At 41.2% G+C, this 72,089-nt stretch overlaps 2 protein-coding genes across 5 annotated transcripts; both read left to right on the plus strand.

Moving 5' to 3' along the window:
- The first annotated feature begins 18,677 nt into the window (after positions 1–18,677).
- LOC131698757 (uncharacterized) lies at positions 18,678–24,439 on the plus strand. The gene is made up of 3 exons (XM_058992512.1): positions 18,678–19,037; positions 21,113–21,350; positions 21,785–24,439. Exon 3 carries the CDS (start codon positions 22,230–22,232, stop codon positions 23,352–23,354), a length of 1,125 nt encoding a protein of 374 aa, XP_058848495.1. The 5' UTR covers positions 18,678–19,037; positions 21,113–21,350; positions 21,785–22,229; the 3' UTR covers positions 23,355–24,439.
- Positions 24,440–30,758: 6,319 nt separating this feature from the next.
- Positions 30,759–36,998, plus strand: LOC117424398 (protein RER1-like). Of its 4 annotated transcripts, none has more exons than XM_058992513.1 (8): positions 30,759–31,014; positions 31,452–31,546; positions 31,824–31,928; positions 32,231–32,330; positions 32,460–32,538; positions 33,312–33,447; positions 33,646–33,700; positions 34,274–36,998. In XM_058992513.1, the coding sequence occupies exons 2-8, from the start codon at positions 31,454–31,456 to the stop codon at positions 34,357–34,359; spliced, it is 654 nt and encodes a 217-aa protein (XP_058848496.1). In that variant the 5' UTR covers positions 30,759–31,014; positions 31,452–31,453; the 3' UTR covers positions 34,360–36,998. The 4 variants fall into 4 exon arrangements, 3 of the variants coding, with proteins under 3 accessions (XP_058848496.1, XP_058848497.1, XP_058848498.1); XR_004547898.2 differs by having other exon boundaries at positions 30,815–31,014; positions 33,646–33,807; XM_058992514.1 differs by having other exon boundaries at positions 31,009–31,028.
- The last annotated feature ends 35,091 nt before the right edge of the window (positions 36,999–72,089 follow it).

A 72,089-nucleotide genomic window follows, 5' to 3' on the forward strand; every position in this document is an offset into this window, starting at 1 on the left:
ATTGTTGGATGCGCTAAAGGATTCGTACACAAGATTAAAATTCAAGACAGCATTGTACCTGTTCAATAAAAATTATGGCGAGTGCTGTGCTCGGTTAGAAATGCTGTCTCGGACTAATTAAATAGGCTACTAGCGACAGGCATAATTGAAAAAATCGATTCATCACCATGGGTATCTCCCATTGTGGTCATTCAAAAGAAAACAGGTGGAATTTGCATGTGCGTGGACTTACGGGAACCTAATAAAGCTATAGTAATTGATAGTCACCCCTTACCACACATGGAAGAACTCTTTACTGAGCTAAGAGGCGCTACAGTCTTCTCTACGATAGACCTTGCCAGCGCTTACCATCAGGTTGTTCTACATGAAGACAGTCGTGATTTAACAGCATTCATAACACATGACGGACTGTTTTGATATTGCAGAGTACCGTATGGATTAGCATCAGCGCCTGCCGCATTTCAAAAAATGATGGCAACAATCTTGCATGGCTTACCAGGTGTACAAAATTACCTGGACAACATCATTTACTACGGTCGCTCCACTGCTGAAAACAATGCTAATCTGCGTACAGTTTTACATTGTTTACAAGATGCTGGATTACAATTGAACACTAACAAGTGCAAAATTAATCAGACAACCCTGCGCTTCTTGGGACATATCATTTCAAAAGATGGTTTACTTCCTGATACAGACCATGTCATTGCTATAACTGATGCACCTGCTCCTACCGATGTAGCTTCACTCCGCTCCTTCCTGGGACTCACTTCCTGGTTCAGTAAATTTTTGCCTAATTACGCTACAATAGTTGAACCACTGCGCGCTTTGCTGGGACGGACACTGCTTTCACATGGTAAGCTCAGGCTAAGGAAAGTTTTGAAACACTTAAAAGGCTGATTGTTGAAAGTCCTGCACTTGCTATCTTTGACCCAACTCTTCCAACATTCGTGTCGACTGATGCATCTGACTATGGCGTAGGGGGAGTGCTCACCCAGCTGCACCCTGACAACACTGAACGCACTATCGCCTTTGCATCCCATACACTGTCGCCTGTCGAAAGAAAATATTCGACAGTTGAGAAGGAAGCTCTTGCTTGTGTCTGGGCGATAGAAAAATGGAGAACTTATTTATGGGGACTTCACTTTACACTGAGGACTGACCACCAAGCACTGACCACATTGCTAGCTACTAAAGACATTGGTTGCGCTGGAATGCAGATTGCTAGATGGTCGGCTCGTTTGCTCTGTTTCACTTATGATGTCACATACCGACCATATCAGATTTTACTGCTGCTTGTGAAGCTTGCCCCGAACTCTCAAAACTGCGAGCCCAAATAGATAAAGGCTGGCCTAACTCAGTTAAACAAGTTCCTCCTAAACTCGTGGCTTACTTCCCTCTCCGTCACGAGTTGGCTGTACAAGATGCGTATATCCTGAGAGGTAGCCACCGTCTGATCGTGCCTATAATGCTGAGAACTAGGCTTGTTCATTTTGCTCATGAAAGTCACCAGGGCATGGTGCGCACTAAACAACGCCTCCGCGATTTGTACTGGTGGCCAAAGATGGACATACTTGTACAGTCGGTTATATCGTCTTGCCTATCCTGCCAGCTAAACGACAAAACAGCAAAAACATCTGCTGCTCCGCTTCAGTCAGTCCAACTACCAGATGGACCTTGGCATAAAGTTGCTATCGATATAGTGGGACCTTTTGAATGTGGAACCTGGGATTGCCGCTATGCAATAATCTTAGTGGATTATTATACTAAATGGCCTGAGGTAGCATTTACTTCACGCATTACCACTGATGTTATTACTTCGTTCCTGACTTTAGTTTTTAGCCAAAAAGGAAATCCTCACCACATTGTTACTGATAATGGTCCGCAATTCACTTCTATTGACTTCTCTGTTTTTCTGAAAGAGAGAGAGATTCAACACATTCGCTCAAGTGTTTACTACCCACAATCCAACGGAGCTGTAGAGAGATTTAATAGGGTACTTAAGGAATGCATACTGAATGCAGAGAGGGAACGTAAACCTTGGAAGCCAGTTGTGACTGAATTTCTACACAGTTACAGAGATACACCGCACGCAACGACTGCTACATCTCCTTTTGAACTACTATACGGTCGGAAAATGCGAACCAAGTTAAACATCTTGCCGATTGTGAATGATTCCGATATGAATAAGCGTGTACAAGACACTGTATTTAGGAAACAAGAAAAAAGTAAGGTTTACACGGAGAGCTAAAGTTCCAATCTTCAAGCAGGGTGATTATGTACGAGTTAGGAAACCTGAACATGTCAAGAAAGGAACTGCTAAATTCACTGATCCTGTAAAAGATCGGACCAAGCACTTACGTCTTGGGTGATGGCAAAACATGGAACGCATCACACTTGACTCTGTACCCGGAGACGGCTCTGGATTAGCAAACAGAGCAACAGAACAAAGTGAAACCGCTCCTACTAGTCCAGTTAGAAGCCAGCGCATACGGAGACCACCGGCGTGGCAAGAGGACTTTGTTAAATAGTATGGACTTTCAGTATAAGTTAAAATAATAACAATAGTAATAATAATTATTACATTACATGTATGTTTCATTATTTGAATGTAGTGTGCAAGCCTTTTTCAACAAAAGGGGAAATCAATATGCTTCTTGCTTTAATATACTACTAAACACCACAGGTACGATGGTATCTGTGAAAGTACAATTGTATTGTATAATATATCTATCCTGTATCAATGTACAATTCCCTGTGTTACAATAATGCAGTACAACCATAATAATAATAGTATAGCTACACTATAGAACCGTGGTACATTTTTTATAGGGGTATAGCTTCACACAATCTACATTTACTTAATCGTATTAAAGTAAGAATTATGTGTGTCATTCTCATCTTATTTACAATGTAAAATTGACATGCTTACATGTCTATAAGTTAGCCTAGGTATACACAATTCACTGGTTGCCTACGAGGGCTTGAGAGGAGGCGAAATTGGGAGTGAGATATTAAGAATGAGACCAGATGAGAGGATTTCTCCGATTGCTTAGGAGGCTTGAGAGGGGTGAGACATTTCAGAGTTTAAGAGTGAGACGAGTTTGAGGGATGGCGAGATTGAGGGCTGGAGTTTGGGAATGGTGCTTAGTAACATTGAGGTTAGATACTGATAGCAGGACGAGATAGGGGGGACGAAGAGTTTTCCCTTCTCGTCGGGTCAGGCAGCATCCTCTGGCTGCTGGGCGACGTAGAGAGGGAGACATGAGAAGAGCAAAGGATTAGATATAAACACTTTCCGCCAGGTCAGGCAGCATCCTCCGACTGCTGGGTGACGTAAAAGTGAGAGAGAGAGCAAAGTTTAGACATATAACATACAACAAACTGACTCTCGCTCCCGACGGGTCAGGCAGCATCCTCTGGCTGCTGGGCGTTTAGTGGAGCAAGAGACAGGAAGGGGACGAACAGGACAAAAGGACAGATCCTTCGCAACTCAGTGCAGCATCCTCAGGCAGCTAAGCTGGCAGCTGGGCGGCGTGGAGAGCTTAGGAAAAAGTGTCTCGGGTCCGTTTAGGAGAGACGAAAACAGAGAAACCCCCCCCCCTCGGTCGGGGCCCGCTCGGCAGGTGGAGGCACGGCCTACTGCATGAGGGGGCTGAAATGGTCCTGGACCTGAAATAGAAGAGAGGAGATGGGACAGCAAGGTTGAGGCCTGGAAGGCTTAGCGCATAAGCAGCAGAAGAATAGGATGTGGCCGGGGGTCCCCTCAGGCCGGCGAGGAACAGCCGGGCGGCAGTGGTTGAGACGAGAGGCCGACCCGGACAGCCGGGGGAGTGAGACTCACTTCCCCCCAAAAGAGGACCCCCGGCTCCCCGCAAGAACCACACCGTGGGATAGAAAAGAGATCGCAGAGCCGCACACATAAACAAAAGCTAGAAGAAAAGAGAAAAGACAAGAGATGTTAGTAGACAACCTATGCCTATAAGCCGTCCGCACTGTGGAGAGGAAAAACCCCCCTGCAGGGAGGAAACCTCTGGTGGGCCTGGCGGAGAGGGCGCCCCCCACTCCGGGCAAGCTAACAAGTGCTTGGTGAGCTGTGGCGATGTCTGCAGAGGATGATCTAATATAAAAGTTCACAGCTGAAGAGATCCAGCGCCCCATAGACTTAATCAAAGTGTTGATACCTACGCTAGCCGCGGAGGCAGCTGCTCCGATCCAGAATGAATGGGGGGAAAAATAGTAGAAGAAAGTCCGATCCGTGACGAGAGGGTGCATAAACGGGATGAGAACCAGTGACTCGTAAGTATAGATCTGGAGCTGTCGAAGAGGGGATCTGACAGAAGATACTGAATCCTCGGCTTAATTGGACCGTTTTTGAAGATCTGATGAGGAGGATAAAGTGGTTTCCGGGGATTTGAGAGAGATCTGAGCACTTGAGGCCTAGAGCTGGGAAGTTGGAAATTGATGGAGTTGAGAATTCTGCACAGCGGAGAAATCCAAAGGCGACGGTCAGGCACAGGGTTTCCATGACGATGTCGTTGAATAGGTTGAAGCATCCTTGCCAGAGAGCAGTGATGAGACAAAGGAGAAGGTCAGTAGAGATTGATTAACTTGATGGAGAGGAGGGGAGCAGGCTTTTTTCCATACCTCTGAGCGTTCTCTCTAGAGATCCGCTATCTCTAGAACAGACGAGAGGAGAAAGATTGGAGGCGAAATTGATACTGAATGCCCGCTAGGTAGCATCTAAATAGAGGAGGGGGCTAAACATAGAGACAGCCTGAGGTGAGTGATGAAGGCGAGGAGGTGCTGTAGGTTGAAAGAGGTTTGAGATCCTTTTTTTAAAATTATTTATTTATTTATTTTTTACTCGCAAAAGTGAGTAAATGAAGACCAGGCAGTCGAGTAGGAGGAACGGTAGATGGGGCGAGAGCGTTCTCCATGAATCCACGTGGTGATTGAAGGAGGCCGGAGAGAGAGTTATTCAGTTGAATATTGTTTTGCTGAAAGGTAGTACGAGACGAGGGTTGGGGTCTGCTCCTGGGACCAGGTTGTAGAACTTCTGGATCTTGATGTAACTGTCTGTATTGAAGTCCTGATGAAGTCCTGATTTTTTTTTTTTTTTTTTAATTTATTTTTATTTTAACTGCAAGGTGTAGTGTTCTGTAGTAAAATTACTACAGCTGGCCAAAGTCCAGTATCTGGGTGCGTGGAATGGTTCACAAGACCTCATGGTTGAAAATGGCTTAACGGTCAGAGTCTATCCAGTGTATTCCCCTTGATGTCTTGGTACTCTTGCTTTTTTTTTTTTTTTTTTTTTTTTAAACCGGTAAATCACAGGTGTTGTCACGGTAAGTTCACAGGGTGCACTCTGTTCCTTCAGGAATCCTGCAGAGGAAGTGCTTCACAAGAGCAGTTAGACATAGTACTTCCAAGGTAAGGTCATTGCATAGACAGAGCAGCTTTTTCTGAGGGTAGATATTAAAGAGTGAAGAATGTCTATTGATATAGGGAGCCAGGAGGGAGCAGCGGGGGGGGGGGGGGGGGGCGGCTCTTGAGGATCTCTCCGAGTGTCAAGCAAACTGATGGGATGGATAGAAGTGTTGAAGAAGGGACGGAGATGAGGCGGCAGAAATACTAAATTCCGGAGATGTAGGCTTTAACGGTAGAGGGGGCTAAGTGAAGAGAATCCCTTGCATGGGCGATGGAGGCTAGAATCCGTTGCTCATTAAATCAGAATGGGATGTATTTTGAGTGCAGAAAGTTGTAAATGTTTTCCATCCAGAGGTAAATGAAGATTTGGTCGCTGGGACTAAGAGTGTGGCCATGTAGTGATGAGCAGATTGCAGAAGGTTGGAGAGTGTTGTATTTAGTTGAACGGCAGATGTTGGTGTTGCAGAGTTTGATGAGGGCTGAGGTGGCAGCTGGACCTGAACAAATATATGAAATCGACAGCTGAGATGTTTTTTAAAACTAAGGCAGAGAGCTGAGATGCCAACCATCCTGTGTTAGTTAATACGGGATTGATCAGCGGTTTGCTACCATCTTGTCTGTTTGGAATGGAAAAGGTGAACTCATAAATCAGAGATTTGGGTTTCACAACTCCAATCATTCTCCAAATAGTGGAACTCCTTAATTCATAAATCAAACAGATTTACAGTCTCGTACCATATATTAAAGCTTGTAGTATCTGAGAAGATGAGCGGACATATGACTAAATTGCTGAGGAAGTCAAGCTCTCCGTGTATATATATATATATATCTTAGATCCAGGTATTGGAGGAAAGCTGGAGTGTTGGAAGCTCTGGAGGAGAGCAGTTGCAGATTTGAACAGTAAAGTAAAGCCACTTTTGTATGCTGCAATAGAAGCAGATCTGAAGAGGGAGCCGAGATTTGCTGTAATGAGGAGATATTAACAGTAGAGACAAGATCTGCTGAACGGGCAGAGATCTGAGGGGTAAACGATGGAATGCTGTCAGTAGTCTGCAGTGGCCTGCTGTAGAGAGCAGAGAGCTGCTGAATGCGGTGAAAATTGGTATTTGAGAGTTAAGGCGTTTTTAGATGATGTCGGCGATGGGGCTGCCTTTGGGCAGAAATGAAGAATGCATAGATCTGAGGCCGCTGCAGAACCTGAGAGGATAGGAATGCGTTGCTCGGAGGCTGCTACAAAACCTATTGATTTGATCAGGAGCAGTCTAAGAGTGTATTGCGGGATACGAGGACGCTTGACTGAAATGTTGATAATCGTAGCACATAGTTTCCGAATGTGACTGGTAGCTCAAATTGAATGAAATGGACTTTGAAAGTTATATTAAGTGCCTTGATGAAGTTGGGGGCAAATAAGGAAGTGCAAATCCAGGAACAAGAAGGTTGCAGGAATGGCCTGATGCAGGGAAGCTGTAAATTAATGTGACGGTGGATTCTTAACATCTCAGAAAGCTGATGAGCATGGCTTCATGACAAGGTTCTCAAGGGGAGGAGTTTGGATTTGAAAAAATTCAAGTTAATATGTAGAAAAAGAGGTTGAGGCAGGAGGGGACTGAGAATCCCTCAAAAAGACAACAAACTGCAGGAATTGATAGAAGGTTTGGAGAGTGCCAGATTCGCAGCGATAGCAAATCATCTTAAATTATGTAGAGCTTGTGGTGTTATGCTGCCATCTAAAGGTTTTGATTGGAATTGAAACTATTGGCTTCAGTGAAGCAGGGTAGCATATATTTGGTTATTGCGATTACAATCCTTGTCTATGTATTAAGCATTTGCTTTAGAACAGTTAGTGATGATATAAGTAAGTTAATGTAGGTCTAGAAGAGGAGCCTGCAGTATTTAGATGTCACAATTCGGCGAGTTGAAGCTCTCATGTTGCAAAAGCGCTGCAGCAGGAGCCAGAAATTGCAGTCGTGTGGCACAGGCTCTCATTGCCTGTTAAAGCTGCCTGGTCGCCGTAGCAACTTACCACTCCCAGTAGCCACTCGCTGAGGCGTTGCCGTGGTAACCATGGTCTGTGAGGCGCCGGTGTAAAACAGTTGCAGTGCAGTGGTGACATTGAACTGATGAAAACGCAGACCAAGTTGAGAATGACGCTGCGTTTTGAACAGCGCAGACTGAGCAGGTAGGAAAATAGCTGATACTATCTTGCGAGCGCAGAGCAGAGAAACAAAAAACAAACACAGACAAGGAAGCGGAAATAGTGCTGGGTTAAAGTAGAAAAAGAGAGCGAGATAGACAGGAGGGGCAGCCAATAACACATACGTGGAGCAGTGCTGGCTATGCCCTAATAATTGACGTGGCGAGCGCTGCATTGTGCGATTGGCTGGAAATACTAAATGAGGCTGAACTGGGATCAGCTTCCACCCGGAAGAGATCGCGGACGCTACCGGGCAGGATGCCACGGAGGGAAGACAGGCTAAAGAAAAGGAAATAGGATAAGAAGAAAAAAGGAGCGCAAAGCGGGAGAGCGCCCTCTACGGTATCCCCCGAATTACGCCTAAAGGCTAACATTAAAATATAGGAAGCTGAAGTTCAGGTTGTCACTCATATTATTTGCATCCCAGTTTTTGTTCTGTCCTTTAAGCTCATATGCCAATTGATTTATCAAAGTTGAATGATTATCCCTTTGTTTAAGTCCCTTTGGTCATATCATGTTGACCTGCTTTTTGTCTGTGAGTATCCCACAAGGATCATCCCTTCTACAAGTGCATGTAACCTGGCCCAACATGGATTTGTGTGGCACATATGCCAATGGTTATGATTTCCATTACACGAGAGTAGATGTTAAAACGTCATGTTGATTTGAACTCGGCTCTCGCCAAGATAAGCACCAACTAAGACGTAGCTTTACAGTAAACTAATGTGATCCATAGGTGTCTCCATCCATTTGCGCTTCCTTCCATATGATGATGTAGATATCCTTCTGTCTGGAAATGCTGGCTCCAGGGATCAGCTTATTTTGCCTCCCTGGCGCATCAGCACACAGAACGGCTGCGATGCTGGCTCTGGGGATCAACCACAGTGCGGTCTCCCCAGCGCATCAGCATGACAACCGTCTGGATTGAGCTAAGTAGGGTACATCTCTGGGGTTTTCAAGTGGGCACCTTCCATCCTCAGTGTTTCGTCGACTAGCCCACGACACCTCAAGAGGGCTCGACGGTGATTCTGGCGTCCCAGCATCACCCCCCTCCGTCCCCCACTCAACTCAGCCCAGCTTACTTACCTGTACATCAGTGTTTCTTTCTTTCTAATGTGCTTGAGGTCCCCAGCCAGAATCTTTCTGTCTCAACCACAGCCAGTTGCTGCTCCTTTCTGCTTCAGATAAGTTCTTCACTGTGCGACGCAACTCCTGGCCACTGAATCCGACGTCTCTGAGAAACCGGGTTGTAGAGTGTGCCACAAATCCTCGACAACCCACTTCCACTGGGTAAACCCGGACTCTCCATCCTCGCTGTTCCGCTTCAGTGGCTAGTTGATCATACCGCAGTTTCTTCCTCTCATACGCCTCATCTACAGCATCCTCCCATGGCACTGTTAACTCTACCAGGTAGGGCTGCAACGATAAAATCGAAAATCGATATTTTTATCGATTTTCCTCCTTATTACGATCATCGATAATAAAACTGGATGATCGATAATGGCAAAGTTTATTAAATTTCTGGAATTTATAAACTAAATGTTGCACCAAACTTCCTATATTGGCATTTAAATTACAGGACGCCACCATTATGTCTACTTGAAATACCGACACAAATACCCGGCACTAAGGTTCAAATGTATCTCCTCAAGTGCAGCGCGAAACTGATTAATTCTCTTCCGGTTCGTTTTCATAAATGAAAGATGTCTGACAAAAGTGATAACACGGCGGGTAGAAGTGCTCCTGAGCGCACAATTGTTACACCACCCAGTATGAAAAGCAAATACTGGCGTCATTTCGGATTTTGGACGATTGGAGGACAGATTGAAAATAAAAAAAATGTTGTATGTAAATTATGCAAACGCGAACTCCCCTATAATTCAAATACAACGAACATGAGAAGCCATTTGGAAAAACACCACCCACTTGAGTGCAGCGAAATACACGGTAAGGAGGAGGGATCAGAAACGGCTGGGCCTTCGTGTCCTAAACAGCCACGAATGACAGCGTTTTTTCAACAAACTTCTGCTGCTGCATTACCCGGTCAACGAAGTGAAGCAATTACAAAATCTCTTGTAAAATTCATCTGCAAAGATATGAGACCCATCAGCATTGTCGAGGGTGATGGTTTCAGGGAATTTTGCAGTGAAATGGAGTCGAGATACAAAATTCCGAGTCGCACAACAATTTCAAAGAACATAATTAAACTGTATGATACCACTCGTGCAAATGTAAAACAAATACTGCATGATTGTAAGGACATTGCTTTAACTACAGATGGTTGGACCTCCTTAGCCACCGATGCTTATGTTACCGTAACAGCACATTGCATTACTGATTCTTGGGAACTGCAAGATTTTGTTCTGCAAACCAAAGAAAGAGCTTCGAGGAAGTCACACAGCAGAAAATGTTGCAGAGTGTATTTCAGAAATTCTGGATGATTTTAATATACGCGAGTCAGTAATTGCTGTCACTACTGATAATGCACTGAACTACGTCAACGCAGTAGAAATATATCTCAATTTGATCAACATCCCGTGTGTGGCTCACACAATTAACCTTGCTGTACGGAAGGGACTGAATACTGGACCGATCGAAAGAACACTTACCCGACTTAAAAGTTCGGCTGCACATTTCAATAGGTCACCAACTGACAAATGTCTTCTGGATGATAAGCAAAAGTTGCTCGGATTAAAAAATGACAATTTAATCAATGACTGTGTTACACGCTGGAACAGCACCTACGACATGATTTGCCGAGCATCAGAACAACAGGCTGCAGTGGCCGCTGTAATCTTTGAAAAAAAGCTCTCGCATCTGGAGTTAACAACTAACGAATGGATGGTTGTTGAAAATATCTGTGAAACTCTGAAACCATTCAAAACGGCGACCGCTGCATTATCAACAGACAAATACCCCACAGCTTCAGCTGTTTTACCTCTTCAGCATATCCTGATCAATCAAGTTAAATTGATTGCAGCATCTGAAATTCCTGTAATAAAGGAGATGAAAAACAAAATCTACAGTGATCTGAGTTTGAGGTACGACAAAGAAGAACGACAATGAACATTCATGCTTTTGAACAAAACGTCATTCTTTGACCCACGCTTTCACCGATTGAACAAGAAAAGCGTCAGGTACAGGAAGAAATTCAAACAGAAGTGATACAGCGTTTTGTAAATGAAACTGATTTGGTAAATGAACATGGCAGTTCTGAAAATAAAGACGCTAGCAGAAAAACTGCGCTGTCTGCAATGGGTGACCTGTTTGGGGACACATACACCTGTGGGCAAGAAGAAACAAAGAATTGCGAAATACAACTGATGCAGGAGATGGCGTGCTATGTCAAGGAGACACCACTCTCAGCAGATAGCAATCCACTGGAATGGTGGAAAAAATCAGGCCCGAAATATCCACACCTTGCTCAACTGGCCAAAAAATACCTGTGTGTGCCAGGCACATCTGTGCGCTCTGAACGTGTCTTTTCGACAGCAGGAAACATTGTAAATAAAAAGCGAGCAGCCCTGGATCCAGAGCAAGTCGACAGGCTTGTGTTCCTTGCAAACAACATTTAAAATACACACGTTTGAATGGACAGATTGTATATACATAGTTTTTGCTTCTTTTTGGACTGTTACAATTCTGTGATCTAGTTGGATATTTCTTAAGGACAACACACAGTAAGTAACTGACTGTACATTAACTTATATATTTTTTTCATTTGAAAGTTTATATTTTGTGTACCTGGGTAATCATATATACACACTTTTATAACGCTTTTTTTTTTTTAGTTTGACATTTGACCGTAATCCGGTGTTGCCATTAGATGTTTTTCTAAACAGAGGGTTGCGAGATAATAAAACATTGTAAGAGTATAATATAGAGGTGTCTTATTTTGTATTGTAGGTAAAACAAAAATAACTCTAAATATCGATATTTTTATCGATCGATTTGATATTGTGGGTTCAATTATTGATTTCAGTTTTCGGGTTAACCTGACACCCCTACTACCAGGTGAACAAGGCGTGCTGATCCAGACCACAAGACAATATCTGGTCGAAGGTTAGTGGTGGCAATCTCAGGTGGAAAAATAAGCCGTTGACCAACATCTGCCAGCATTTTCCAGTCTCTAGCAGCTTCCAGTTGTCCTGGGCGAGGATTGGTTTTAACACCTTTTCTTGGTGGTTGCTCTCCTGGGCGGAGGAATGTTGTCTTTTGTGTGTAATGTTTTGATGGAACAGGTGGCAACTTATTGGTCATGTTACGCTTGTCTTCCAATGCTAAGGCCAAACATCGCAGCACCTGGTCATGGCGCCAAGTAAACCGTCCTTGGCTAAGAGCCACCTTACATCCTGTCAAAATGTGCCTTAATGTTGCAGGTGATGAACACAAAGGACATGAGGGATCCTCTCCTACCCAGAGGTTTAGGTTCTGTGGTGATGGGAGAACATCATATGTTGACCTGATGAGGAAACTGATCCTGCTCTGTTCCATTGACCATAGGTCTTGCCAGCCAATCTTGCGTTGTTCCACACTCTCCCATCTCATCCATTCTCCCTGCTTGGCCTGGGAAATGGCCTTTATACACCTCATCCTCTCCTCCTGCTTTTGCACCTCGTTGACTACCAGCTTCCTCCTTTGAGCTGGGGCTGCCTTGTGCCATGTAGGAGGAGCTGAACTGAAACCAAGACCCCCTCTTCCATGCTGAACTTGCCCCATGATATCACCAATTCGAAGGGCAGCCTTGGCATCTTCCACAGCTTTCTTTGCCACCCACTTTCTTCCAGTTTTCAACACAGGTGCTGCCTCCCTTTATCGCGTGACTCTACTAATGTCATTTCCAGTCTGACCTTGGCGCACTTAAACTCCTCGGTTAGAGCAGAGACTGGTAGCTGCAGTATTCCTTTACCATAAAGTCCCACTCTGCTGAGACAGCGTGGAACTCCCAACCATTTCCTGATGATAAACACAGTAATCACATAGTTCATAATAATTAACAGGTATGTACCGATATGGGAAGCAAATTACATAAAACAGTGTTTCCCAGTCTTGGTACTGAGGACCCAGTGTTTGCTGAGTTGTGTTCCAACTGAGCTTTAAATTATGAATTGAACTCTCAATTGAATGAATAAAATGAATTATTTGTAGAAATGGCTGGCTGCACAGGCCTCAATTAACACTAATCTAGGTCTACCTAATGTTAAGGTAGTCCAAGATTAGTGCTGATCAGGGTTTGTGAAAGCAGCCAAAAGAGTTGGATATTTCAAGTTATGTCTAACATTGCATTAAGTCACTAATTGTTAGTACAATTGGGGGATCAATTTAATAAGTGAGAACTCAGTTGGAACACAAACAGCAGACACAGTGGGCCCGCAAGTCCAGGTTTGTGAAAAACTGACATAAATGATGAGATATATGTATGTATTTATATATGTGTGCATTGCACAATTATTATTTTCACTTGTTTTGTTTGTTATGTTTAATAAACATGAAGTTCTCAAAAGTGTCCTTTAGTTTGCATCTTTCAGGTTAATCAACTTTACCAGCAATACTGAAAAGTCTCTCTACTTTATTATGAGCATTATTATTGAAAAGTGTTTAAAATTGAAATATTTTTTAAGCTTTCCCATGATTTGAAATTCAAATGCAAATTCTTATATTTCAGACTATACAAATACCAAGTCAAATGCAAATAGTTCAGCAGATTGCATTTACTATACACACATTCCTTTTACATACAAACTTTTCACACTTCTGTGGTTTTACAGATGAGGCTGAAGTTGGCTTCTTATTTGCCAGCTTCTTATTCGCCAGGTTCTTAATAAGCTACTTATTCGCTGGCTTTTAGTGCATAAATGTATTTGTCTACGTTGAAGAAGTAGCCTTGAATTTAACAGGTTGAATCACTTTGGGCCACCGATTTCTCTGCCAGTACCTGACAAGGGGCAACCCCTCTGCAAGTCCCACTTGTATTTATCCGGCCCAGCGTGGTTTACTGGGGAAGAACAGCGGGTAAATATGCCACACATGCCAATCGCTCAGCTTCTTATTTGCTTCTTATTTGCTCTTTATGTATCTACATTGAATAAGTAGCCTTGGAATTGGCACATGTGGCATGTTTGCCCTCTGTTCTGCCCCAGTAAACCATGTTGGGCCGGGCTAAATACAGGAGTAGCTTACAGAGGTGTTGCCCCTCACCAGGTACCTGCAGAGAAATCAGTGGCCCAACGTGATTTAACCTGTTAAATGCAAGGCTACTTATTCAATGTAGATACATAAAGAGCGAATAGGAAGCTGAGTGATTGGCATATATGGCATGTTTCCCTGCTGTTCTTCCCCAGTAAACCACATTGGGCCAGCCTAAATACAGGTGTAGCTTGCAGAGGGGGTGCCCCTCACTGGGTACCTGCAGAGAAATCAGCGATCCAGCATGATTTAACACATTAAATGCAAAGCTATTTATTTAACGTAGATACATAAAGAGCGAATCAGAAGCTGAGCAATTGGCATATGTGGCATATTTGCCCAGTGTTCTTCCCCAGTAAACCACGTTGGGCCGGGCTAAATACAAGTGGGGCTTGTAGGAGGTTTGCCCCTCTTCAGGTACCTGCAGAGAAATTGGCTGCCCAAAATGATTTAACCCTTTAAATGCAAGGTTACTTCTTCAATGTAGAGAAATACATTCATGTACTTAAAAGCTTGCGAAGAAGCAGCTGGCGAATAAGCCAACTTTAGCCTCGTGTTTTACTGTGTAAATGTATGAAAAGAAGACAGACGTAGCCATAATACAGTCAAATTTAATGTCACTTTTTTTAATGTGACTTTGATGTTTTGTTTTAAAAGTTTATTAATGATCAATGCATTGCTGAGTTTGTTGCGCTCACATATCAGGTGGTGTCTGGAATGATCCAAATGCAATTAAACATGCAATTAATAACTTTTCTTATGCAATTATTTCAATAGCGATTAATACCCTTTGCGGTCCATTTCAATAAATTAAAAGTAAATCAGCTCATTTTTGCTGTTTAATCTATTATTTGTTAATAATACAAGTAAAACTTCAAAGAAAAGTTTGAAGTATCTGGTATTGCCAGACAGTCTCCCATCCAAGTACCAACCAAACACGCATATTATTTATTTATTTTTTTAGAGACACACTTATCCAGGCCAACTTACAATTGTGATATACAATTACCCATTTATACAGTCGGGTTTTTTACTGGACCAATCTAGATAAAGCAGCAATGTGTCCCCCACATGTGATTGAACTCACTCACATCCAGTCAAGAACAAAGTGCTCTAACAGCTACTCCACAGATGCTGCAAGTAACAGATCACTAGTGTCTCGTTGTATAAGGCCACGGAAAATTCACGATTTCACGTATTTGACTGCCTACCGTGAAAAATGTAAATATTGTTGATTTCTGGCTGAGGTATGAAATCAGATTTCCGAAACATTGCAAAACATGTTGTTTTTTGTCAATTCCACCAAACTCTGTGGATGCCACACAAGCAGTTTCTGCATATGAACATATTTTTACACAACAAAGACAAACCACCAGTGTTGAAACTGCAGCAAGATGCACAATTATTATTATTTATTTTAATACAGCAGCAGTGTCCCCCACCTGGGATTAAAACCACAACCCCCCGGTCAAGAGTCCAGCGCCCCAACCACTACTCCACACTACTGCCCATGCTGGCCTTCAACAAATAAATAGTTTTCTGCTCACGGGCCAGATCATTTGTGTGTGTGTGTGTGTGTGTGTGTGTGAGTGTGTAGCTACCATTAAATGTTTCAACCTCGCTGACTTTCTTTGATGTGCTATTAATTTTAGGCAACTTGGAATATATATATATATATATATATATATATATATATATATATATATATATATATATATATATATATATATATATATATTTACATGAAACTTGTACTTTTTATATAGGTATATAAATGTCAATTGCTGTGGATAAACGCATCAGCCAAATCAATTAATATGACATGTAGTTTTCTAGCTTGCTATTTATTAATTTATTTATACATTTATAATATAAACATGTATTCATTTCTACATTTATTTATTTAAAAAAAATATTTCTAAATGTATTTATTCCTCTATGCATTTGTTTAAATCATTTATTTATTTCTACCAAATAAATTATTCCTTTATTTATTTTTAATTAAACGAGGAACTACAAATTATCAGAGTTCAGAGATTTAGACAAGGAAGCTACATCCCACTCTTGTGTGCAATTCCATCTACCAAACAGGAAACTAGAAATTTTCAAACAGGAAATCGAAAATTTCTAATCGAGCAGCACCTTCCAGCGAAAGCTGGTCAGGCTTGGATGTAAGCTTAAAAAATGAGTGTATTTCATCAACTGTGCAGTGGCGCAGCAGACTAAGGTCACGTGCACTTCAACAACGTCATGTTTCAAGTTCAAACCATGGTATTTTTTAATTTTTTTTCTTCCTCCTGCGATATGTGCTGTTTTAAAACATAAATAATTTGTTTAATATAAATGGTGTGGACATCAAACTGCTTGCACACCCAGGTATGTTTTGACGTTGACCAACATGTGGAATCACATGATTGGTAGATGTCCAGTTATTTAGCTTTTCTGTTTGAATAGTCGCTACACACCCTTAAAAAGTCGATGGAAGAAGAAGAAGAAGAAGAAGAATTTGACCTTAGTTTGACGACTTATATCTCATTGTGTATAAGAGGTATGTACGTTTTTTTCACATTTGAAGTAAGAAGGTTTCAGACTTTTGATACTGATACAGATGGTAATTCTAAGTGATTTAGTTTTGCCGCTGCAACATGGTAAAAACAGCTAAACTCTTTGAGCTATATAGAGACTCTCAGTAGTTTCAAATCAAACAAATAATAATAAAATAAATTTATTTCTTAGCTGACGCTCTTATCCAGGGCGACTTACAATTGTTACAAGATATCGCATTATTTTTACATACAATTACCCATTTATACAGTTGGGTTTTTACTGGAGCAATCTAGGTAAAGTACCTTGCTCAAGGGTACAGCAGCAGTGTCCCCCACTGGGGATTGAACCCACGACCCTCCGGTCAAGAGTCCAGAGCCCTGACCACTGCTCCACACTGCTGCCCCTACACAAGTTTTTCTAACTTGTACGAGGAACTACCGTTCCTCTCAATATAGTAAGCATATCCTGTTTTCCCAGATTTAGGGTCTTTTGATCCATCTGTATATATTTGTAACATCTCTTCCTTATTTTTTTTAACATATTCCTGTCCTTTTATCTTAGTTTCCATTTTATTTCCTTTCTTGCTAATTATTGTGGTTAACAGTTTACATATTTTTGGTTTTTTATACATCCATTTTGGCATCAATATTTTATCTCTATTTTCCATTCTTTTTATTTCCTCAATCTTAATCTCTTTTGCCCAATTTGTCATTTGGAATGCAAATGTTCCACCAGCTTTTACCCAATTTCCCTTTTTATAGTCATGACACCAATTTGTTACAATACTCCCCATCACTGGATGTTCCTCACTAAAGGATTTAATCTTGTTCCAATACCTTATATTCAGTAATGTTCTCTTGAATCTAGTGGCATCTCTCCTGTCATTACTTGTAAAGCCTCTGTTGGTGATGATCTCATTGTTCCTGTACATATTTGTAATGCCTTTGCCTGAATTGCTTCTAAACTCTTCAATTGACTCTTACTCGCTGCCTCTATAACTTGGCTTTCATAATCTAGTACACTTCTTATTGTACCTTTGTATATCATTAAAAGACTCTTTTGATCTGCCCCCCATTTGGTACATGCTATTGCTCTCAATAAATGTAATCTTCATTTACACTTATCTGTTATAATTTTGATATGTTTATGCCACATCATTTTTTTTTATCTAATTAACCCCCCAAATATCTTGCCTCATCCACTTCTTTAATTGTATGCTGTCCATATTTTATATTGAATGTATTTGCTTTGATTTGTTTACAAAAAAAGCATGCTCTCAGTTTTCTCTAATGACATTTTAAATCCCCACTGTTTTGCTCATAACTCTAATTTATCCAGTCTCATGTAGTTTATCTTTTACCACCTCAATTTTTTACCACTCACCCATATTACCCCATCATCTGCAAAAAGATCCATCTTACTTCCATTTCCAGTTATTTCCTCTACTACGTCATTTATCATTACTTTAAATAAAATTGGACTTATTACACTACCTTGTGGTGGTCCATTCTGCATCTGAAATGTTCTGGAAGTTGTATTTTGTACTTTAACCTTAAAAGTTCTGTCTTTTAGAAAATCTCTTATCCACCAAACATATTCCCTTTCAATCCCATTTTATATAATTTATACAACAATCAATTTTTCCATACCATAACCATATGCGTTCTCAATGTATTGCCCCTACAATTCCTCTATTGCTCAATGCTTCCCCTACATCTGTAGCAATCCTTATTACATGATCCATTGTAGTTCTATTTCTTCTAAATCCACTTTGATATTTTGTTATTAGCGTATTATTTTCCAAAATAAAATGTAATCTTGTGCATATCATTTTTTTCCATTATTTTGCATATTGTAAATGTTAATGCTGTAGATCTATATGCTCCAACCTCTTTTCCCTGTTTTAACACTGGTACTATTGCCTCTTTCCATTTTTTTGGTACACACCCATTTTTCCATATCATATTATACAATTTTAACAAAATCTTCAAAGAATGTATACCAGATATTGTCATCTCCTGGACTTGTATTTGTCCTTGTTTAATAGCCTCTGTTAATTCTTTATATGAAAATATTGTATTGTGTAGCAATTCCCATGCTACATAATGTGGGTGTAAGTCTCACCCACCTGTCCCTTTAATTAGGGTCAGTAGCCTGGCCAGGTTAAAACTTCATTTCCCATAGTTCCTTGCAACCACCCTCTGTTCATCCTCTCTCCCCATTGGCTCATTCAGATTTCCACCCCTCCAATCTCAGAGCTGCTTAGTAGCCATCACTTGTTTTAAAGCTGGCTAATCAGGCCTGAGGGGGACTCCCTTTCTCAGAGGAATCCATTAAACTACAGCATTTTCTCTACTTAAATTTCAGTGAATCCGTTACCATCCTTAGATAATTCCAGTGCATTCATTCATTTTCTTTTGTTGCTGCGCTTTGTCTAAACTGCTCTTTTGTTTTCACTGTTACTTGTTTAAGTTTAGCTGTTTTTCTAGGTCTGTTTAATGTTTGTTGTTTTATGTGTGACAGCCTCCATTTTTTCCTGATCCTCCTGATTTTTTCCAAACAACTGTTCACCATTCAACTCAACACTACAGGACAGTCTCAACATTTTCAACATACTCAATGTTTTCAACCTTCTACAATCACCATCATTTAGGGACACTTTGCCGGATTTCCTTATTTGTGGGTGAGAATTTCTTTTTTGTTTGGATTTTTTCTACTTTAATTTGATACTTTTGTTTCCTGTATTTTTTGTCATTTTGTTACTTTGTATGGATTTCAATTATCCTACTATTACTGGACTTGTTGGTCCTACCTGTCATTTTCCCACCATTGCCATAGAGACTGTTAAATGTAATTGTTTCCACAAGTCACTGTTTTTCATCTGTATCTATTTATTTATCCTTGGTCTTTATCTGTGTGTGTTGTGTTTGTGAGTGTGGGTTTATTGGAGACCCTCCGGTCACTACATTCATTTCTATTTGGTGATACTGTTTAGCCTTCTGTTTGTTCCTACATACTTATCTGTACCAGCTTTATTCTTACCTGTTACCTGCAATTATTTGAATTCCTTTCTTATCATTATTCATTTCATTCATTTGTTCATTTTTTCATTTGTTGACATTATTGTCAACCAATTGTTTGTGAAATTGACACCTCTGATGTCCCTGCTTTTGCTGTCTGTCACTCTTGCTGACTTATTTAGTTATAGGAATAGGGCCAGTAGTATCTCCTTAGGGAGGACAGTGCAACTGCTTTTCAGTTGTGCAGAGAGATCGTTACAATTGTAATTAACATTTTCTTCTTGATTTTCTATTGCTCTATAATTGACTTTATGAAACTCCTCTTTGTGCCAAAAATTATAATTTCCATTACTATTAACTTTTTCAAATCTTATTCCCAATAGATCAGCTTTTTCTTTATTTATGAGTTCCTCTTCAGTTTTAATTTAGAAATCTCTTTTCCATCCCTTTTCTGTAATATTCTTAAATGGATCCCATCTCTTTTATGTTCTTATCTGCCATTATTTTTAACAGTATTCTTGCCAGCACTGCCTTTTTCTACTTCTTATTTCCCTTTGTGCCATTGCTTTAGCTTTTTTATATTGTATCCGTGTTTCCATATCCATTGCTTTAGCTTTTTTATATTGTATCCGTGTTTCCATATCCATTGCTTTAGCTTTTTTATATTGTATCCGTGTTTCCATATCCATTGCTTTAGCTTTTTTATATTGTATCCGTGTTTCCATATCCATTGCTTTAGCTTTTTTATATTGTATCCGTCTTTCCATATCCATTGCTTTAGCTTTTTTATATTGTATCCGTCTTTCCATATCCATTGCTTTAGCTTTTTTATATTGTATCCGTCTTTCCATATCCATTGCTTTAGCTTTTTATATTGTCTCAATGTTTCCATATTCATTGCTTTTTAAACTTTCTTTAATGTTTTATCACTTCATCACATTTCTTATTCCACCAGGGCACTGCGGTTTTATTTATTTTATTATTTTTCTTTAATGGAATTATATTGCTGCCATATTTAGCCCCTTTATTATGCTGTCATTAATTTCATCAATATCTTCTGTTATGTCAATATTTATACTTTTTTTACAAACTTTCTCAAATTTCATCCAATTAGCTGTTCTAAAATTAAATCTTTCCACACCTTCCCTCTCTTTTTTTAATTACTTTTTACATTTTACGTAATGATAATTGGATCTCGTCTGTCGTCTCCCTCTTCCCCTAGTAGCGAGCCTGCAGCCCTTATCTACCGTCCCGCCCCCTTTTGCTTCCAGTTGGCAGAGACCTCACAGTAGCCCTCACCTCCAGTCCAATCAGTGCTCCCGCCACCTGTCCATCACAGAGGTCCTCCGAGGATATTAAAGCGGCCGTCTGCTCTCCCGAGGTCGCTACAATACATTAACTAGAAACAAGCTTAATTGTGTCTGAATGATTAGGTCACCATCAAATCTGGAATGACTCAAATTGCTATGAAATGGGCGTCTTATTTCCATCTTTGAATTGTTTATTTTTGTAAAGATATGGCTGACAGATGACAAGAGTGTTCGGACTACATTTTTCAGTTTTTTCTTTCTGAATAGTGGTTGCAGTCTAGAGTAGAACACTGCACCATGCTGTTTATTAGCTCTATATCTGATTTATATTAAAATACGACCTCTTGCTATACAATTTTTACAGATGTTTTAAAGCGCTCACCTCGGACACACTAAAGAATAGTATTCCTTCGTGTTTCCCCCTGTAGCAAGTCAAAGGGTGCGTTCACGGGGATCAGCGCAGACAAACTTTGCAGACGGGGATCTGCGCATGACGTCATAGTCTGTGTAGTTGGCGCTAGGACAACTTTGGAAACGTATCTCCAGAGCAGACTCCAACAACATGGAGGTTGCGTTGTGTGCAATTATTATTGCTGAAGAAATTGATGCAATTGAAGTTCCCTACTTGCTCCACGCAGGTCATCGATTGGAGCAGCGTCAATTGAGGTATATTGCAATAACAGATTGTGATACAGAAAGCATATTTAGGTGCTATATAAATACAAATCAATAAATAAAAATAAATATGTCAGTTATGTCATTAAAGCACATATGGTCAGACATCATGTTTTGTCGATGTAACTGGCTGCTGATATTTAATATATTCTCAGCCTGACGTCAGTACAATACATGACAGATCTTTATGATAATTTCTTTGAAGATTATGTGGCAAGAGTGGTGCCTGAATACACCTCCACTGATTTTAAGAGTCACTTTCGACTTACCCAAGGACAAGTTGAGGAAGCAGTATAATCTCTGTGAACATATAATACACTTACAGTGAAAACATCATTATTATGTTGTTAACTTTAAGAATGTAATCAGCAAGATGTAACAACAAGCACACCTGTTTATATTAATATTGTTTCATTGTATTGCAGGATCTGATAAGGGATTTACATCCCTTTTACATGAATCATCAAGGTACAAAATGGCCATTTCAGAATACAGTGCTTGCCTGCCTTTGGACATTAGTAAATCAAGAGTCCACAGAGGAGTAGCAGACAGGTTCAACACCAGCAAATCTAACATCTGCATACATCTTCATGAGGTGTGTTCTCTCATATCCAAACATCTTTCATACAGGATTGTCTGGCCCACAGGCCATGCTGTCAGTCAGATTGAACAGGGTTTCCTGGCAGCTGGTTTCCCTAAAACACTGTGACAACAGTAGAGAAGCTGGAAGCCTTAATCAGTTCATACATCAGGAAATGGTTGGGAGTTCCACGCTGCCTCAGTAGAGTGGGACTTTATGGTAAAGGAATACTGCAGCTACCAGCATCCGCTCTAACCGAGGAGTTTAAGTGCGCCAAGGTCAGACTGGAAATGACATTAGTAGAGCCACGTGACAAATGCGTAAGGGAGGCAGCACCTGTGCTAAAAACTGGAAGAAAGTGGGCGGCAAAGAAAGCTGTGGGGGATGCAAAGGCTGCCCTTCGAATTGGTGATATCATGGGGCAAGTTCAGCATGGAAGAGGGGGTCTTGGTTTCAGTTCAGCTCCTCCTACATGGCACAAGGCAGCCCCAGCTCAACGGAGGAAGATGGTAGTCAATGAGGTGCAAAAGCAGGAGGAGAGGATGAGATGTATAAAGGCCATTTCCCAGGCCAAACAGGGAGAATGGATGAGATGGGAGAGTGTGGAACAACGCAAGATTGGCTGGCAAGACCTATGGTCAGTGGAACAGAGCAGGATCAGTTTCCTCATCAGGTCAACATATGATGTTCTCCCATCACCACAGAACCTAAACCTCTGGGTAGGGGAGGATCCCTCATGTCCTTTGTGTTCATCACCTGCAACATTAAGGCACATTTTGACAGGATGTAAGGTGGCTCTTAGCCAAGGACGGTTTACTTGGCACCATGACCAGGTGCTGCGATGTTTGGCCTTAGCATTGGAAGACAAGCGTAACATGACCAATAAGTTGCCACCTGTTCCATCAAAACATTACACACAAAACATTACACGTCCAGGAGAGCAACCACCAAGAAAAGGTGTTAAAACCAATCCTCGCCCAGGACAACTGGAAGCTGCTAGAGACTGGAAAATGCTGGCAGATGTTGGTCAACGGCTTATTTTTCCAGCTGAGATTGCCACCACTAACCTTCGACCAGGTATTGTCTTGTGGTCCGGATCAGCACGCCTTGTTCACCTGGTAGAATTAACAGTGCCATGGGAGGATGCTGTAGATGAGGCGTATGAGAGGAAGAAACTGCGGTATGCTCAACTAGCCACTGAAGCGGAACAGCGAGGATGGAGAGTCCGGGTTTACCCAATGGAGGTGGGTTGTCGAGGATTTGTGGCACACTCTACAACCCGGTTTCTCAGAGACGTCGGATTCAGTGGCCAGGAGTTGCGTCGCACAGTGAAGAACTTATCTGAAGCAGAAAGGAGCAGCAACTGGCTGTGGTTGAGACAGAAAGATTCTGGCTGGGGACCTCAAGCACAATAGAAAGAAAGAAACACTGATGTACAGGTAAGTAAGCTGGGCTGAGTTGAGTGGGGGACGGAGGGGGGTGATGCTGGGACGCCAGAATCACCGTCGAGCCCTCTTGAGGTGTCGTGGGCTAGTCGACGAAACACTGAGGATGGAAGGTGCCCACTTGAAAACCCCCTGTGTGCTGATGCGCTAGGGAGGCAAAATAAGCTGATCCCTGGAGCCAGCATTTCCAGACAGAAGGATATCTACAGCATCATATGGAAGGAAGCACAAATGGATGGAGACACCTATGGATCACATTAGTTTACTGTAAAGCTACGTCTTAGTTGGTGCTTATCTTGGCGAGAGCCGAGTTCAAATCAGCATGAAGTTTTAACATCTACTCTCGTGTAATGGAAGTCGCGCAGTTGATGGCTGCCACGTACCCATTGCAAAGCACAAGCTATTGATAACCCGGAGTCCTATTACAACAGAAAGCACTTTTACTCAGTTAATCTTACTGCTTTCTGTGACAATACAGCACATTTTGTTCATGTCAATGTGGGCCATCCTGGAAGCTGACATGATGCTCGAGTCTACCGCATGACAGAGGTAGCAAGAGTCCTTCAGGAAGACTCACAATCTCTTTTACCCGACAGTATGCACATCATTGGTGATGCTGCATATCCACTCTCACCCCACCTGTTAACTCCATTCCGTGACAATGGACATTTAACTCAGCAACAGAAAAGATTCAACAAGAAACTGTCCTCAGCCAGGATGGTGATCGAAAGAGCGCTTGGACTCTTAAAAAACAGATTTCGGAGATTTAAAGGATTACACATGCATGTCATCCAGAATATCAGCACAGCTGTCACAGCTTGTTGTGTCCTTCACAATATCTGCTTGGAGACATTAGAGGACTTGGAGTTTGAGGAGGCTGTGGATGACAATGTACCAGAAGGTGTCAATGATCAACCAGATGTAATGCAAAATGATCCTTCTGGCATCATTAAAAGAAATGGCATTGCTGCATCATTATAAATTGAATTACAGTGTACACAAGTATTATTATTGTTTATTTAGCAGACACTCTTATCCAGGGCAATAATGTTTGATTTCCATACCAACTGTTACAATTGGTCCGTTATTATCACAATGTGAGGTTCTGAGTGCAAAGTGTATAATAAATGATGTACCAAAACCTAACCCCAAAGCTTGTGTCTGTGTTACTCTGTTTTCATTGCTTGTCATGGTTAGTAAACATGTTTATAATGTCCCCCAGGAGTCAACAGTTACATCAGTGCAAATAAATACCTCTTAATATTCACAGACTGTCATAAGTCCACAAAAGACAAAGAGAAACGATTACAAATCAAAGTATTTATTTAAAGAATATATACATTATTTTCATATCTGATATAATGTGGAGGATATGTCCTAGAGACACTCCAGCATTTCCTTTTCACATTGCTCCCTTCTTTTGTCATGCAGCCTTTTCCTCCTTTCTTGGATTCTGCTGTTATCGCATCTATGCAGCTTGGACTCCAGAACAGCTGTAAGTCTCTGGGCGTGTTGGTCATACTGCTGTAGAAATGTGCTGGTTGGAGGCCTTTTGGTTCTGGGTGGTTTCGGCTGCATATGTGAGGTGGATGGTGTGCTGCTAGGTTCCAGACTAGTGAGGCATTGTGTATCACGGCCTACAGAAGGAAAGGGAATGGAGTCTGTGCAGGATATTTGAGGTGGTAGTGATGTGCAAGATGCACATGTTGCTGTAGTCGTGTATGAATTTGCTTCCTTGGATGTGACACATAATGGTGTAGACACAATTGAACAAGTTGGTGGAGGTGCTCTCACAGTCTTAGAAAACAGGCTGCCAATAGCCTAGAACACAAAAGACAACATTCAAAATGCATTCAGGACCCCTTGAATAAACACAATGTCTGTCAAGTATGCACACACTTTACAATGGACTGCTGTATTACGTAGCCATGACTACAATTGTCTAATGCCAAATATGTAGCACATATTGGAATCATACCTCAAAGTACTCCCAGGTAACTCTTCCCTGGCCACTCTGTCTGCTCCGGTCCTTTGCTCTTTTATACGTCACCAGGAGATTGTTCCATTTCTTTCTAATCTTCTCTGGAGGGAAATTGTATCCCTGAGAAAGAAACTTCCTATGGAGTATATTGAAGAAATTAACTCTATTTGAGCTGAAGAGGTCCCAGTGCACTCTTGTCAGTTCAATAAACAAGAGGGTACTCTTACTATTGAACTCTATAAAACAAATAAAGAGTTAAACAGCACAACAAATCATGGTAAGCCCTTGAAGAGTTCAGATTAATATGGGCATGCATTATACTAGATTGACGATTGAGAACTGCATGCAGATTCATCATTTCCTAAATCAGGTACAACCAGGTGGAAGTAAGTGTCAATACCAAGCTGTTGCCTACACATGCCATGAAATACAATAATGTATTACCTTTCAACACAGCAGACATGTTGGGGTGGGACTTGCATGGAGAACCCTCCTTTGCTAAAGTAGAAAAGGTAAAAGCATGGATTTGTACAATATATACCCATATACGCAGTCCTTGTACTGCAGACACATAACCTTGAAGTGCTCAAACAACGTGAACTGTGTGCAGACTAATTTGATACAATAACAGTAAGGTAAAAGGTTATGCAGACATGCATTGACCTGACTGTCTTCATTGTTATGAGTATCCCATCCTGTTCAAACTCAGGTTGATGTAAGGCCTGGAGTGTGGTGGGTAAGTAAAAGCTGTGAACATGCATTGGGAAGCAATGCACTGTTTGAGCAAGTCTATTGACAATACGTTATCACATCCAGACTATTAAAAAATGTCATAGTAAGCCTCAAAAGTAATCTAACAGTAAGAGGAATAAGTTAGGGTTTAGTATTTAGCCTAAAGGAATGCAAGCTTACCTTTTGTTTGCACTGTGGTATTGGCCTTGAGTGCCTGAGTAAACAAATTCAGAGAGCTAGGAAGGAAATTAAAAGACAAGACCAAAACTGTGGTATTTTCTGGGATACTGTCGGCGCCTTGCAAAGGACCATATGGACAGCTGGAAATACAAAATCAAAATGCATGGCTGAAATCGTGGTGCACACAGGAAGGCTTCACCTTTCTTGAACATTGGAGCACTTTCTACAACAAGGACTATCTATACAGGTGGGACGGACTGCACTTAAACAGAAAGGGAACCAATCTACTCGGAGAAAGGATCCTTCAGGCGGTCCAGAAGCATTTAAAATAGAAAGTAAGGGGGGAGAAAACAAAAAAAACAGAAGGGAGACCACATCAAAACAAGGGCAACAACTCAGGTAAGACCACTATTAAATGTATTTATCTTAATGCTAGAAGTCTCAGAAACAAAATGTTTGAACTTGAAGCTACTGCACTAACAAGTAACTACGATGTGATAGGTGTTACAGAAACTTGGTTGTCTGAGAGTGATGGAGACAAATATAATATTAGTGGGTACACACTGTATAGGAAAGACAGGCAGGACAGAAGAGGCGGAGGGGTAGTGCTATACATAAGAAATAGCCTTGAAGCCCAGGTGTTAAATCAGGACAAAGAAAACAATGCAGAATCAATATGGGTCAGAATAATGGACACAAATTCAAAGGGCATAATAATAGGAGCATGCTATAGACCACAAAACTCAGACGCTGAGCAAAATAATCTGTTATACAATGACATTCGAAATGCATGTAGAAAAGGAGAAGCCATACTAATGAGGGATTTCAACTTCCCCTGTATAAAATGGGAAAACCCGTTGGGGGGCACGACGGATGAAATTGAAATGGTGGAAATGACAAATGACTGCTTCCTAATGCAATTTGTCTAGGCACCGACTAGAGGGGATGCATGCCTTGACTTAGTCTTTTCAAATAATGAAGACAGAATAACTAAAACAGAGGTCAGAGAGCCATTGGCAAACTCAGACCACAACATGGTCTCATTTGAAATATTTTTTAAAACCCCAAAAGTAATGACTAAAGCTAAGGTTTACAATTTTAGAAAAGCAAACTACAAAGGTATGAAACTAATAGAAGTAGATTGGAGTAAAATAGAGAAAACATCCACAGAAAAAGGATGGCTGTTTTTTAAAAATGTAGTACTAGAGGCACAAAACAATTACATCACAAAAGTAGACAAATCTAAATCTAAAACAAAATGGCCAAAATGGTTTAATAGATCAATTAAAAAAAATATTCGGCGAAAAAAGGCACTTTACAGAGCATTTAAAAGGGACCAAAAACAAAGTACACAGAAAGAGTACTTGGAACTGCAAACACAAGTCAAAAAGGAAGTTAGAAAGGCCAAGAGAGAGATAGAAATCAATATTGCTAATGGGGCTAAAACCAATTCCAAAATGTTTTTCCAATATTATAACAGCAAGAGAACATTCAAAGAGGAGGTTAAATGTCTAAGAGACACAAATGGCAAAATCATAGATGAAGAAAAAAAAATAGCAAATATATTAAATGATTACTTTTCACAGGTTTTTACAAAGGAGGACACGGACAACATGCCCCACATGTCGACCTGTTCCTATCCAATTTTAAATAACTTTAGCATAACAGAGGCAGAAGTGTTAAATGGGACTAGGAGCTCTTAAAATAAACAAATCCCCTGGGCCAGATGAGATCCTCCCAATAGTACTCAAAGAAATTAAAGAAGTTATTTACAAACCGCTAACCAAGATCATGCAACAGTCTCTTGACACAGGGGTTGTACCGACAGACTGGAAAATAGCAAACGTTATACCGATCCACAAAAAGGGAGACAAAACCGAACCAGGTAACTACAGACCAGTAAGCCTGACTTCTAGTATATGTAAACTTATGGAAACTATAATAAGATCCAAAATGGAAAATTACCTATATGGTAACAATATCCTGGGAGACAGCCAGCATGGTTTTAGGAAAGGGAGATCATGTCTAACTAACCTACTTGACTTTTTTGAGGATGCAACATTGAAAATGAATAATTGCAAAGCATACAACATGGTCTATTTAGATTTCCAGAAAGCTTTTGACAAAGTCCTGCATAAAAGATCAAACTGAACGCAGTAGGGATTCAAGGAAATGCATGCACATGGATTAGGGAGTGGTTAACAGGTAGAAAACAGAAAGATTAGAGGAGAAACCTCGAAATGGAGTGAGGTAATCAGTGGTGTACCACAAGGATCAGTATTAGGTCCTCTGCTATTCCTAATCTACATTAATGATTTAGATTCTGGTATAGTAGCAAACTCGTTAAATTTGCAGACGACACAAAAATAGGAGGAGTGGCAAACACTGTTGCAGCAGCAAAGGTCATTCAAAATGATCTAGACAGCATTCAAAATTGGGCAGACACATGGCAAATGAAATTTAATAGAGAAAAGTGTAAAGTATTGCATGCGGGCAATAAAAATGTGCATTATAAATATCATATGGGAGATAGTGAAATTGAAGAAGGGAACTATGAAAAAGACCTAGGAGTTTATGTTGACTCAGAAATTTCTTCATCTAGACAATGTGGGGAAGCTATAAAAAAGGCTAACAAGGTGCTTGGATATATTGTGAGAAGTGTTGAATTTAAATCAAGGGAAGTAATGTTAAAACTCTACAATGCATTAGTAAGACCTCACCTAGAATATTGTGTTCAGTTCTGGTCACCTCGTTACAAAAAGGATATTGCAAAATGCTCTAGAAAGAGTGCAAAGAAGAGCAACCAGAATTATCCCGGGTTTAAAAGGCATGTCGTATGCAGACAGGCTAAAAAAATTGAATCTATTCAGTCTTGAACAAAGAAGACTATGCGGCGATCTGATTCAAACATTCAAAATCCTAAAAGGTATAGACAATGTCAACCCAGGGGACTTCTTTGACTTGAAAAAAGAAAAAAGGACCGGGGGTCATAAATGGAGATTAGATAAAGGGGCATTCAGAACAGAAAATAGGAGTCACTTTTTACACAGAGAATTGTGAGTGTCTGGAACCAACTCCCCTGTAATGTTGTTGAAGCTGACACCCTGGGATCCTTCAAGAAGCTGCTTGATGAGATTCTGGGATCAATAAGCTACTAACATTCAAACGAGCAAGATGGGCTGAATGGCCTCCTCTCATTTGTAAACTTTCTTATGTTCTTATGTTCTTAATAGGCTGCCATATCCAGGGTATAACGGACAAGAATATGTAGTTATGAACATGATTATATGTATTACATCACACAGTCAGATGCATCTAATGAGTTGGTATAGGTCTTTATTATTATATATTGAAATGGCTTTATCATACCACACTCAATGACTGTAGCTAGAAGGATTCATATCTTCCAGACCCATTGCAAACTATTAGAAATACAACGTTTGTCAGTGGAGACAATACATACATGATTACATAAAGACACCATCAGCTGTCTTTTACAGATGCTTCAATAGTACTGCTACTCACCAGATTGAATCCTTTGCCTCACTTCAGGGGATACCTTAAACCTGATGATTGTGCTCCCATCAGTGAGCTGGATTTCAATCTCTTCCGTTTGTTAGCTTTGTGTTCTCTTTCTTACCTCAGGTCCCTTATATACAAGAATTGAATATGACACACCTATATTCCATTAGTTTGAGCTGTAATCATGTCACTGCTATCTCTGCAATCTTTGAAATACAAACATGTGGTCCTTTTGTAGTTGTACACGAGACTTATTATTGCTTCTCCAATTGAGTTGTATATCTTGAATATAGATATATATTTCCCAACGATTAGGCAGTTTGCCTAGTTTGCACAATGGGTAAGATGCAACCCATTGTGTTTATTTGTTCTGGTTAAAGAATAAATGACATGTTCTAACAATTGTATTATCAAGAAATGGCAGGAAAGGAAACTTGGATGTGTCTAAACTAACCGTATGGCTGCAATGGGGGGGTGTTGTTGGAATTGGCCAGTTATGCACATTGTATATAGTAAGGTAAAGACACTGAAATATTCATCCATTCACATCAAATATTTTATGTATTAAGTGTTTCACAATCACAATGTATATGTATCTAGAGTTGCATTGACGACCATTGGAGGGTTGTTTTTATTCATCAACACCGCAAGATACTTTTACTAATTTCCTATTATTTTGAACTGTGATATCTATTAATTGCAAATGTAATGCAATGATTGTACAGGGTTGCTTCTCGAGTGTCCTTGTGAGGGTGTGTGTCATTCACACCGCCTGGCTAGGTGGCAACAGCACATTGAGTGATGACCGTATAGGGTTGCGATGTCCTTCTTTATCGGTGAGCACTCGTTGGTTGTTTTGAAGCCGCGGCTGCTCCAGCGCAGTACCCTTTTGAAAGCTGCGCGATCTGTGCAGCCTGCCTAGCCGAATCTGCGTGACCTGGTGTCGTCTTTTCCGGCTGAGTTCACGCAGATGCCCAACTAGGACAGGTTTTGCTATAAATCTGCGCAGAATGATCCTCGTGAACGCACCCAAAGACTAAAATGTAATCCAGGGGCGGGCTTTCCGCTTGCCCGATTTCGGAGTGATCGAGTGCTGTATATCCAATTAGTAATCAGTAAAGATTCCCGGTGGACCAATTAGAACGTAGTGTATATCCCCCGTCACCAATCTGCTTCGACGGGGGCGGGACGTTGCTAATAGCGGAAGCGAGGAGGGTGAGTGAAAGCGAGTGGCTTAATTTATCTTTATAAGGAGATGTTTGGAGAATATTAATGTAATTACATTATATCCTGTTAATGAGCAGTGTTGGGGTGGTGTGATTGTATATCGCGTGAATTATACTATATAGTTGGAGAAGCTGGCTTAGCCGGTTGCTCAGTACACCACCATAGCCAGTCGTCACCGTTCAATTACACTAGTGAAACATACACTCGCAGTGTTTGTGCAGTATTAATGAAATATCAATGCTTTTACTATTAAATATGCATATGCAGCATTTATTTACGATGCTGAAGCTAAAATAAACAGCAATCATCTATTCATAATGTTTATGATGACATTGCAGGTCCCCTGGAAGAATTTAAGTTTAAAACAGAGGGTATTTTTATTTAATTGATTCAGAAATATTAATGAAATTATGTAATTTTTTCAGTAATGTCAGATTTGGGCACTAGTCAAATTCAAGGGGACCCCCCCTCCTCTCCACAAGTCTCCAGTTTGAGGTTGATCTGCACTCGTTTAGCACAGGTAAGACTCGTTCTGTCCATCTTGTGACATCATGCCATGCTTATTCTGTTGTATGACAAAAGTATCCACATCACACTTTAGATTTTACATGTTTCTAGAGAGCCGCTGGTGGAGCTGTTCTGAAACTGGGTTAGCACACAGGCTATTGGGAGTTCCAGAATCTGGGGAGGAAATCTCATGATATTGATGGCTCTGCTTTTGTATTTGTAGCCGTGGCGTTGGGGGATGTGAAGGTTACTGAAACACTTCTAAAATTATATTTGTATTCCTTGGCTAGCGTTACCAGTCTCTACTGGACAGATCCACCCCGCACGCACTGGGAAGATGGGGAGCCACTGTCATTCTGGGACTGCTGTACATGATCCGAGTCTTCATACTGCAGGTAGGGACCAGTCTTCATATCATTTCCTCATGCCTTATTAAAACTCACCCGTAGCCTCAATAGAGCTCTGGGAATGCTGTCTAAACCCCAGAACAGTACATTGGGACCATACTGTAACCATTAACTGCCTCCCTGCAATACTCTGCCCCTAAGAAATTATATACTGCAGTTTGCAGTTAAGGTAACATTGGCTTTGTGTGATGTAGGTAATATTAACAGTGAGTGTTTGAAATGAGCGATGCAGGTAATGGATTCTAGTGTTTGAAATGAGCAATGCAGGTAACTCTGTTTTTGTTTTTTAGGGCTGGTATATTGTGACATATGCTTTGGGGATTTATCACCTGAATCTACTGGTGGCGTTCCTGTCTCCTAAAATTGAACCATCATTGCTAGAAGATTCAGGTTTGTTTGTGTGTCTGTGGTTTTCGTGCTGTGTGTAAAGCTCTTTCTGTTTCCTGTTTTAGTTTGAGAGGGTTGTGGGAGTTGTAGGTTCTTGCTTTGTTGTAATGCTCTTCCTGTTTCCTGTTTCAGATGATGACATGGCGCTGCCAACACATCACAATGAAGAATTCCGACCCTTCATCAGGAGACTCCCTGAGTTCAAATTCTGGTGAGAAAGGAGAAAGAATTCACTGTTTTATCAGTGGCTGCATTAAGTAACTGAGTGGCTCAGAGCAGCTCAGTGACAGAACCCTCTAACAGCATGCTCAGCTCCGCTCCCCTTGAGCAGCTCAGTGACAGAACCCTCTTAACAGCATGCTCAGCTCCGCTCCCCCTGAGCAGCTCAGTGACAGAACCCTCTAACAGCATGCTCAGCTCCGCTCTCCCTGAGCAGCTCAGTGACAGAACCCTCTAACAGCATGCTCAGCTCTGCTCCCCTTGAGCAGCTCAGTGACAGAACCCTCTTAACAGCATGCTCAGCTCCGCTCCCCCTGAGCAGCTCAGTGACAGAACCCTCTTAACAGCATGCTCAGCTCCACTCCCCCTGAGCAGCTCAGTGACAGAACCCTCTAACAGCATGCTCAGCTCCGCTCCCCCTGAGCAGCTCAGTGACAGAACCCTCTAACAGCATGCTCAGCTCCGCTCTCCCTGAGCAGCTCAGTGACAGAACCCTCTAACAGCATGCTCAGCTCTGCTCCCCCTGAGCAGCTCAGTGACAGAACCCTCTAACAGCATGCTCAGCTCCGCTCCCTCAGAGCAGCAGAGTAGACTTCATCAGTGATCTGAATGAGCGGAGAAATTCTCGCTCTGAGCTGCTGAGTTATGGAACACACCCAGTTTCTCAGTGTTTCTCCCCATAGGGTCCTGCTGATTCTCAGAGGGGGTGAGGGGTGGTGCTACTGACACATTGATTTATTTAATTATTATTTAATTTTTTTACAGGTACTCAGCTACTAAAGCAGTCCTGGTTGCCATGGTGATGACCTTCTTCGAAATGTTCAACATTCCGGTGTTCTGGCCAATCCTGGTCCTGTATTTCATCATGCTTACCTGCATGACCATGAAGAGGCAGATCCGGGTGAGAATCTCACTGCACTATGTGCTCCTATAGCAGGGGTGGTGGGGGAGCAGCAGAAGTGCACTGATTCAGTGCACAGATCTCCACCTGGTTCTTGGTGTTTCTACTCAGTGCTGATCAGACCCCAGAAAGTTCATTAGAATTATTCTAGTTTTTCCTGTGATGATGAACTCTGTTTTCTGCTCTTCTCTCTTTCAGCACATGATCAAGTATCGCTATGTTCCATTCTCACACGGGAAAACACGCTACAGAGGCAAGGAAGATACCGGAGACGTTTTCATTAGCTGAGGATTCCAGATTGTAATGTTTACTAAACACATGAAACAGATTGGAAACGGATCATACTATCTGAATTAATCTGTGAGTCACTCTCCACTGGCCCCAACAGTGATTCAGACAGCTGTCACTCTCCACTGCCACCAGCAGTGATTCAGACAGCTCTCCTTTTCAGGCTATAGTTTTATTATATTATGGTTGTCACTCCTCTCTGCATTAGTTTTTTTTCAAACTCCAGAACCCTGTTATATCACTGCGCTCTCTCTCACTGTGTTTTTATTTATTTATTGATTTCCACTGCTTTTTGTTTGCAGACAGTAATGCTGGAACAGGAAGTGGGATTCTGGAGTTTACAAACTATATAGCAACACTCTACATCTCTCTCATTCAGATATTCGTGTGGGTTGTAGTTTTTTTTTTTCCCCCAAGTACATGGAGTTAATGTTAATGGAGTGCTACCATTCCAGACTTCTTTGTTTTCACTTCCTCCAGCCTCCTCCTCCCTTCCTTCCTACGTTCCAGGTAATAAAGTCCCCTGAATCTCACACAGGCACTCCCCAGACTGTGCTGTCCAGAGGGAACTGTGTGCGTGGGGTCTGGGGGAAGAATATTGCTTCAAACACAGGGAGAAAGTGACCATGGCTGTGGGATAGAGAGGCTTCACAGAAGAAGTTACAATAAAGAGGTGTGGAAATCAACAGAAAAGGAAAGCTCCATGGCGAAGGCAGAGAGGATGAAGTACGTGGATTGGAAGGCCTGAGCGGAGGGCACTCTGAGCACAGCATGAAGGATACCGACAGGACCGGCACACTGGAGCTGCTGCACTCACAAGTTTGCTTTTGTGTCAATTTTTGCTATTACAACAATTATTAATTAAAATTATTGTTTGAGAAGATTTTGTTCAGAAGTGGCCCACCCTTTCTCATGTGAGGTAAGGGAGGGAGCAGTTCAGTCTCCATGCCTCAAGCCTGTCCTGGACTGTAGGGAGCACCCTTTCTCTTGGCAGGGGAAATGGGAAAGCAGATTAGTCTGTTTGCCCACCCAAACATTTGTAGGACTCCTGATTTTCCATTCTTGGTAATGGCAAATTCCGTTTTTCAAAATGACCAATTCCTTTTTTAAAAAGGAATAATTCTGTTTTTTTCTGTTTTTACTAATTTATTAAGAATTAACAATGTAATTTGAACATAAATAACATTTTTACATGAAATCTATTGAATTCATTATATATTTTTTTTATTCAAGTCCCTGAGATACTGTAGTTTTCAGGAAAAAAAATTCTTAAAGCAGTCCACTAGTAACAATGTACTGTAGGTCAGTCAACAAATAACGGGGTTTTGAAAAAACAGCTTATTGCTATTACAATATACAGACTAGTCAAACGAGGGGCATTATTACAAAAATATATAATTTTCATAAAATTACAAATGAAATACAATGTTCAGGACACTTTTTATCTCTCCCATCTGTAGTTTCATCTGCAACAACGCAGACTGGTTTATGCTGTACTTGCTGTAAAACTGCTTGCATGTGTTTCTCGTATACCCTGGACAGATAGAGGTGTCTTAGTTTTTTTTTTTTAATTTAAGGGGGCCAGATTGGAAAAAAAGTTAGGAGTAGGCGGGCCAGAGTATTTTACTTTGTACATTTGTAAGCAATAATAAATATTACATAACTTAATGTTCATATACTGAACACAATTTACACATTTTACCATATGAATAGTACTTTAATAATAGAACAGTGTGAGAATTTAACAGAGTATCATTACAAACATTTTAAAATGTATGTGACATACCAATAGAATAACTGTTAAGAAGTGATCAGCAGTTCCACTTTTGAGCTTCTAACTACTGTGACCTCTGGATACGTATTTCCAAAAGCTTGTTTGGTTTCAAAATGCATTTTCATATTGTGTTCCTTAACTACTGACACACATTCATTGCACAATAAACACATCGGCTTTGCGTTCGGTACAGTTGGTATAATAAATAAGTATTTATTGGTCCACTCATTGTTGAATCTACAATTGTCACCATTTTCTGTCATTACTACAGTAGCTAGAGTAGAGAGAGCCACATTATAGCAACACGAGTAAAAATAAGTTTTATAAGGAGTTAATGATAAATTAAAAATAATAAGTTATAAATTGAAAGGTTTCAGCTCTACTACCGCATCGTTTCCTTGTGTTGAGCGGGTGACGGAGTAACGGATTTGCGATAATAACTAAATAAATTAATACATAAATTCAATTACGTTTCTTCAATCGGGGGGTTGATGATTTTTTTTTTTTTTTCCAGGTACTTTTCACTTTTCTGTATATACAACTATACAACAAAATGATTCCACAGAACTCTCAAAACAGCTCGTTGCTTTTTTAAACAACTCGACTCACACAGCACACAAGCAGCGCCGCAACAGAGACAGACAGTTCATCAGCGTAATGCCCACAAAACCACCTGTTTTCTCATTATTCAATGATCCAAGTAAACATACAAAAACTTTGCACAGTTTTGTTTTTTTTAAGGGCGCAGTTGCAAAGCAGAACCCCATTCCCAAAATGCCAATTCCGTTCCCAATGGCTAATTCCGCGATTCCATCCATTATTCCGCGATCTTGGAAAATCAGTAGCCCTACATTTGTAACAGTAAAAGATGCCAACTGAACCAAATTGTGCCAAATTGTGTGGTGGTGTCTGGGCCGGGATGTGGAGGTATTCTGTCTGTCTGTCACTGGGGTCTAGGTCGTTGAAATAAACTCATTTCACATTTTATGACCTGTGCAGCCGGATTTGAACCCAGGACTCCCCCGCCCTCCACCCCCCACCCCCGCCCTCCACCCCCCACCCCCGCCCTCCACCCCCCACCCCCACCCCCACCCTCCACCCCCCGCCCCCACCCCCACCCCCACCCCCACCCCCCACTCCCCACTCCCCACTAGGGATGCTGTTCCACCACATTATAAAAAAACATGTTACTCTAGAGACGATTAGGTTGTGGCACCTGTACAGAAGTGTTGGACAGTGGGATGCTGTGTTGGACAGTGGGAAGCTGTGTTGGAAGGTGGCTGACGCAGGTGAGCTGGTTCCCAATGCAATCCCTTCATTATAATGTAACCTGAACTTGGTTTATTTTGTCATGGTGAATGGATATAGGAATGTTGTGCTTGGGATTGATTTAATTTTGCTGCTGTATTATTTTTTTTGTTTGTCTAATTTTTGTAAATTAATCCTGAATAATTACATGTCCCGAAATAAAACAAAAGGGATTATTTACTTTGTGTGTCCTGGTCTTAGTTTGTTTAGTTTACTCACTCTGTAGCCACAGGACCAGCACAGGTACATCCCAATAGTGCAGCACTAATACAAAGAGAGACCTAAGTAGACCATACTCAATAAAATAACAATACATATATATATATATAATTGCAAAAAACTGTGTTAATGCAGCAGTTAGGGTTGAACCCATCGCCACAAAAGCAAGGAAATATGGCGTTGGGGTTTTTAACCCTAACTCGCCATTCCCACCCCCACAAAAGCAGCCAAAGGAACCAGACAACACAAGCAACCGCAGACTGCCGTCATCAGGTAAGATGTAGAACATACAATTCTTTCTAGCTGACACTAGAGACAATGTCAATTACATCATGGTCTTCCAGTGCTGGTATATGGATATACATGTACACTTCGAAACAAAGACGCCCACTTAAGGCTGCAGAGCCACATCATCTTTACCTTACATGCACTTTTGATTCTAATGCAAGTATGTAAATAACTGACATTTGCACTGTTACCATTTTCTAGCACGTCAAAGCATTCAGTATAATCATATAGGTTGGCTGGTAGGGAGCCTGCAGGGTTTAAGGTTCATTCCACCAAATATATTGTTGCCTCAGTGGATGCATCCAGGGACATTCCTACCAGAAAATCTGCTGGGCTGTTACCTGAAGTCAGCACATACCTGTCCCTCTCATCATCATATTGTGTTACTTGGTGCTGCAATCTCTTTCCTAAGTACTGGTTGTGTGCCTTTACATTTGGTTTTGGGGAACAGAACTCAACCCCTAATCCTGCTCAGTGGCAGGCATCCAGGATTACCTCTGGTACTTCCCAGTTTGGCCTGAGGTTGACAAGCCGAAGAGTGCATTCGGCAGCTATCTGTTCATGTCAGGCATAGACTAGTTTACTAACAATGACACACAAGATGAGAGACCTGACCGTTTGTCCCTGTCCAGTGCGCCACCTTGCAACTTCATGTTGGTGTTGTCAATGCTCACTGGCAAGCCATTTAAACCTGTGCACAAGTTCATATAGCTCTTTTGGACCACGATGCAATTGACATTGTCTCTTGTATCATCTAAAAAGAGTTGTGTGTTCTATGTCTTACCTGATTACATAAGAACAAGAACATAAGAAAGTTTATACACAAGAGGAGGCCATTCAGCCCCTCTTGCTCGTTTGGTTGTTAGTAGCTTATTGATCCCAGAATCTCATCAAGCAGCTTCTTGAAGGATCCCAGAGTGTCAGCTTCAACAACATTACTGGGGAGTTGGTTCCACATTCTCATGATTCTCTGTAAAAAAGTGCCCCCTATTTTCTGAATGCCCCTTTATCTAATCTCCACTTGTGACCCCTGGTACTTGCTTCTTTTTTCAGGTCGAAAAAGTCCCTTGGGTCGACATTGTCAATACCTTTTAGAATTTTGAATGCTTGAATCAAATTGCTGCGTAGTCTTCTTTGTTCAAGACTGAATATATTCAATTCTTTTAGCCTGTCTGCATATGACACGCCTTTTCAACCCAGAATAATTCTGGTTGCTCTTCTTTGCACTCTTTCTAGAGCAGCAATATCCTTTTTGTTACGAGGTGACCAGAACTGAACATAATATTCTAGGTGAGGTCTTACTAATGCATTGTAAAGATTTAACATTACATCCCTTGATTTAAATTCAACACTTTTCACTATATATCCAAGCATCTTGTTGGCCTTTTTATATCTTCCCCACATTGTCTAGATGAAGACATTCCTGAGTCAACATAAACTCCTAGGTCTTTTTCATAGATTTCTTACACTTTTCTCTATTAAATGTAATTTGCCCTGTCTCTGCCCAGTTCTGAATGCTGTCTAGATCATTTTGGATGACCTTTGCTGCTGCATCAGTGTTTGCCACTCCTCCTATTTTTGTGTTGTCTGCAAATTTAACAAGTTTGCTTACTATACCAGAATCTAAGTCATTAATGTAGATTAGGAATAGCAGAGGACCTAATACTGATTCCTGTGGTACACCACTGGTTACCTCGCTCCATTTTCAGGTTTGTCCTCTAAATCAGTACTTTCTGTTTTCTACATGTTAACCACTCCCTGATCCACGTGCATGCATTTCCTTGAATCCCTACTGTGTTCAGTTTGAGAATTAATCTTTTATGCAGGACTTTGTCAAAAGCTTTCTGGAAATCTAAATAAACCATGTCATATGCTTTGCAATTATCCATTGTCGATGTTGCATCCTCAAAAAAATCAAGCAGGGTAGTTCAACATGATCTCCCTTTCCTAAAACCATACTAACTGTCTCCCAGGATACTGTTACCATGTAGGTAATTTTCCATTTTGGATCTTATTATAGTTTCCATAAGTTTACATATACTAGAAGTCAGGCTTATTGGTCTGTAGTTACCTGGTTTGGTTTGGTTTCCCTTTTTGTGGATCACTATTACATTTGCAATTCTCCAGTCTGTTGGTATAACCCCTGTGTCAAGAGACTGTTGCATGATCTTGGTTAGCGGTTTATAAATAACTTCTTTCATTTCTTTGAGTACTATTGGGAGGATCTCATCCAGCCCAGGGGATTTGTTTATTTTAAGAGCTCTTAGTCCCTTTAACACTTCTGCCTCTGTTATGCTAAAGTTAGTTAAAACTGAATAGGAACAGGTTGACATGTGGGGCATGATTTCCGTATCCTTCTTTGTAAAAACTTGTGAAAAGTAATCATTTAATATATTTGCTATTTTTTCTCTTCATCTATGATTTTGCCATTTGTATCTTTTAGACATTTAACCTCTTCTTTGAATCATCTTTTGCTGTTATAATATTGGAAATTGGTTTTAGCCCCCTTGGTAATGCTCATTTCTATCTCTCTCTTGGCCTTTCTAACTTCCTTTTTGACTTGCGTTTGCAGTTCCAAGTACTCTTTCTATGTACTTTGTTTCTGGTCCCTTTAAATGCTCTGTAAAGTGTCTTTTTTCACTGAATATTTGTTTTTAATTGATCTAAAACCATTTTGGCAATTTTGTTTTAGATTTAGGTTTGACTGCTTTTGAGATGTAATTATTCTGCACCTCTAGTACTACATTTCTTAAAAACATCCATCCTTTTTCTGTGGATATTTTCTCTATTTTACTCCAATCTACGTCTGTTAGTCTCTGTTTCATACCTTCATAGTTTGCTTTTCTAAAATTGTAAACCTTAGCTTTAGACAGGTTTTAAAAAGCACTTCAAATGAGACCATGTTGTGGTCTTAGTTTGCCAATGTTTCTCTGAATTCTGTTTTAGTTATTCTGTCTTTTTTATTTTAAAAGACTAAATCAACGTTGGGAAGCAATCATTTGTCATTTCCACCATTTCAATTTTGTCTGTCCTGCTCGCCACCAGGTTTTCCCATTTTATATGGGGGAAGTTGAAATCCCCCATTAATATGGCTTCTCCTTTGCTACACACATTTCTAATGTCATTGTATAACAAATTATTTTGCTTGGCATCTGAATTTGGTGGTGTAACAGGGCAAGGAGCCCTGTACAGTGTTCTGTTTATTTATTTTTAGAACAGGGTTTCCCCCACCGCCCCTGTGTTATTTTGTATTTGTTTTGTATTATTATTATTATTATTATTATTATTATTATTATTATTATTATTGTCGTTATGTTTTATTGTATTTAAATGACGGCGAGAGCCGTGCACCGTAGGTTTTGTTATTGTTTTGTTTTATTTAAAATGTTGTCTTGCAGAGGCGAGATTGGTGCTCATCCTCTGCCAGTAATAATTTAAAAACCTCATGCAGACGGTGGCCATCTCCCGAATTAATTAGGTGATTTAATTTGTTGCTAATCGGGAGATGGTCACCTGCATGAAAGCCTGCAGCTCGCTGCACTCGGTGTGGGTGTTAGAGCGGAGAGAGCAAGCGAGGAGCGAGAGAAAACGAAACTAAACGAAAGAGAAAATCCAGGATCAGTGAAGGCTACTGCCCAGCCTAACCTGGATCATTTATTATTATTTAGTGTTCGAGATTTGTTTTGTTTACCTTTTTTATTTCGCTCTGTGAGCACTGTGTTTTCTGTATGAACTTTTAATTTTATTTTTGTTATTTAAATAAAACTGCGCTGCCGTGTCTTTTGTTTTGAACTGCAGTATTTGGTGTCAGTTTGTTTTTAGTTCCTGTCTCTGGCCTGACGTCAGACGACTCAGCCAGCCTGCCACAGGTGGACTATAGCACACCCCTATTATTATGCCCTTTGAATTGTTGTCCATTATTCTGACCCATATTGATTCTGTGTTGTTGTTTTCTTCCAGATTTAACACCTGGGCTTCAAGACTATTTTTGATATATAGCGCTACCCCTCTGCCTTTCTGTCCTGCCTGTCTTTCCTATATTATTATTATTATTTGTTTTATTTAGAAGACGCCTTTATCGAAGGCGACTTACAGAGACTAGGGTGTGTGAACTATGCATCAGCTGCAGAGTCACTTACAATTACGTCTCACCTGAAAGACGGAGCACAAGGAGGTTAAGTGACTTGCTCAGGGTCACACAATGAGTCAGTGGCTGAGGTAGGATTTGAACCGGGGACCCCCTGGTTACAAGCCTTATTAGTCTATACCCACTAATATTATATATGTCTCCATCCCTCTCGGATAACCAAGTTTCTGTAACACCTATCACATCATAGTTACTTGTTAGTGCAGTAGCTTCAAGTTCTAACATTTTGTTTCTGAGACTTAGCATTAGATAAATACATTTAAATGCTATCTTACCTGTATCTTTGCTCCTGTTTTGATGTGGTTTCCCTTCTGTTTTTTTGTTGATTTCTACCCCCTTCCTTTCTAGTTTAAGTGCTTCTGAACCTCCTCGAGGATCCTTTCTCAGAGTAGATTGGTTCCTTTTTTTAACTTCAGTCCGTCCCGCCTATATAGATGACGGCAGTCTGCGGTTGCTTGTGTTGTCTGGTTCCTTTGGCTGCTTGTGTGGGGGTTGGAATGGCGAGTTAGGGATACAAACACTAACGCCACATTTGTTGGCATTTGTGGTGATGGGTTCAACCCTAACTGCAGCATTAACGCAGTTTTTTGCAATGAATTTCCCTACTTTTTGAAGAGTTTTTATATTTTTATTAAAAAATACTTTTGTGGAGGTGTTACATACATGACTGCTGCATTTTACCATTTTATTAGACATGTTAATACAAAGAGTTCAACAAAATTCTAGGAAGATATTAAAGCAATGTTAATCATTTGTATCTACAGTATTAGGGCAGCAGTGTGGAGTAGTGGTTAGGGCTCTGGACTCTTGACCGGAGGGTTGTGGGTTCAATCCCCAGTGGGGGACACTGCTGTTGTACCCTTGAGCAAGGTACTTTACCTAGATTGCTCCAGTAAAAACCCAACTGTATAAATGGGTAATTGTATGTAAAATAATGTGATATCTGTATAATGTGAAATAATGTATAATGTGATATCTTGTAACAATTGTAAGTCGCCCTGGATAAGGGCGTCTGCTAAGAAATAAATAATAATAATAATAATAATAATAATAATAATTTGAAATTTAAGGTATAATGCAGGTGAAACAGGACTGTCCTGGGGAGATCTAAGTAAAACACCTGCATCCCAATACACTTTTTCACAAAGGGACATAAAAATGTGAGATCAGCTACTGAAAGTGTCAACTGGCTTATTACAGTTTATGAAAAAATATCTGTAGCGATGCAACATGACTTTTATCATATACTACAGCAATCCAGTAAGAGACCAGCTTTGTGTTTGTAGGGAAAGTTTTCTAATTGCAAAAACATGCTAGTTACCATCTGCTAGTGAAACATGTATAATGCTCAATATATACAGTATGTGTGTGTATACAGTAGCATATATTATGAACATGAGACAAATGTATATGCAGTATATTACAACTGAGGGCAAATGTTTAACATATTGCTCATTATTTACTAAAATTAGAACTTTTTAAAAGTGATTCTATTGAATTTAAATCTACTATTAAACTGCAAGAACAATTTGACTGCAGCTGTGATTCTTGACTGTTGCATTTTTTTATGTATTTTTTTAAAATATGAGGTAATCAATAATAATAATAATAATAATAATAATAATAATAATAATAATAATAATAAAAAAAGTACAGATAAAATACTCTCATCTCTCTCCTGCTCTGGCATCTCTCTGTCTGACTTGGCCTGTATGCCTTAGGGTAGCATGCGACATCTACGTCATGGATGCAGCAAACATTGCCACCATTCACATTCTGAAAGTGATCGAAAGTCATAATTGAAAAACATGAAAAACAAAAAGAAAAACAAATAGAACAACACATGCAATTGCTGTAGAATTAAAGGATGATAAATATGTCTCTTGTTATTGTTACGTCTTGGGGATTTTTTAAATTATATTTATAGAGTGGAACCGTCAGAGGCTGTGTGGTCCAGTGGTTAAAGAAAAGGGCTTGTAACCAGGAAGTCCCCGGTTCAAATCCCACCTCAGCCACTGACTCATTGTGTGACCCTGAGCAAGTCACTTAACCTCCTTGTGCTCCGTCTTTCGGGTGAGACGTAATTGTAAGTGACTCTGCAGCTGATGCATAGTTCACACACCCTAGTCTCTGTAAGTCGCCTTGGATAAAGGCGTCTGCTAAATAAACAAATAATAAAATAATAAATAACTGTCTGAAATTGCTATTTGACGTGTTCTTACTCTGTCCCAGCCCATGAGTAAGGATCTCGTCTCTGTGGTGGTGCAGCTGGTGTCCCTCTCACCACCAGCTGTGGGGTCACACTGCGGTGCAGCAGGGGTGGTCTTGATCCCCTGTGGAACTTTCAGCTGAAAGTAAGCTGCACACCAGATCAGCTGAGCAAAGGCATTTCATGGTCATCACTTAGATGTACCCCGTCACAGCACCACAGGTCGGAGTTCCTTGCAGGGAAGTGATCTGCAGTGGAGAGGTACCTGTAGGAAGAGTTAAACAGGTTTTAATGGACAGTATTAATTTCATTAATATTCATAGAAGTGGCACACAAAAGTGTGATCTAGTGACTGAACCTATGAACCACCGAAAGAAGGTGGGTACAGTAGGTCCAAACAAAACTGTATAGCAAACAAAGGAAGAAAATGTATTTATTTATTATTATATAATAGTAATTGGTAATTGGTGTGGGTTATTTAAAAGTCAAAAATAGCCTCATTGATTTATATATACAGTACTGTGCAAAAGTTTTAGGCAGGTGTGAAAAAATGCTGTAAAGTAAGAATGCTTTCAAAAATAGACATGTTAATAGATTATATTTATCAATTAACTAAATGCAAAGTGAGTGAACAGAAGAAAAATCTAAATCAAATCCATATTTGGTGTGACCACCCTTTGCCTTCAAAACAGCATCAATTGTTCTAGGTACACTTGCACAAAGTCAGGGATTTTGTAGGCATATAGTCAGGTGTATGATTAAACAATTATACCAAACAGGTGCTAATGATCATCAATTCAATATGTAGGTTGAAACACACTCATTAACTGAAACAGAAACAGCTGTGTAGGAGGAATAAAACTGGGTGAGGAACAGCCAAACTCAGCTAACAAGGCGAGGTTGCTGAAGACAGTTTACTGTCAAAAGTCATACACCATGGCAAGACTGAGCACAGCAACAACACACAAGGTAGTTATACTGCATCAGCAAGGTCTCTCCCAGGCAGAAATTTCAAGGCAGATAGGGGTTTCCAGATGTGCTGTCCAAGCTCTTTTGAAGAAGCACAAAGAAACGGGCAACGTTGAGGACCGTAGACGCAGTGGTCGGCCAAGGAAACTTACTGCAGCAGATGAAAGACACATCATGCTTACTTCCCTTCGCAATCGGAAGATGTCCAGCAGTGCCATCAGCTCAGAATTGGCAGAAAACAGTGGGACCCTGGTACACCCATCTACTGTCTGGAGAAGTCTGGTCAGAAGTGGCCTTCATGGAAGACTTGCGGCCAAAAAGCCATACCTCCGACGTGGAAACAAGGCCAAGCGACTCAACTATGCACGAAAACACAGGAACTGGGGTGCAGAAAAATGGCAGCAAGTGCTCTGGACTGATGAGTCAAAATTTGAAATATTTGGCTGTAGCAGAAGGCAGTTTGTTCGCCGAAGGGCTGGAGAGCGGTACACGAATGAGTGTCTGCAGGCAACAGTGATGCATGGTGGAGGTTCCTTGCAAGTTTGGGGCTGCATTTCTGCAAATGGAGTTGGGGATTTGGTCAGAATTAATGGTCTCCTCAATGCTGAGAAGTACAGGCAGATACTTATCCATCATGCAATACCATCAGGGAGGCATCTGATTGGCCCCAAATTTATTCTGCAGCATGACAACGACCCCAAACATACAGCGAAAGTCATTAAGAACTATCTTCAGCGTAAAGAACAAGGAGTCCTGGAAGTGATGGTGTGGCCCCCACAGAGCCCTGATCTCAACATCATCGAGTCTGTCTGGGATTACATGGAGAGAGAAGCAACTGAGGCTGCCTAAATCCACAGAAGAACTGTGGTTAGTTCTCCAAGATGTTTGGGCCAACCTACCTGCCGAGTTCCTTCAAAAACTGTGTGCAAGTGTACCTAGAAGAATTGATGCTGTTTTGAAGGCAAAGGGTGGTCACACCAAATATTGATTTGATGTAGATTTTTCTTTTGTTCACTCACTTTGCATTTTGTTAATTGATAAATATAAACTATTAACATGTCTATTTTTGAAAGCATTCTTACTTTACAGCATTGTTTCACACCTGCCTAAAACTTTTGCACAGTACTGTATATTTACTATATATTATTATAGTTTACATAAGTTTACATATAATAGAAGTCAAGCTTATTGGTCTGTAGTTACCTGGTTCGGTTTTCTCTCCCTTTTTGTGGATCGGTATTACGTTTGCAATTTTCCAGTCTGTCGGTACAACCCCTGTGTCAAGAGACTGTTGCATGATCTTGGTTAGCAGTTTGTAAATAACTTCTTTCATTTCTTTGAGTACTATTGGAAGGATCTCATCCTCAGACTTGCTTGTGTGTTTCGGATAATTGTCTTGCTGCATGACCCAGCTGCGCTTCAGCTTCAGCTTCAGCTCATGGACAGATGGCCTGACATTTTCCTGTAGAATGATCTTGGTTAGCGGTTTGTAAATAACTTCTTTCATTTCTTTGAGTACTATTGGGAGGACCTCATCCGGCCCAGGGGATTTGTTTATTTTAAGAGCTCTAGTCCCTTTAACACTTCTGCCTCTGTTATGCTAGTTATTTAAAACTGGATAGGAGCAGGTCGACATGTGGGGCATGTTGTCCATGTCCTCCTTTGTAAAAACCTGTGAAAAGTAATCATTTAATATATTTGCTATTTTTTTTTTCTTCATCTATGATTTTGCCATTTGTGTCTCTTAGATCTACACGCATTTCTAATGTCATTGTATAACAGATTATTTTGCTCTGCATCTGAATTTGGCGGTGTGACGAGGTAAAGCGATCTTATGATGAAATTCAACCTCCCAACCATCAGGGGGCTGTGAGCCAACCTCAAGGCTTTCAACAGAGAGGGTGTGACGCGGAAGTTCCGGCTTTTGGGCAGAAGTCCCAAAAGAGCGGTCGCCATCTTTGTTGGGGGCAGCAATAGGAGAATGTGCTGGAAAACTCCAGAATCAGCAGGCAATTTAAATATCAATTGCTGATTGGTGTTCCGCTGATTGGGGGGTGTTCCAAGTCACATAAAAGGGCTCTGGTTGCAACACTTGGGGGTGGGTCCATGGCAATGCATAGGACTCACACAAAAAAAGGGAAATAACCACAATACCAGCAGAGGTGGAATCTTTTCTTTACAGAACCAGAAAACCTGGCATGAGGAAAGGATCCGGAAGCCAGACGAGGGCCTAAAGAAGTAGCTATTCAGAAGACCTCTGGCTGTTTAATTTAGTTAACATTTCCCTTATGTCGCATGTTTGTGTAAATTTGAGTTAGTTACCCTGATACCATTGCTGGTGGAGGGAAGTTTTGTTTTGTTATAATTTTTGGTTTAAATAATAAACTTGGAACTATCTCCACGGAGGAGTAAATTGTGACTCTGCTAGTCTTTCTTGACGGCCATCCTATAACAGGCGGTCTATAGCATGCTCCTATTATTATGCCCTTTGAATTTTTGTCCATTATTCTGACCCATATTAATTCGGCATTGTTTTCTTTGTCCAGATTTAACACCTGGGCTTCAAGACTATTTCTTATGTATAGCGCTACCCCTCCACCTCTTCTGTCCTGCCTGTCTTTCCTATACAGTGTGTACCCACTAATATTATATTCGTCTCCATCACTCTCAGACAACCAAGTTTCTGTAACACCTATCACATCGTAGTTACTTGTTAGTGCAGTAGCTTCAAGTTCTAACATTTTGTTTCTGAGACTTTCTAGCATTAAGATAAATACATTTAATAGTTGTCTTACCTGAGTTGTTGCTCTTGTTTTTATGTGGTCTCCCTTCTGTTTTTTTGTTTTCTCCCCCCTTCCTTTCTAGTTTAAATGCTTCTGGACCTCCTCAAGGATCCTTTCTCCAAGTAGATTGGTTCCCTTTCTGTTTAAGTGCAGTCCGTCCCACCTATATAGATAGTCCTTGTTGTAGAATGTGCTCCAATGTTGAAGAAAGGTGAAGCCTTCCTGTGTGCACCACGATTTCAGCCATGCATTTTGATTTTGTATTTACAGCTGTCCATATGGTCCTTTGCAAGGTGCTGGCAGTATCCCAGGAAATACCACAGTTTTGGTCTTGTCTTTTAATTTCCTTCCTAGCTCTCTGAATTTGTTTTGCAGGGATCTTGGCCTGTCTCTTCCAATGTTGTTTGTACCGATGTGGACGACTACTACCGGGTCGTCTCCTGTTCGTCTAGGAGCCTGTCCACATTCTCAGTGATGTGCTTGACTGAGGCTCCTGGAAGGCAGCACACTGTTGTAGTAAGGGGGTCCAAACTGCGAACAGAACTTGCTGTGTTTCTCAATATGGAGTCCCCAACAATCATGACCTCCCTTCTTTTTGCTGCCTGGTCAGCACTGTTTATAGGGTCCAGGATGTTGTTCCTTTCATTCTCTTGATGTTGGTTTTGGTCATCTAAATGTTGAAGTGGCTCAGATTTGTTGGATGTCTGGATTTCTGGTGGTTGTGTTTGACGAAGTTTCTTTTTTTCCCTGCTTCTGCCTATCTGAACCCAGCTGTTTCGACTCTCTTCCATCTCCCTAGTGGCTTTCAGTCTGCGAGGGGTACAGACTTCCATGAATTGTGGGTGTGTCATCTCCTCAAGCTCCTGTTGCTGTCTCATTTCCAGCAGCTCCATTTCTAACAGACTTACTCGTTGAAGCAAGCCCTGGATCGTGCGGCACTTTACACACACTTGGTTGAGCTCTGTTGGGTTTTCTCGGATTTCCCACATCATGCAGTTGTCACAGATTACTGGCTTGAAGTCCATGTTTTATTTTTATTTTATTTTATTTTTTTAAGTTCAGTTTAGCTTCTGCAGCTGTCAACCTGCTTTCAAACTGCTTCCAACTGTGATGTACTTGTCCACGACTGTACTTCTCCCACGCTGTCGCCTCACTCGCTGTCGAACACTGGCTGCCTTTTGTTTGTTTCTGCATTGTGCTGCGGGCTCCGCCCCTCCCCCGTGTCTCAGAACGGCGCAGAATTTGAATCAGCTGCTCCATGTTTCAGCTTGTTATCAGAAAAAGACACGCAGCTGTTAGACTTTAAGCTGCAATGTTTTCTGATTAAAGCAATTCAAGATGTAATTTAAAGATGTAATTCCTCCTTTCTGCTTCTGTGATGTACTTGTCTATGACTGTACTTCTCCCATGCTGTCGCCTCACTCGCTGTCGCAGTACTCACTCGCTGTACTTTCGTTAAAGGTCATGGTGCATACTTAGCTCTGTTTTCATCTCTTTTCATAACAAAAGAATCTGCCAGTAGTTGTCTGTTTCCTTCTTTCCCCCAGTGTCCAAAATGTAACTAGACGTCAAACTAAACTTTACTCACACGACAAACAGCTGTTTCGGGGTTCAAGGCTTCAGAATGTTTGATTATTTGAAAATCTCTTTCAGTTATTGCATGATGATGTTGTGTTTTATCCCGGCTTTCTCGTCTAAGTTTTTTAATTGTACCCACAAACACGTTGTTTGATCTTGTGAATTCTGTGTCGCTCATTAGGCAGCAGGATAAACTTAACGGGGGGTCATTTAAATGTCTGTTCAATCCAGCATGGAGCCCAGTGTAGCTGCTGCCATAAAAATCTCTAAGGATTTATTTAGCTCTTCTTTTGTTAGTTGTGTCAATTCAATATGCAGTTTTTTCAGGCAGCCAGTCAATAAAGCATTTAACAGCCCAACAACAAGAACAACAACAACATTTCATTTATATAGCACCCTTCATAACAAGTATCCCAGGGCACTTCACAGAGGAAAAAAAAGAGTTATACAAAAGCCAAATCAAATAAGTACGTCTTAAAACGAGTTTTAAAAATCACTAAAGTGTCTGAATTTCTTACAATATTTGGGAGGGAATTCCAAAGTTTGGGAGCATAGAGACTGAAAGCCCTATACCCTTGAGTGCGCAGCCTAGATTTTGGAATAACTAACAAACCAGCCTCTGAAGAACGTACATTTCGGGAGGGGGGCTAGGAGACAATCAAGTCAGCAGTGTATGCAGGTGCCGTGCCATGTAAGACTTTATAAGTTAAAAGAGCAATTTTAAAATCTATTCTAAACTTTATAGGCAGCCAATGGAGTTTAGAGAGAACGGGTTAAGAACATAAGAACATAAGAAAGTTTACAAATGAGAGGAGGCCATTCAGTCCATCTTGCTCGTTTGGTTGTTAGTAGCTTATTGATCCCAAAATCTCATCAAGCAGCTTCTTTCAAGCAGGTTCAAGCAGGTTCATGTGGTCGTGTGATTCTGATCTAGTTAGAACACAAGCAGCAGCATTTTGAACATATTGGAGCCTTCTTAGAGTACTATTTGGAAGGCCACACAACAATGTGTTACAGTAATCTAATCTAGATGTAATAAATGCATGAACTAGCCTTTCGGCATCAACTAGTGGCAAAAAAGGACGTAGACCAACTGGTTTGTTTGGTGGTATTCATTTCATTTCTAGTTTTTTCTGGCACATCAATGTTAGAGTTCTGTACCTCAGTGTGACAGTTTAACTTTTTCTTTTGTTCGCTTTCGGGAAACTTGCAAATATGAGCCGATGCAGTTTCTATTTCTGCCCATTTATTGATTGTCATTGGTGCAAACAGCTCAAAGTGATGCCTTTAGTGGTATATTCCATGACTGCCAGGTATTTTGACAGGTGTTTTTTTCATTTTTTTATTAGGCTTTTTTATTAAGCCTATTGTTGTGGTAAGGATTATTATTATTATTATTATTATTATTATTATTATTATTATTATTATTATTAACATCCGGCTTCCAGTCCAAAATGGCCGGGAAGCCTATTGCTGTGGTAAGGATTATTATTACACCGTGTAACAATTATTTATTTATTTTTTTTTGTTCCTGGGTAGTGTTATTTCCTAATTGCTTATGCCTCAAAAGTATAGAAAATGGCTATTATTCCCCACAAACTTTGCTTTTGTGACCAGGACAGTGCTATTTTGAAATTTACCTATTTTCCAGAACATTCCAGATAGATTCAGTGCTGAGTAAACTTGGAGTAACTTCTAGAACTTTCTAGAACTTTCCAGTAATATAAATAGTAGTACAAATACAGGGCCTTAAGACCACCAGTTCAGTTTAGTTCCAGCTGCCTAAGTGGATACATATCTGCATTTTTCTGAGATGGCATCAAGAGGCTGCAAGCATCCGGCAGACGCATTTTGCTATGTCTGCGGCCAATTTATCAAGACAAGAGCGAAAAAGTACTCCGTGGAAGCATCTGCTAAGATGTGTGAGGCCTACAAGGCATATTTCGGCATGCCTGTCGGGAATCAAGACAAACCCTGGGCACCTCATTTCACCTGCGAGCACTGCAAAAAAACTCTGGACGGCAAGATGGACAATTGTTGCTCGGAATTTTATGTTATAAATTTGGTAAAATTTTTTAAATTGTAAAAGTTTTTAATTTTAAAATGTTTTACAATTTTCAATGTTATTGAAAAAATATATCATATATGAAAAATGTTGCGAGAATCTCTTACACATTAGTCATGGGTGAAATAAATGTATTTTTGTAGGATGGTACAGAGGGGAAAAGAGAGCCATGAAGTTCGCTATCCCAAGAATTTGGCGGGAACCCACTGACCACTCAAGCAACTGCTACTTCTGCATGGTGGACCCTTCCAAACGTCGGACTGGCAAGAATGCACCTGCTATCACGTATCCGGACCTTCCTTCATCCATCGCCCCGGTGCCACACTGCCATGAGCTCCCCGTACCCACTCCTCTGGAGAGAGAGCAGCCGTCTTTAGAAGAGAGCAGCAAGTCAGAGAGCGAGGAAGACGTTGTAGATCCAGATGACAATTTCAGAGGTGGAGCTGAGAAGAGAAACCCATACTACCCCAACCAAAAAGACCTCAACGACTTGATTAGAGATCTTGGTCTCACCAAGTCCAATGCCAAGCTTTTGATGTCTAGGCTCAAGCAGTGGAACTTGTTGGATGAAAGTGTGCAAGTCGCAGATCAGAGGAAGCGTCACCAACCTTTCTCCAGCTTCTTCACCCGTCAAGATGGGCTCTGTTTCTGCCACAATGTGACCAGTCTGTTCGAGGCAATCGGAATCGCTTGTAACCAGAATGAGTGGCGCCTCTTCATTGACAGCTCATCCAGGAGCCTCAAAGCCGTGCTGCTCCATAATGGTAAAAAGTACCCGTCTCTTCCCCTGGCTCACTCGGTGCACCTCAAAGAGGATTACAACAGCATCAAGACCTTGCTGGACGCCTTGAAGTATGATGAATATGGCTGGGAGGTCATAGGAGACTTCAAAATGGTGGCATTCCTGATGGGTCTCCAAGGCGGTTTTACCAAGTTTCCCTGCTATCTTTGCCTTTGGGACAGCAGGGACACCAAGGCGCACTACCACAGGCGGGCTGGCCACAGCGGACCGAGTTCTCTGTGGGGAGGAACAACGTCAAGTGGGAGCCACTGGTGGACCCCCGGAAGGTGCTGATGCCACCACTGCACATCAAATTGGGCCTTATGAAACAATTTGTCAGAGCTCTAGATAAGGAGTCGGCAGCCTTCAAGTACCTTCAAGACTTCTTCCCTAAGCTGTCTGAGGCAAAGGTCAAAGCCGGTGTCTTCATCGGACCACAGATAAAGAAGATCCTGGAGTGCAATGAATTCCCCAAGAAGCTCACTAGTAAGGAGAAAGCGGCTTGGAACAGCTTTGTTGCAGTGGTTCGGGGCTTCCTGGGCAATCACAAGGCCGAAAACTATGTGGAGCTGGTTGAGACTCTGATGAAGAACTACGGCACAATGGGCTGTAGGATGTCCCTCAAAGTCCATATCCTTGATGCTCATCTTGATAAATTCAAGGAGAACATGGGAGCGTACTCGGAGGAGCAAGGCGAGCGCTTCCACCAGGATATACTGGACTTTGAACGCCGCTACCAAGGACAGTATAACGAGAACATGATGGGAGACTACATTTGGGGGCTGATTCGTGAAAGTGATTTACAGTAAAGGAAAGGTTGCCACATCCAGTTATTCTGGGCCGGGACTGGCCAGAATCTAAAGAATTAATGCAAATAATGGCAGTCTCAGCCGCACACGTAAATGTGGCAGAAAAAAAGAAAAGGGAACGAATTGGTGATGTGTTTCCTTTTCAAGCCGAAATGTTTTCTCCTATTTTCCATCCTAGAAAAACAAATAAAGAGAGACGGACCGCAAAATTGGAGGGAGCATCACTGAGACAAAGCTGGGTTCTGGTGGGAGATACTTGAATGGTAACAAACGCCAGTCAAAAGGAGTCGGAATGCAGTGTGACCGAGAGGGCGAGGTTACTGGGCCATCCAGGGCAGATGCTACTCCGACCCCTCTCAATATACCGGACATGTGGTACTCAAGTGCGGACATAGTGTGGGGCCAACATAATGACCTGTCACTAGTGCACGCTTGGGGGCAGGTCTGGTCTATTGAAGGTAAGGATGTTAATGGAGCTGGGGTGCTAGTATATCCACACTTCAGTATCAAGGGGAAATTACTGTATAGGGTAAATCTAGCAGCGGGCACAGGACAGCCTGTAACACAATTATTGGTTGTTTATCATCCACAGACGGACGGTTTGGTGGAACACTTTAATCAGACCTTGAAGTCGATGCTGAGACGGTTTGTAATGCAAGAGCAAAAACATTGGGCATCGCTTCTTCCCTACCTCCTTTTGCTGTGAGAGAGGTGTTGCAGAGTTCGACAGCCTCGCGGCATCCTCAATCTGTTGAGAAAGGGGTGGGAGGAGCACAAAGGCTCGTCCAAAAATGTAGTGAAGCATGTGCTCCTACTAAGAGATCGCTTAGATTTGGTCGGTCATTTGGCCCAGGACAACCTCAGATCGGCTCAGCACCGACAGCAGCAGCATTAGAACAAAAATGCACTAATTCGAGCCTTTCAACCAGGAGACAAGGTAATGCTGTTATTTCCCTCATCAGAATCAAAATTGTGTGCTAAATGGCAGGGGCCTATGAATTGATTCGGGCTAGCCCGATCGCCGCAATGAAAGTGAAATTTATCATGTAAATTAACTAAAGCCCTGGCAGGCAAGGGAGGTCTTGTTTATAGCCCCAGGCAATATAGAGGATGATTTAGGTGCCTGTCCAGAGACTCCTAGCACAAAAGTCATTTCGATGGGGGAACAGTTGGTTCCAGAGCAGCAACGGGAGCTGCGTAAGCTTATTGATGAGTTCAGCTATGTTTTTTTCTGACTTGCCTGGCAGAACTAACTTGGTTATATGACATTATCTCTCCACCAGGTGTCACTGTGCGGGAGAGAACTTACCGGATCCCAGAAAATCGATGAAGTGGCGTTCGGAAAGAGGTATGGGAAATGCTCAAGCTTGGGGTGATTGAACCTTCTAGGAGTGAGTGGTGCAGTCCTATTGTCATAGTTGCCAAGAAAGACAGCACCAACCGCTTCTGTGTAGATTTCAGGAAGGTAAACGCTATTGCCAAGTTCGATGTGTACCCTATGCCTTGGGTCGACAAACTTTTTGGGAAAGGCAAGGTTAATCTCCACTCTGGATCTGACAAAGGGATACTGGCAGATCCGCTTAACCCGTAGTTCTAGAGAGAAAACCTCATTTTCAACACCAGAAGGGCTGTTTCAGTGTAAAACCATGCCGTTTGGGCTACATGGTGCCTTTCAGAGACTGATGGACCAGGTTTTACACCCACATCATTAATATGCAGCAGCGTATATTGATGATGTGGTTATTTACAGCTCCACCTGGCGAGAGCATTTGGCTAGGGTTACAGCCGTCCTTCAGTCTCTAAGGGTAGCCCGGCTGACAGCTAACTTGAGAAAGTGCGCATTTGCCAAAACAGAAACTCAATATTTGGGATTTTTAATGGGGAATGGAAGGGTGAGACCTGTGGTCACCAAAATCCAGGCTTTGGTTGACGCAGCGATCCCCAAAACCAAGACTCAGGTGAGGTCACACTGGGATTAGCTGGTTATTACTGCCGCTTTATCCCCGAGTATGCCACAGTGGTTAACCCTTTAGTTGACCTCACCAAAAAGAGTGCTCCAAATTTAATTAAGTGGTCAGCTGAGTGTCAGGGGGCGTTTGATACTATTAAGCGTAGACTTTGCCAGGCCCCCACTCTTATCACACCGGATTTCACCAAGAGATTCATCCTTCACACCGATGCGTCGGATGTGGGTTTTGGTGCTGTCTTGTCTCAAAAGGTAGATGGAGTAGAACACCCCGATACTGTATCTCAGTAAAAAAGATGCTACCTCGGGAGCGTAACTACTCCGTAGTCGAAAAGGAGTGTTTGGCCATTAAATGGGCTACTGACTCTTTACGATACTACCTGCTGGGACACTCATTTGATCTTGTCACAGACCACGCCCCACTCAAGTGGTTAAGCACAATGAAGGACAGCAATGCCCGGGTAACTCGGTGGTATCAGGCATTGCAACCCTTCATGTACCACATGGTACACCGTGCGGGGAAAGACCATCAAAATGCGGATTATTTTTCCCGGGAGGGGGGAGTAATGGGAGCGATAGATTCAGCCGAGTGTTCCTTTGGCTCCACTCTGAGTGGGGGGATATGTGACAGAAATATAATGAGTTTTGGTTGTAAATCTCCCTCCCGACCTGTGAGGGCGCTAAGCAGCGAAAAGGGAAGTCTTTGGACGGGCTGGCCTGACAGTTCTTTCCCTGGGCCGGGAAGTCAGTCAGTCTGGAAGAAGGCGAGACTCCGTTGCAGGAACATATTGACCCAGAAGAAAAATGACGTAGCAGCTGTAGACAGTAGAGACAGCTGCACTCGTTTACATAAAGGGGATGGAGGATTGTAAATCTTTTCCTTCGCTTGGTTCAGAAACGACAAGGAACTGGAAGGACCAGGAGAGTTTCCCATTTGTATTGTATTGCGCGGAAAAGAGTTTGTGAGTGTTTCGTTTGTTTTATCGTTATTAGTAATTCTTTTATTTTTGTGAAATTCACTAGATGGCTAACACGTCTCGGGGGCTGTCGCTTGGGCCAGCTCTACCCGGAGCAACACTACAGTCACTGTTTAATTGTTATCACCCACCACGAGCACTACTGTGAGACGGATATTTCTGTTTATTGTTTGGGACTGTAACCCTGTTGTTATTTACTCCATGCACTACACATTGCTATGTATTGCCGGGGATTATTATTTGGTCACCAGACCTGGATACAATTAAAAACTGTTCCAAACTGGATTACAACTCTCTGTGTTTCATTACTGCACTGCATCACCCCTGCACCTGCACGTACCACTTAGCCACAGGGTCAGAATAATGGACAAAAATTCAATAAGAGGAGCATGCTATAGACCACAAAACTCAGACATTGAGCAAAATAATCTGTTATACAATGACATTAGAAATGCATGTAGCAAAGGAGAAGCCATACTAATGGGGGATTTCAACTTCCCCCGTATAAAATGGGAGAACCCGGTGGGGAGCACGACAGATGAAATTGAAATGGTGGAAATGACAAATGACTGCTTCCTAACGCAATTTGTCAAGGCACTGACTAGAGGAGAGGCATGCCTTGATTTAGTCTTTTCAAATAACGAAGACAGAATAACTAAAACAGAGGTCAGAGAACCATTGGCAAACTCAGACCACAACATGGTCTCATCTGAAGTGCTTTTTAAAACCCCCAAAGTAATGACTAAAGCTAAGGTTTACAATTTTAGGAAGGCAAACTATGAAGGAATGAATCTAGAGACTAACAGAAGTAGATTGGAGTAAAATAGAGAAAACATCCATGGAAAAGGGATGTCTGTTTTTTAAAAATGTAGTACTGGAGGCGCAAAACAATTACATTCCAAAAGTAGACAAATCTAAATCTAAAACAAAATGGCCAAAATGGTTTAATAGATCAATTAAAAAAAATATTCAGAGAAAAAAGGCACTTTACAGAGCATTTAAAAGGGACCAAAAACAAAGTACACAGAAAGAAGTACTTGGAACTGCAAACACAAGTCAAAAAGGAAGTTAGAAAGGCCAAGAGAGAGATATAAATCAATATTGCTAAGGGGGCTAAAACCAATTACAAAATGTTTTTCCAATATTATAACAGCAAGAGAACATTCAAAGAGGAGGTTAAATGTCTAAGAGATACAAATGGCAAAATCATAGATGAAGGGAAAAAGAATAGCAAATATATTAAATGATTACTTTTCACAAGTTTTTCAAAGGAGGATACAGGCAACATGCCCACATGTCGACCTGTTCCAATCCAGTTTTAAATAACTTTAGCATAACAGAGGCAGAAATGTTAAAGGGACTAGGAGCTCTTAAAATAAACAAATCCCTTGGGCCGGATGAGATCCTCCCAATAGTACTCAAAGAAATTAAAGAAGATATTTACAAACCGCAAACCAAGATCATGCAATAGTCTCTTGACACAGGGGTTGTACCGACAGACTCGAGATTTGCAAACGTAATACCGATCCATAAAAAGGGAAACAAAACTGAACCAGGTAACTACAGATCAATAAGCGTAACTTCTATTATATGTAAACTTATGGAAACTATAATAAGATCCAAAATAGAAAATTACCTAGGCCTATATAGTAATAGTATCATGGGAGACAGTCAGCATGGTTTTAGGAAAGGGAGACTGTGTTTAACTAACCTGCTTGACTTTTTTGAGGATGCAACATCGACAATGGATAATTGCAAAGCATATGACATGGTCTATTTAGATTTCCAGAAAGCTTTTGACAAAGTCCTGCATAAAAGATTAATTCTCAAACTGAACACAGTAATGAATCAAGGAAATGCATGCACATGGATTATGGCTTGATTAACATGTAGAAAACAGAAAGTACTCATTAGAGGAGAAACCTCAAAATGGACCGAAGTAACCAGTAGTGTACCGCAGGGATCAGTATTATGTTCCCTGATATTCCTAATCTACATTAATGACTTAGATTCTGGTATAGTAAGCAAACTTGTTAACACATAAATAGGAGGAGTGGCAAACACGGTTGCAGCAGCAAAGGTCATTCAAAATGATCTAGACAGCATTCAGAACTGGGCAGGCACATGATTTCCATTACACGAGAGTAGATGTTAAAACTTCATGCTGATTTGAACTCGGCTCTCGCCAAGATAAGCACCAACTAAGACGTAGCTTTACAGTAAACTAATGTGATCCATATGCGTCTCCATCCATTTACGTTTCCTTCCATATGATGATGTAGATATCCTTCTGTCTGGTGTTAATGGCTGAAGTGTAATGCTGGCTCCAGGGATCAGCTTATTTTGCCTCCCTGGCGCATCAGCACACACAACGGCTGCGATGCTGGCTCCGGGGATCAACCAAAGTGCGGCCTCCCCAGCGCATCAGCATGACAACCGTCTGGATTGAACTAAGTAGGGTACATCTCTGGGGTTTTCAAGTGGGCACCTTCCATCCTCAGTGTTTCGTCGACTAGCCCACGACACCTCAAGAGGGCTCGACGTGATTCTGGCGTCCCAGCATCACCCCCCTCCGTCCCCCACTCAACTCAGCCCAGCTTACTTACCTGTCCCCAGCCAGAATCTTTCCGTCTCAACCACAGCCAGTTGCTGCTCCTCTCTGCTGCTTCAGATAAGTTCTTCACTGTGCGACGCAACTCTTGGCCACTGAATCCGACGTCTCTGAGAAACCGGGTTGTAGAATGTGCCACAAATCCTCGACAACCAACTTCCACTGGGTAAACCCGAACTCTCCATCCTCGCTGTTCCGCTTCAGTGGCTAGTTGAGCATACCGCAGTTTCTTCCTCTCATACGCCTCATCTACAGCGTCCTCCCATGGCACTGTTAACTCTACCAGGTGAACAAGGCGTGCTGATCCAGACCACAAGACAATATCTGGTCGAAGGTTAGTGGTGGCAATCTCAGGTGGAAAAATAAGCCGTTGACCAACATCTGCCAGCATATTCCAGTCTCTAGCAGCTTCCAGTTGTCCTGGGCGAGGATTGGTTTTAACACCTTTTCTTGGTGGTTGCTCTCCTGGGCGGAGGAATGTTGTCTTTTGTGTGTAATGTTTTGATGGAACAGGTGGCAACTTATTGGTCATGTTACGCTTGTCTTCCAATGCTAAGGCCAAACATCGCAGCACCTGGTCATGGCGCCAAGTAAACCGTCCTTGGCTAAGAGCCACCTTACATCCTGTCAAAATGTGCCTTAATGTTGCAGGTGATGAACACAAAGGACATGAGGGATCCTCTCCTACCCAGAGGTTTAGGTTCTGTGGTGATGGGAGAACATCATATGTTGACCTGATGAGGAAACTGATCCTGCTCTGTTCCATTGACCATAGGTCTTGCCAGCCAATCTTGCGTTGTTCCACACTCTCCCATCTCATCCATTCTCCCTGTTTGGCCTGGGAAATGGCCTTTATACACCTCATCCTCTCCTCCTGCTTTTGCACCTCGTTGACTACCAGCTTCCTTCTTTGAGCTGGGGCCGCCTTGTGCCATGTAGGAGGAGTTGAACTGAAACCAAGACCCCCTCTTCCATGCTGAACTTGCCCCATGATATCACCAATTCGAAGGGCAGCCTTTGCATCTTCCACAGCTTTCTTTGCCGCCCACTTTCTTCCAGTTTTCAACACAGGTGCTGCCTCCCTTACGCATTTATCGCGTGACTCTACTAATGTCATTTCCAGTCTGACCTTGGCGCACTTAAACTCCTCGGTTAGAGCAGAGACTGGTAGCTGCAGTATTCCTTTACCATAAAGTCCCACTCTGCTGAGGCAGCGTGGAACTCCCAACCATTTCCTGATGTATGAACTGATTAAAGCTTCCAGCTTCTCTACTGTTGTCAAAGAAACCTCGTACACAGTCAGTGGCCACAGCAACCTCGGCAGTAGACCAAACTGAAAGCACCAGAGTTTTAATTTACCTGGTAGAGCGCAGCTGTCTATGCTCTTCAACCCTTCCACTGCTTGTTGTCTAACTTCTCCCACACGAACTGTGTCCTTTAGATCCCCGTCGTACCATCTCCCAAGACTCTTCACTGGCTTCTCAGACACTGTTGGTATTGCCTCACCATTAATGAAGAATGTTTTATCTACTACTTTGCCTTTAATTATAGAGATGCTCCTTGATTTAGTGGGCTTGAATTGCATTCGTGCCCATTCAATGTTATTGGTTAATTTGCCCAATAATCGATTAGTGCAGGCTACTGTTGTAGTCATGGTTGTCATGTCATCCATGTATGCTCGAATTGGTGGTAGTCGCATTCCAGAAGCCAAGCGCTCTCCTCCTACTACCCATTTTGATGCCCTAATGATTACTTCCATTGCCATGGTAAAAGCCAGTGGAAAAATGGTGCATCCTGCCATTATTCCAACCTCTAGGCATTGCCATGTAGTGCTGAATTCTGAAGTTGAAAAACTGAATTGCAAATCTCCAAAATAGGCTTTCACTAAATTTGTTATTGTCATCGGTACACTGAAAAAATCAAATGCTGCCCAAAGTAGTTCATGTGGCACTGAACCATATGCATTAGCCAAATCCAGGAATGTCACATGGAGCTCCTTCCTCTCCTTTTTAGCTGATTGAATTTGTTGCCAGATCACATTGATGTAAGCAACCCTAATAATGACGGAGTGATACAGTGGCGTGTATCACTCAATATTTGTAATTCCCTGGGTTTGACCCATAACCAAAAGTCCAGTTTTACACACCAACACTAAACACAAACACAGTTCTTATTGATAGTGAATATGTGCAAGTGGTGTAATACAGTTCTCTGGGTTTATGCTCGCTTTCGCTACAGCTCTAGATCGTGCAACTGGTAGTCTATTAAAAAACAGACGACACTTAACAAAACACTAACAAACACAAGACAAAACTCACGGTTCACGAAACAGCACACTGACTCCTTGTAGATTTTCAACACTAACCATTTACCAGGGAACAGATCATGTCAGCTATGACCTCTAGGTTAACAAGCGCATCTGCTCCTCCAATCCTCAGATGCCACACCGTTTACCTTCTGGGTTATTGAGTTTAAATACCATAGCCCCTTTCCTAAATGACCATCTTCCACCTACCCTACGGAATAAATTGTGCCGACTTCAGGCACACAATACCCAGTTGCCCCTTCCTTTGCGGTGGAGATGGAACGGGTTGCCCGCACAAGGCTGGGCAAGGTGCCATGCAACCGAGGCGGGGTGCGGAAGAACCACTGTGGCCGAGTTGAAACAAGGGGGGAGGAGCTGCCGTTCCATGTGGCCAGTTGGGGGAGGAGTTGATACTGCTGTTTGGCATGCCAGAGGGACAGGAGCCATCGCTGCCGTCCCGAGAGCCAGAGGGGGAGGAGCTATCGCTGCCGTCCTGTGAGCCAGAGAGGCAGGAGCCATCGCTGCCGTCCCGTGAGCCAGAGGGGGAGGAGCCATCGCTGCCGTCCCGTGAGCCAGAAGGGCAGGAGCCATCGCTGCCGTCCCGTGAGCCAGAGGGGCAGGAGCCATCACTGCCGTCCCGTGAGCCAGAGGGGCAGGAGCCATCGCTGCCATCCTGAGCACCAGAGGGAGAGGAGCCATCACTGCCATCTCGTGAGCCAGAGGGGAAGGAGCTATCGCTGCCGTCCCGTGAGCCAGAGGGAGAGGAGCCATCCTGTTGTCCCGAGAGCCAGAGGGGGAGGAGTCTTCGCTACCGTACCGAGAGCACCGGCAGTAGCACCAGCCCCACCACAACAGCCGGCAACACCACCAGCCCCACCACCGCTGCTGGAGGAGCCGGTAGCACCACCAGCCCCACCACCACTGCTTGAGGAACCGGCAGCAGCACCAGCCCCATCACCATGGCCAGAGGAGCCGGCAACACCACCAGCCCCACCACCGCTGCCGGAGGAGCCGGCAACATCACCAGCCCCACCACCACCGCTGTTACTGGAGAAGCCAGCAGTTGTGGGCCTGGGGACGTCCCAATGGACATTCCCTCCCACCTGCCCAAACTTTGGATATTTAGGGGGGAAGGTGGCCATTTAAGGCCATGCTGTGCGTTGCACAAGGGGGGGAGGTGTGTGACAGTGTGCGACAGATTGTTCACGTGTGGAATGTGGGGGTGTGCATTGATTAATTGTCACGTCACTAATTTATAAGGAAGGAAGGTGCACTGTTTGGAGAGAGTGTGTTGGAGAGTGTTGTTAGCCGTGTTATTGTTTGTTTTGTTATAAATTGAGAGGAACGGTAGTTCCTCATACAAGTTAGAAAAACATGGCGGAACTGCAGAGACTCTCTATACAGCACCAAGAGTTTTGCTGTTTTGACCATTCCACTTTAAACATAAAGTTTTAAGCTTTCTTAGATCAAATGTGAAAATAAAACATAAATACCTCTTATACACACTGAGTCATCAAACTAAGGTAAAATTGTCATTCTCCTTTTTTCATCATCATCATCATCCGTTGTTACACGCAAGAAGAAAAAAAACCCTGCGGGGTTCAAAGCTGCAGCAAGACATCTACGCTGATACGCGGGGGCCAGTCGAGAATAGGTGTAACAGAAAATCCAGCGGCAGAAGCCTGTTCTCACGGTGTTTTTTTTCCCCTGGGCATTACACATCATTAGCACTAGGAGACTGGAATAAACACTCCTTTATTGTTAACTTTTTGCTGCACGACATATTGAACTTATTATTATTTATTTCTTAGCAGATGCCCTTATCCAGGATAAGGGCGTCTGCTACAAGATATCACATTATTTTTACATACAATTACATTATTTTTTTTGTTACACATTATTTTTACATACAATTACAGCAGCAGTGTCCCCCACCTGGGATCAAACCCACAACCATCCAGTCAAGAGTCCAGAGCCCTAACCACTACTCCACACTGCTGTATTATTATTATTATTATTATTATTATTATTATTATTATTATTATTATTATTATTATTATTATTATTATTATTATTATTAATTTCTTAGCAGACGCCCTTATCCAGGGCGACTTACAATTATATTTCTGTTACTTAGCTTATCTTGTATATATAACATTTTACAGTATTATCATAAGTTTAACCCATATGATAATAATAATAACAGTAATACTGGAAGCACTGCAGAGACTGGCATAACTCAGCACACTTAGAGACTATAATACTGAAATGTAATTATCTAGAAATCATTAGGATATTTTTTATGCAAATTAAGCTATTTACAGTATAAAACATTAAACAAAATACATAAAATATAAAAAGCAACAACATAATGCATTATATATAATATAATCGCATTGTGCAACTTGTAAATACATTCACAGCAACACAGCAACACAGTAGTTAAGGGAGCAAAATCCTCATTTACTATCCATGATACTTTTACTTGCATTAGTAAAGGAATAGTATATTGCATTGGCTGCATCAAATGTAACAAGCTATATATTGGTGAAACAAAACAACGCTTGGCTGATTGCTTCGTGGAACATCTGAGAAGTATACGAATTAACACCTCTACCTTTCCTGTCACCAGACATTTGAACAGAAATGACCACACTATAGAAGACATCACAATTTGTGGGATGGTTCAATGCTATGGAACTAATGCTGTCAGGAAACAAAAGGAATGTGAGCTTATTTTCAAACTAGGCACTTTGGAGCCATTTCGAATGAACATTCTGTTCTGAGGTCATCATCATCATCAACATTCTGGAATTTTGTTTAAAAGACTACTTGTTTGTTTTTTATCAACTTCTTAAAGCACTGTTTTTTTGTATTCAGCCAATAAAGGACTTGTAGTCCGAAACGTCCTGATAATTGATTTGTAATCAATTATTCTACCTTTTTAAGTACCTGAAATATCCTTTTCTTTTTTCTTATTGATCATTTTGGTACACAGCAGTTTTCCTTTATATATATATATATATATATATATATATATATATATATATATATATATATATATATAAAGTGTTAGGTTTGCGCCACACTGAGTTTTGGCCAAAAAGCTCTTTCTTGGTCTCATCTGACCACAAAACCTTTTCCCACATCGCAGCTGGGTCACTCTCATGCTTTCAGGTGGTACTTTTTGAGTAACGGCTTCTTTCTTGCCACCCTCCCATACAGGCCAGTGTTATGCAGAGCTCTTGATATGGTTGACTGGTGCACCATTACTCCACTCCCAGCCACTGAACTCTGTAGCTCCTTCAAAGTGATTGTTGGCCTCTCTGTGGCTTCTCTCACAAGTCTCCTTCTTGTTTGAGCGCTGAGTTTTGAGGGACGGCCTTTTCTTGGAAGTGCCTGGGTGGTGTGATGCAGCTTCCACTTCCTAATTATTGATCCAACTGTGCCAGTGGGATATCCAAACACTTGGATATTATTTTGTACCCTTTCCCTAATCTATGCATTTGTATTACTTTATCTCTAACTTCTGTAGAATGCTCTTTGGTCTTCATTTTCCTTCAGATTCACAGCCTGACCAATGATCCTTCAACAGTGGGGTTTCTATCCAGAAAATGTGACAGCAACTTTAATGGTTCACAGGTGGAGGCCAGTGGTAAGGTAATTGTGTCCTCGTTAGGGGAATTTCTTTCATCGGTGTAAACTGGGAGCTTCCACAGCACAGGGGTTGAATACTTATGCAAGCAAGATATTTCAGTTTTTTATTTTTCTTAAAAATATTTCCCAACATAAAACCAATGTCACCTTACAATAATTGATTTTGAGTTTCAGTGTTTTAAAATAAAATATCAAACAGAACGAAATTTCAATGTACCATTTGTAATTCAGTAATATGAGAGAATTAGTCAGGTGTCTGAATACTTTTGCAAGGCACTGTGTGTGTGTATATATATATATACACACACACACACACACAAGAGGAACGGAACGGTAGTTCCTCGTACAAGTTAGAAAAACTTGTTTGAAACTACTGAGAGTCTCTATACAGCTCAAAGAGTTCAGCTGTTTTTACCATGTTGCAGCAGCAAAACTAAATCACTTAGAATTACCATCTGTAATTGTATCAAAAGTCTGAAACTTTCTTACATCAAATGTGAAAAAAACGAACATACCTCTTATACACAATGAGATATAAGTCGTCAAACTAAGGTAAAATTGTTGTTGTTGTTCTTCTTCCGTCTGCTTTTTAAGGGTGTGTAGCGACTATTCAAACAGAAAAGCGAAATAACTGGACATCTACCAATCACATGATTACACATGTTGGTCAACGTCAAAACAAACCAGGGTGTGCAAGCAGTTTGATATCCACACCATTTATATTAAACAATTTATTTATGTTTTAAAACAGCACATATAGCAGAGAAAAAAATACCGTGGTTTGAACTTGCAACATGACGTTCTTGAAGAGCACACGACCTGCGCAGTTGTTGAAATGCTTTCATTTGTTAAGTTTACATCCAAGCCTGACCAGCTTTTGCTGAAAACCTGAAGGTTCTGCTGGATTCTAGAAATTTTCGATTTCCTGTTTGAAAATTTCTAGTTTCCTGTTTGTTTGGTAGATACCATAGAATGGAATTGTACACAAGAGTGGCATGTAGCTTCCTTGTCTAAATCTCTGATCTCTGATAAATTATAGTTCCTTGTTTAATTAAAACAAAAGAATAATTTACTTGGTAAAAATAAATAAATGATTTAAACAAATGCATAGAGGAATAAATACATTTAGAAATAAATACATATAAATTAATAAATAGCAAGCTAGAAAACTACATGTCATATTAATTGATTTGGCTGATGCATTTATCCACAGCAATTGACATTTATATACCTATATAAAAAGTACAAGTTTTATGTAAAAAAAAAAATGTATACTGTAAATATTATTTAACCTTATTTAACCTGTTAAATGCAAGGCTACTTATTCAACGTAGATACATAAAGAGCGAGTAAGAAGCTGAGCGATTGGCATATATGGCATATTTACCCGCTGTTCTTCCCCAGTAAACCACATTGGGCCAGGCTAAATACAAGTGGGGCTTACAGAGGGGTTGCCCCTCTTCAGGAACCTGCAGAGAAATAAGCGGGCCGACGTGATTTAACCAGTTAAATTCAAGGCAACTTCTTCAATGTAGAAAAATACATTTAAGCACTAAAAGCCTGTGAATAAGAAGCTGAGCAATATGTAGCTGGCGAATAAGAAGCTTGTATGTAAATGGCATGTGTGTATAGTAAAAAAAAAAAAAAAAAAAATAGAAGTGCTCTATTCCTAAACAGCAGTGTTTATACCTCATTAGGTGTAACATTGGTGTTTAGTCACTTGGAAAATAACTGTTAAACGTTATGGGTCAATTGCAACGAACTTGCAGAGTTAGTATGGAGCTGCATACTAAGTTGTGTACTAGCTAGTCAGGATCATTCCCAGCTGCGTACTAAGTTAGTACCAATTGCATCAAAAAAACAAGCGGAACAAAGTTGGAGACTAGCTGATCCCCAGATTTCGTACGATACTAAGGAGGTATGACACAGGCCCGGTTTTTGGGATGGAACCGCATAACAGTCTCGCGTTTTGATTGGTCCATGTCTGTCACATGAATACGTCGTCACACGAGTGGAAAAGCGTGCTGGCATTTTTAACATTGTGATCAGATAGAGAGAGTGTCCTGCTTTCCACAACCTTACCATTAAAATATAATGTGGTATTACACTGTACTGATATTACAAACTATGAGGAATTACTTTATATAAATTATCATGTTATGCACGAATGTAAGAATTGGCTTTCTGTGGTGGTGTACTTTTTTCTTTCAAGTAGCATATATCTATAATCGTTTTTGCGATATATTTTAATATAAAACATATACGCTATTGCAGTTTTGTTACAGGATACATTAGTTTATCTCTAATGTAATCACAGTTTTACATATAGACTGCCCCTGTTTCCATTTACGTCGCAAATTCTGGGCCGCTTTACTTTTCAGATAATGTCCCAAATTCTGGGCCGATTTAGGTTTGCAGATAACATCCCAAATTCTGGGCCGCTTTGGTTTTTAGATAACGTCCCAAATTCTGGGCCGCTTTGGTTTTTAGATAACGTCCCAAATTCTGGGCAGCCTTGGTTTTTAGATAACATCCCAAATTCTGGGCCGCTTTGCATTTCCGAATTCAGCCCAGTTTTGGGGAATCAGCTGACAGCCGAGTTTCTAAGGCATGCATGCACAGTTTACCATAAACTGAAATAGATACATGAAAATTAATTTAAGCAGTCATTTTCCTTTATTAAAGGCTAATATTAAAACACATTTTTGGGAAGGAACATGGTATTCCGAAAAAAGGACATCTCGTTTTCTTATGTAACGTCCATCAATATATTGTAGTGTTTCAGGTTCTTTTTGGACAGAAATGAGACTGCAACTGTGAGTAGATGAAGGCCGTTTATTTTGACAATAATTAAATAATCACAAAATAAAATCATAAAGTGAGGGAAAGGAGACTGGGAGTCGAAAGTGAAATAAATGATTGTAGTAATTTTTCTTTTACCCTACCCTTCCCAGTCTTTTCCCCGCCCCTCTTGTGCGCAAAACCTGAACTCCAATTCCCCTCCACACACGTGTACCACCATGCAACCCTGGCACGCACACACCACCATGCAACCCCTGCACGCATACACCCACCATGCAACCCCTGCATGCACACACCACCATGCAACCCCTGCACGCACACACCACCATGCAACCCCTGCACGCATACACCCACCGTAGCAATTCTTTGCAAAATATATTTTCGGGTATTCAGCCCCATTCATGTCTATGGCAGTGTTATAAAACACATTTTCAGGCATATCTCTCGAACCCGAGCACGTAGAACCACCATTCAAAGTGATATAGACTCAGGGGAGCACCTCAAACCACCCCCTAAAAAGGTGTGGTGGTTCACCCAAAAACTTATGTCATGACGAAAAAATTCACTTTGCCAAGCCGTCCTGGCATTTGAACCATGAAAACGGTGACTCCTTGTGCGGGGCCCTATGGGGCCCCAACGCAAAAAAAAATCAAGTTCCTAACCCCCACAGAACCAGAGATACGCCCTGTCAAAAATGTCCAAAAACTACCCTTTTCGGGGTCATATCTCCATGACCCCGAGGCCTAGAAACCGGGTTGAACTTCCTAGGGTCATGTCTGGGGGCCCTCTTTCACAGGGAGCCACCCGTTTTCAAATGCTACATTTTCAACAAATTTTCACATTTTCAGCATGATGGCATGTCAAGGTTGCATTTCAATAGCTTTTGAGCTCCAGGTTGGCAAAAAAAAGTCTAAACTGGTGTCCTTTCTAGCTGGGGACACATCACTTGGAGGGATCGACAGGGGCCCCGAGGTGGACCTCCATACCGATTTTCAAGTCTTGGGGACCCCCGGAACCCGAGATACAGCACCCTGAAAAATGTCTATGGGAAATCCCATTATAAAACCCCTTTGGGGCAACGCCCACCATCTGGCGGTGGGGTGTCGTTTGAACCCGTGGCTGATGTCGTTCTTTAGCTAAGACTCTTGTGCACGCAAAGAATGTCCTTCTGAGTTTGTTGGCCCAGGGGTCGTGGAGATACGGGTACGATAAGAGACCACCCCCTTCCCTATGGCAAATCCCATTATAAAAATACCATCGGGGTAAGGCTCAGCTAATGGCGGTCGTGGGTCTTACGAACTCGAAGGAACCCATTTTCTTTAGCTAAGATTGTTGTGCATCTAAAAAAGAGTACAGAAGCTCCAATTTAAGTCCATTCCAAGTGTTTTGTGATCACAGTATCAGCCTGAGTGTATCAGAGCACAGTTTTGCACCAAAAGCGAGGGGAGGCGAAAAAAAGCACTATATACCCTATTCTTTAAGATATCACTTTGCAGTGCAAATTTGAGGAACGCAACCACTTAGCAACTTGCAAATTGGTACTGCAATTTAAAGGCCTGTAGTGTCAGACTGGTAGTGCCTAACTGATTCAAGTGTTTTTGGAATGATTCTTGCAAAGACTGATTTATAAGAAAAAAGAGAGATTGACAAACAGCATTTTGCTTTATATGCAGAAACGGGCAACTACAAGAGGGTGTCAAACAAGCTGTGAATGTCCCAGGAGGCTACAGAGTACCTCTGAGTATAAATCCAGATGCTCGCAGTACCTGTTCTTAGATGTCCGAAACCACTGTATCGCTGTATAACTGTATACCCTGTAAATATCACTTTTTATTGTGTATTTGAGGAACACAACCAATTACAAACTTCATTTGAATTGCTGTGCTATCAGAATATCAGTGTATAACTTTGCTGGGTATTGCAGTGTATGCTGGGTATCAAAAGGCCTTCAAACTTTTACAAAAGGCCGTCAAAGTTACAAAAAAATAGGTGTGCTCCTAACCCAATACTTGTCTTTTTAATTCTGTGCATCCAAATACTTGTAGTTAAAAGTTTTAAGAATTAAGCTTACTGTTTGTTGTTCTGTCCTAAACCAGCAGTTTGTCACCCAGATTTATTAAATAAACAGGGGGTGGGGGAGGTCATCAGATTATTCTCCATTTTATTGTAACTGAGGTACCGTTCAGTCGAGCGAAAATTGTAAAGGGGTACTCGAGCTGAAACCTCCAGATAGAAGGGGTACAGTTTCAAAAAAAGGTTGAAAACCCCTGACCTACAGTATAAATGATCAGGAATAGATAAGGGAAATGCTGACTAATACAATACAATAGGATTTATTTGAAGTTGTTGAAGGGCACTGGTCTCTTAAACCCAGAAGTTCTGATAAACCCCTATGCCTCACTATATATTGATGGACATTACATAATGAGATTACCTTTTTTTTTTTTTGGTATACCATGTTCCTAAATGTTTTCTGAGGAGAGTAAAAAATACATTAACTTTGATTCATGTACTCTTAAATGAATTAACGGTCCAGTTTATGGTAAACTGTGCATGCATGACTTAGAAACTCGGCTGTCAGCTAAGCAGAATATCTCAAAAACTGGCCTGAATTCGAAAATGCAGATTTCGGAACGTTATCTGAAAACCAGAGCAGCCCAGAAATTGGGATGTTATCAAAGCGGCCCAGAATTTGGGACGTTATCTAAAAACCAAAGCGGCCCAGAATTTGGGACGTTATCTAAAAACCAAAGCGGCCCAGAATTTGGGATGTTATCTGCAAACCAAATCGGCCCAGAATTTGGGACATTATCTGAAAAGTAAAGCAGCCCAGAATTTGCGACATAAATGAAAACAGGGGCAGTCTATATGTAAAACTGTGATTACATTTGAGATAAACTAATGTATCCTGTAACAAAACTGCATAGCGTATATGTTTTATATTAAAATATATCGCAAAAACGATTATAGATATATGCTACTTGAAAGAAAAAAGTACACCACCACAGAAAGCCAATTCTTACATTCGTGCATAACATGATAATTTATATAAAGTAATTCCTCATAGTTTGTAATATCAGTACAGTGTAATACCACATTATATTTTAATGATAAGGTTGTGGAAAGCAGAACACTCTCTCTATCTGATCACAATGTTAAAAATGCCAGCACGCTTTTCCACTCGTGTGACGACGTATTCATGTGACAGACATGGACCAATCAAAACGCAAGACTGTTATGCGGTTCCATCCCAAAAACCGGGCCTGTGTCATACCTCATACTAAGGATCAAGCATTGTTGTTGTTACCAAACAGGAACTGAAGGGGGCTCTGAATCATTCGTTCATTCATTCATTATCAGAACCGCTTTATCCTTTTACAGGGAGACGGACACGACGCAAGGAGGGATGGCTCTGAAAGTTTAGTACAGAGCTGCGTACTAACCACGGGATCATCCCCAGTTAGTACGCTGCTTTCAGTTCGTTGCAATTGACCCAATGTGTTTAATCTGTGCCATTTTTTCTAAGTTTAATGTTTAGATGTTAAACACCAGTCCTGTTATAAATGTGTATGAATGTTTAAAAAGTGTTACAAATCATAAACAAGTCCAAGAGTTTATAAAATAAACACCACACTGTGTTTAAATCCTAAACACATTAAAAATCATAAACCCAGTGACGTGTTTTAAAAGTGTGACAAATAAGTGTTTTTCAGTGTAGCTTTTATACTTTTTGTTCTATTATTTCACAAACACAACATTTTACCCAAATGTATGAAGGTCAGACACCTGGTTTTGCTCATTACACACTCCTATCTTAGCCACTGTACTATAGGTGCTTAAACAATTTTTCTGTTTTCTCGAATTATCTAAAGTAGTTTTTTCTTTATATCAGTTTCCCCTAGAAAATGTCTCCAAAACCATTACTTTGGTTTAAATCAACACATTACTTTGTATCCAGACTCAGGGCCAGCAGTGTGAAGTAGTGGTTAGGGCCCTGGACTCTTGACCAGAGGGTTGTGGGTTCAATCTCAGGTGAGGGACACTGCTGTTGTATCCTTGAGCAAGGTATTTTACCTAGATTCAGTAAAAACAACTGGATGAATTGGTAATTGTATGTAAACATAATGTGATAGAATTGTGACAATTGTAAGTTGCCCTGGATAAGGTGTCTGCTAAAAAATAAATAATAATAATTTAAATGCAATCTGCTGAACTATTTGCATATTTCAATTTTAAATACTTTTCAATTATAATGCTCATAATAAAGTAGATAGACTTTTCAGTATTGCTGGTAAAGTTGATTAACCTGAAAGATGCAAACTAAAGGACACTTTTGAGAAATTCATGTTTATTAAATATAACAATCAAAACAAGTAAAAAGAATAATTGTGCAATGCACACATATATAAATATGTACATATATCTAATTATTTGTCAGTTTTTCACAAACCTGGTCCTGCGGGCTCACTGTGTCTGCTGTTTGTGTTCCAACTGAGTTCTCAATTATTAAATTGATCCCCCAATTGAACTGAAGAGTTATGAGTGGACAAGTACAGCGCAGTTAGAAGCAGAAAGGAGGATTACATCTTTAAATTAAATTTTGAATTGCTTTAATCAGAAAACATTGCAGCTTAAAGTCTAACAACTGCGTGTCTTTTTCTGATAACACGCTGAAACTAGGAGCAGTTGATTCAAATTACGCACCGTTCTGAGACACGGGGGAGGGCAGAGCCCGCAGCACAACTCACAAACAAAAGGCAGCCAGTTTTCAGAGTGACAGTGTGTGGAAGCGACAGCGTGGGAGAAGTACAGTCATGGACAAGTACAGCGCAGTTAGAAGCAGTTTGAAAGCAGGTTGACAGCTGCAGAAGCTAAACTGAACTTAAAAAAATAAAATAAAAATAAAATAAAACATGGACTTCAAGCCAGTAATCTGTGACAACTGCATGATGTGGGAAATCCGAGAAAACCCAACAGAGCTCAACCAAGTGTGTGTAAAGTGCAGCACGATCCAGGGCTTGCTTCAACGAGTAAGTCTGTTAGAAATGGAGCTGCTGGAAATGAGACAGCAACAGGAGCTTGAGGAGCTGACACACCCACAATTCA

Source organism: Acipenser ruthenus, chromosome 19 (assembly GCF_902713425.1).
Source record: "Acipenser ruthenus chromosome 19, fAciRut3.2 maternal haplotype, whole genome shotgun sequence".
In the NCBI taxonomy this organism is placed as follows: domain Eukaryota; kingdom Metazoa; phylum Chordata; class Actinopteri; order Acipenseriformes; family Acipenseridae; genus Acipenser; species Acipenser ruthenus.

What these genes read in the sequence shown, in the direction of transcription:
- LOC131698757 (XM_058992512.1), top strand. Translation starts at nt 22,230, where the DNA reads ATGACATTAGTAGAGCCACGTGACAAATGCGTAAGGGAGGCAGCACCT.
- LOC117424398 (XM_058992513.1), top strand. Translation starts at nt 31,454, where the DNA reads ATGTCAGATTTGGGCACTAGTCAAATTCAAGGGGACCCCCCCTCCTCT. An exon ending in TCTGCACTCGTTTAGCACAG is followed by an intron (nt 31,547 to 31,823) that starts GTAAGACTCGTT and finishes TTCCTTGGCTAG; the next exon opens with CGTTACCAGTCTCTACTGGA. An exon ending in CTCCCTGAGTTCAAATTCTG is followed by an intron (nt 32,539 to 33,311) that starts GTGAGAAAGGAG and finishes ATTTTTTTACAG; the next exon opens with GTACTCAGCTACTAAAGCAG.